Raw genomic sequence first — 72,089 nt, forward strand, 5'->3', positions numbered from 1 at the left:
CAAAAAAATAACTCACCCTGTTATATACCTGCCCGACTCAACGCCGCCAACACGCCTCTTTATGTCACTATTGTGTATACTATAAACAACAACAACCTCAACTGAAGTAACATGGAAAATATTCATATCAAGTTTGGCTGGAAAACGCATCTTCGCTTGATCTTGAAATCTTCAAGTGACATTAGGTATTCTTTTGACTGAGTGGGGTACTATAAATCTGCCCGTGGTAACTTTGAAACTTAACGACTTTTGTTTAAGAAATTTATCCGGAAACAATTTGATGTGGTCAGCTACTGTCCATTGACTTTGATGATTGCTAAATGGCAACCAATTTTTGAGAGACAGTTTTTTTTTTCAGAAAACGGAAAATCCCTTTTTAAAATGAAGAAAGAATACTCTTCTCACTCTACACTTTACCTCATACTAGTGTTCCTTTATTGGTTTTTATTACTTTTCTCTTAATTTCAACATTCTAACCGGTGTCACCTTTTATTGTTTCATTTAACCTTTTTTTGTTTTGTTCGTTAGAGACACTAAATGGGAACGTGTCAGCGCCAGTCCATTATGATATTTTCAAGTGTGAAAAAAAATGCATGGGTGAAAATGACTCAGAATTGGGGGATATTTTGTCCGAACGTGCTTATTTGCTTTGACGAAATGCTGGTGGTCAAGGCTCACTTGCCCCCTTGCGAGATTCACACTTCTTCAAATAAATAGCTAGTGAGCTTAACACTGTGAATCTCTTTTTGGATGCACATCATGCCAGAAAGGAGCACAACTATGACGTAAACACTACGAAAGTGCAAACGTGTCCCTTCTTTCCGATCAACCAGTGGCTCTCTTGAAATATTAGTATAATAGTAAAATCGTCTAAATATAGCTGACTTTCCGCAAACTAATATCAAGGTTGAATATAGTACATAAGTATTAGTGTATGTTTCTGTGGCCGGCCAATACCATATCGAGTGCAATTTGACGAATTAAGCCAAACTCACTTCAGTATATTGTGTCACCGAGGCGTTACTAATTTGTACGGCCATAACACTACCAGACTCAAATTTTGATTTTTTTTTTTTCGAACAGGAATTTTTCGCGAAGCGAAGTATTTTCATTCGTTTTTCATAGCCGTCGCTGAGTTCCAGTATATTGATTAGTTTGATTTGCTTTAGCTTTAGATTTGTACATCTTTCTACCATTTTACCTGAATGGCTTGTCATTGCCGCAAGCGAGAAAAAGTAGACTTTTTCGGTAAACGTCACCTATAAGGCGAATCATACATATTGATATATAACTTGGAGACCTTCATTTTCCCCTGTCCCCATATTTGGAATTTATTATTATTATTATTATTATCATTTATTTATTTTATTATTCTATTTTTTTTTTGCTAATGTTTACTCGAGCAGGCGGGAAAAACACTCGAAAGATGAGAGTCGCGCGTCGGTGCGACTGATTTTGGCACGCAAATTTAACATGTTGACTATAAATAGTTAATTAAACAGAAATAGTTGAGCAAACATAGAAGGTACATGTACGGATGACCATTATTTGCTTTAACCTTGGTTAAGGAATACACCGAATTGATATCATACAAGGAAAGAAAGTGGACGACAAAGGTTTAATTTCAAGATGGCTTTGGTCCTCAAGACGGATTGAAAAACAACTAAAAAACAAAACAACAACAACAACTGGATATTAACTTATAATTTTCGGCGGATAAATAAATTGTTTAAAAAACATTGTTTTGGTGTTTACTTTTTGAGGTCATGTGACTTTCCACTTGAGATTTTTGGCTTTAGTTTTCTTTGACGTCTTAAAAGACGCACTAAAAATAAATGAGATAAATATCATATTTAAATCTCAAATGAAAGTTAAAATACACGGAAGACCATCACCTTTTTATAAGTAAGCAACATGAAATTCGGGCTTTCACGGGATTTGAAACCATGGGCTTTTGCGATTATACCAGGTCAAAGGTCATTAGCTATCTACTGTAGCTATGTGGGAACCATTTGACCTACGATGTCATTTACATTTTTTGTGCTAGAAACATGTGGAATTAAAGGATGAAAATTTAAACATTACTTGCGCACAAAAAGAAAAACCATGAAATAACGCCGTCCCATGATAATTAGAACACCCCATAATTCCATTTGGTTAAGCAAAGTAAAGTGCAAATCGTGAACTTTGAGGGACAACGTTTTCTTTTTCTTTCAATCAAGCGCATATTCGTCCTGATCCCGTGTATGCTACGAACACCCAAAGGAGGTTGAAATGGGCAACTATATACCGTGTTTCCTAAGCAGATGTAGCAATGTGTGCATAAACCAATGTTGATTAAGCTTAAAGTTAGCTTAAAGTTAGCATACTTTTAAGGCATCGAGAAGAAATGTATTAAATCGAGTTTCTTCCGGAAAGAGCAAGCTAAAACCCTTTTTTTGTTATAGCTTTCTCCATTTCAGTCCCGGCCATCTTAAAAGTCAACAGTAAAAGTTAACAGTAGTTTTGTGTTTATAAAGCGCTATTGAACACTTCAATTGGTTGACATCGTCCCTCACGTTTATCCTCTAAAATTGTCAGTGGAAGTACAAAAATTCCGGTGTCAAGCACTAAAAACGCAGAACTTCCTAAGACATGGTAATCACGCCGATAAAATCAAGAAAAGGAGATAACATTAATACAGTGTTTCAGAATATCTATCATACAGCAATAACTATTACCTCACTAAGCTCACTTACCTCACAATGTACAATAGCTTACAATTTGATGAGGAAATGCGAATATAATTTTGCCACCAATTAAACTCTTAGTACTGTTGTTAGTTAGTTGGTTCCTGTGCATGCGATTTCAAAAACAAAACTGAAGTAAGTTTAAAAGAGATGTGTTCAAGATACATAACAACTTTTTCTGTCTCCTTCAATGATTTGTTTTTTTAATGGGTATTAATCTTCAAACAATATTGTAAAATTATTTGAAGAGGAATGGAAAAACTTTCGGTTTTTTTCTTCGTAAGGATCCTTGAAAAGATAAAAATTTGCGCTGTTTCAATTGAGGATTTTTTACTTTATAATAATAATATTACAATTTAGTTAGTCAACTTGAAACCTCTCTCGGCTGAAACCTTTTTATCAAGTTGAGGTTGTCTTTCAGCATTGTCTCATGCCTGTTTTTACAGGTAATATATCTTCAGGGTACCTTGAAGCTTTCACCAGAAAGAGGTATCAATCGATTTTTCTGTTTTGCCAATTTGAACACAAAAAACGCCAGGGGAAAGCATTGTTGAAAATAACTGACTTATTTGATAGTTATGACATAAAATTTTATCTTCGGATTAATAGGTATCGAGGGGATTTCCATTGAGCGCCATTTTGTTATTGGTAGCTTCTGGCCGATATAAAGAGGTCAATAACTCTCACAAGCACAACAATATTATCCATTAACATGGTTGAAACCAGACAATATAACGTAATATGATCTGTTGGCTTTCAGCATCATGAAGCTGCCTCTACTGCCAAGCGCTTAAGAGGAGATAATGGACTAGTTGTTCTCAGAGTGCAGCTCTATTGCCATGGCCATGGCTTCAAGAATCCTGCTCCTGGCTACTTTGCTGCTAGCATTTTCAGTCGAAGTCATTCAAGGTTAGCATATCACATTTTGGGTTTTACACTCCAAAGGTTGTATCCGTTCAACTAACAACCAACTTCTTTTATTTTGTGCTCTTTGTTTATATACAGGTTTACCAGTGTCAATAGATGGTAAGTTAAAAGAAGAGAAATTCTTGCATTGCTAACCCAGTTTATAAGTCGAAAATTATTCCTCGACGTATCCTCTAGCTTTATCTACCGCAATTTTTACGTTCCACATCCTTTGTGTGAGGGTGGCACTCTTACCTTGTGTTCGCTGCCTTTATTCCCTCTTTTATTCACACTTTTTTTTTCATAAACCTTCCGCGGAAGTGCACCTAACAGAAATTATTTTATCCCAAGTAAGTTGTAAGCATTTTTTCCGTTGTTCTTTTAATTTTTCTGAGGGTCAAGACTTGTCAAAGTTTGGTGAGACTCATGACTTTTTATAGATTCTAGCCATGCTATCAGTTTTCCGCTAAATTATACCACAACGATGGCGCAATTGCTTTTTAGTATATCGAATACTCATAATTTATAAACGAACAAATTGTACTTGAAGTTACCAAAAGAGAAATTATATAGTAAATGCAAGGACGCTTTTTTGGCATGAAAGCTAATGAAGGAAAGCAGAAGGTTTATGGTCAGATGTTCTCCCCAAATATGAATTATAGCAAATATTTACGGACATCAAATTTTGGCGTTCAAGGAAAGAGCGAAGCCGAGTGCATATCTGGTTAAACATTTTTATAGAGTTTCTAGAGAAAAGAAGCTGCTAGCCTTGTTCATCAACGACACATTTTTCAGTCCAATCTTAAAATGCAACAGAAACCAGAGATAAATCATGATTATCAAAACTGGTAGAAACGTTCTGGCCACCAAATTTATTAAGACAGTTTAAGCGATGTTTAACAAAACCGCAGTCTGAGTCATTTTCAAATTTGCCAACAATCATATCCAAACATTGTCTACTGCCGACATTAACAAGAAGGCTTGCATCCCAGACCAGAAAACTATTTACCTACTTAAAATAAACCACTTAATATAAACAGGTTTGGAGGCCTACTGATTGTCTTAAGCCGCGGCCTTAGTTAGACTGTTTAAATAACTGGCCCTATAAGTTCATATTCGCATGGAGAATGCCATACCGCTAGTTTACAAATGTATTTTTGGAAACTTATTGATGAGCTTGGTTTTCGGCATCTTTTATAAAGCAGCAACATGGAAGCATTTTATAAATAATAATTAAAAGATAGGATGTTATTTCGTTTCCACTCATAAAAACATCTACGTGTAAGGCATCGTACTTCAACAGAATAGTTAAACTTAGGAACTATGTTTGTAAGCTAGCACCTCCAACCAGTTTTTGCTCGCCTAATGCCTCTCAACTTTTTGTCCGCAAATTAATGAGCACTCTTCTTTTGAGGGTATATGAACTCAATTACCCCTGCACATAGACGCTTGTCCCAAAGTGCCCATGCCACTCTTATGTTTTTTTCTTAACGCATGCTTGAGCATTCATTTGTTTAAATTTACGTCTTAATCCAGGGGCGGTGCCTCGCATGGGACGTTCGTGCCTTTGCACCTGCCTCTTCCGGGTCTTGCTTCTTTCTTTTTAATTTGCATTATATATTAATGAAATAACCATCTTCAAGTAGGTTTTGAACAATAGGACCAGGCTAAGTTTGGTGTCAAATGAATTTGATCTAGACAAGGCCAAACACAGAGTATTTCGTACAACTAGTTATGGAAATGTCATCTTATCCTATCTCCAATGATAAGTGCAACATGAAGCAAAGCAAACAAAATTCGTCTAAGGAAAAAGGAAAGGGAAATTTAAGTTCGTCCTTAACACACGGGAGAAGCAACCTCCAAAATTTGAAAGCGGTACGGGAACCGAACCAACAACTTAACGGAGGCGGTTGGCGGTTGGAAGTGTCGTCACACTTAACTGCTTAATTGAACGAAAACTCCAACTCTCGAGGGCTAGTTAACTACGATTTGTGTGGTAGGGATAATCAGCTATTTTTAATTCGAGTTAGTGACAATTCCCAGGGGCTGATATGTTGCAATCATTGAGGATTTTATCGCAGTTTAATTAAAAAAAAAAAGCAAAAAACGGTAAGTCAGTGATTTTTAACTCCTTAAGACAGCAATTTTTGTCCTGTTAAAGTGGTGATTTTTCAGTAGTAAAAACGTAAAATCTAATGACTCGTTCAAATTTGAATTTTATCAGACATTTTTAATATTTCCATCTTCAGAGGATGCAAACGGAAATGAAGAGGAGTCTGGCGATCCAGCAAAAAAAGGAAAAATAGTTAACTTTTTTCAGGGACTGATATGTTGCAATCATTGAGGATTTATTCTTTTGAGAACCAAAAAGATAGATAAGTCATACACAGTTTAAATTTCTCTCTCAGAAGATGCAATCGATGGAAATGAAGAGGAATTTGACTATCCAGAAAAAAACGGTAATTCAGTGATTTTAAACTCCTTGAGACAGCAATTTTTGTCTTGCTAAAGTGGTGATTTTCCAGTAGTAAAAACGTGAGATCCAATGACTCGTTCAAATTTGAATTTTATGAGACATTTTCAATATTTCCATCATCAGTCAGGATGCAATAGACGGAATTGAAGAGGAGTCTGACGATCCAGAAAAAAATGGTAAAATAGTTGCAAATTCACTACACCAAGTCTTCAAGAGACCTTTTTTCATTTTTTTTTTTTTGAGGTAACCACTTTCCAGTAAATAAAAGGAGATCCATTTTAAGAACGGCTCAAACTGTTCTTATTTATTAGTATCCTCAGAGGATGAAGTCGATGACGAGGCAGAGAAGATTTTACAAGATTCAATAAAAAGAGGTGGGATTGAATTGCTGTGATTAGATTTAAATTTTAGATCAGGGCCAACTCAATAAACACCCATTTGTTAAGACAATTCTCTCTATAACGATGCCACCTCATTTTTCGTTTGATAGGACTAACAAATAAAATAAATCGAAAAGGATTAAAGACGATTGATACATTTTGGGCAACTAATTGTTAAGCGGCAAATGTTGTTTTGAACTGTTCAAAGTTGCAGCAAACTTTGTGTTGCAAGACCCAACGTTACACTTGCTGGCGACTACTTACAGGATCATTCTTCCCGTTCTTTCAGCCTTTAGTTGGACGCTTGTAATTAAGGTACAACTCTTCTACGCCAAATACTGGTATTCAGAGCATAACGTGGAACAAAAAATAGCGTATAGAATTATTTTGGTTCCCATGTACCGTATTTTAAAGACCAAGGAACCTTTTCAGTTGTAAATGTCTTACATAGTAGTTATAATTTACGTGTTTTAGTTGCTAATTTTATTCTTTTTTGGGTCTTTCGAGGATCTCGACACAACCAAGGACTGTCGACTCCCTTTTTATAATAGGGGCTATCTATCATTGCAGTGGCCAATTTGTACCATGGGATCTTTTTCGCTGTCTTCGTAATTTTGTGGCCCAAATAAAGAGCTCTGTCAAAGTTAAAAATTTTTTTGAGAGTAGGGCATAAATTTTAAGTACTAAAATGGTGCCACGTATACCTTGGTACAACATTTCTTGGTGGAATCACAAGGCAATTAATCAGAGACTTTGGTTACAATTAAGGGCCGTAATTTTAAATATGCATATTTATTGAAATATAACTGAACAGCCTTTTAAAAAATTTACAGTATGATTTTATTCTCTTGATAACGGAGGTTTTTGATAAACAATTTAAAACTAATACAAGCGATAGCAATGTTAACTGATGTCTCGATGGATCCATGTCAATGTCCACTGTCCGCGACTCCATGACTCACTGTAGTTTTAAAAAAAAGAGCAGTATTCCTTTTTTTTTTTTCCATCCATCGACATTTTTTATTTTTTTTCCTCTTAGAAGATGCCGAGGATGATGAAGTTGACCTTGCTAAAATGGGTAAGCGACCAAATAATTTTAGTTATTCGGTTGAACTAAGGTCACGTGAAAATCTTAATGCTCATCATCTAACTAAATGAACAGCCTTTTAAAGAATTTATGGTATGATTTCACTTCTTTGATAACGGCCTTATAATAATAATAATAATAATAATAATAATAATAATAATAATAATAATAATAATAATAATAATGCAGAAGGGGCCATTTGAGAGATGCGTATTTTGTTTATTTTTTTCTTTTCTTTTTATCTAGTGGAACTGATTTTAAAATGCCGAATTTCATTTTTTTTAAAACTTCATGACATTTTTTTTTTCTTTTTCTTTACAAAAACATTATTCCTTGAAAATATTATCTTTTTATAATCGAAATGAATTGTAAATGGGTTTTTAATAGCTCTTTTTTATATACTTTTAACTTGTAAATAGCAATTTGTGTGGAATATTTTAACAAAAATTATTTTTATTTTATTAATAATAATAATAATAATAATAATAATAATAATAATAATAACAATAATAATAATAATAATAATAATAATAATTTTTTATCAGAGAAATGGCATTAGTAGCTTATAATAATAATAAAAGTAGAAAAAGGAGCTATTAAAACCAAATTATAATTCTTTTTGATAAAAAAGAGACCATTTTCAAGCACGATTTTTTTTAACGAAAAAGGAAAAAAATCTCATCAAGCCACAAAAGTTTTCTTATTTCTTATAAAAAATCATGATCATATCATCACTAAAAATATATTCGGAAGTTCAATTACAGTCCTTAATGACGATAATAATAATAATAATAACAATAATAATAATAATAATAATGATAATGATAATGATAATGATAATGATAATGATAATGATAATGATAATGATAATGATAATGATAATGATAATGATAATGATGATGTTCCTCCGTCATTTCCTTACTGTCATTTCCTTACTTTTCGTTATTTCCTTACAAGAAAATTGTCATTTCCTTACAGTAAGGAAATGACAGTGTCATTTCCTTACAAGAAAATTGTCATTTCCTTGCACTAAGGAAATGACAATGTCATTTCCTTACAAAAAAGTGTCATTTCCTTACCTCAATTTTGTCATTTCCTTACAAGTAAGGAAATGACAATTTCATTTCCTTACCACAAATTGCATTCTCCTTACATTGTCATTTCCTTACAGGAACATTTTTTCTTTTTGATGGGGAATCATTAATAAAGACACTAGTAGCAAAGACTTACCTGTTTGTAGTAATTTCTGAGTAACATTATCTTCATTCAGTACTTTTTGTTAAAATTATGGCCCATTTCAAATCAACGATTGGTCAGCCTTCTGATCCAGTTAGATGCCTTAAAACAATAGGTTTTCTCGTTCAGTTTTTGGCAAAAGTAAGAACTGATATAGGCCTTGGCAATAAATATAGACTAATAGTAAAATACGTTGGATGTGATTATATTTTACACAATACAACTAAATAATAATTGCAAAGCTGTGCTTAAATGAAATCAACAAATTAAAGTTAAAACTACTCCGGTATACGAACATGATAGTTAAATGGCTTTTTCGGCGCATTCAATTAGTTGTTATAAAGGGCAATCTGAGGTGGATACTTTTCCTTGTTCTCCAAAACAATGAAATAATTTAGTAAAGCCAAGATAAGTCAGTGAAACGTGATGCAAGCACGCTACTGGGGGCATTGCATATTGGCACTGTCGCAGTTGGAACCAAAAACACGGGCAGTTGAAAACCTTGCAAGATTGGAGACGTAAGTTTCTATACCCCAGTTCTCAGTGAAGGGTTTTGTTTTACTGAAACTGATAATAATAAATTTGGTAAAAAAAGAGAAAGGCAGAGAGGTTGCAACTGATGTCACTGCGCTCACCAAGAAAAGAAAGAAAAAGAGCGACAAACACGGCAATGTTGGTACGGAAACAGAATCTACCGACTGTTTTGAGAGTTAGGAATCTAAGTCAAAGAGTTCCGAAGAAGACCGTGAAGGCGACCCTGCTCAGAAAAGGTTTTTCAAAAAGGATCAAATAGATGTAAACGACATGTCAACATTCGGCTCAGATTCTGAGGGCATTGAAGAATAAGCAGCAAGCCGAAAAAGCGATGCTAAATGGGAGGACTAGCTATTACCAACAAGCCGAAATGCACCACAGTCTTTGAGAGAAATCCCTTGGCCAGTTCTGTAGGTTCTAGCGTCATATTGTGGGTGGGTACACACCTGTCGCACAAGCACTTAACAACACGTGGCACGTCCATATTATACTCCAATAGTTGGACTCACATGGGACAGGTTTGGATTGTCTAGCACGGGACAGGTCCTTTGACATTTGGGATAAGTGGGCCAGTCCAAGACTAAGAAAACAAACCCTCAAAGGAACTACCATCAGGCTCTACTTCTGTTCCTTGGAGAGCTTTTCCAAGTGGGTCAAGGAATATAAGAATCCAATCGAAGACGAAGACGAGCAAGAAGATAGCAAACTGACGGAGAATGGGCTACTTTTTTGTTGCTGGTTCCTTGGGAGGCCTAAAAAATGTCTCAGGGCACGTTTTCGGACACACTGATTCCATTGGAGGCTTTTAAAAGAATATTTTTCTTGCGTCCAAAAATCCACATTTTTCCAAAGGGTAGGTCCAGGGTTTTTGGTCAAAAATAACCAAATTTTAAGTCTGTATTTTTCACTTGTTTATGTTCCCAGGGATCTCGGTATATCGTAAAACTCCCTTGGCAATCATTTTTAAGTGCAAATAACGCCCTGAAAAATACTTTTCTGTTTAACTCTCATCCTCAGGCTGACTTTATCTTTTGAGGGCTATTTCTTTGTCCCTGGTCCCTTAGGAAGCCTAAAAAGTGTCTCAGGGGACGTTTTCGGACACACTGATTCGATTGGAAGCCTTTCAAGGAATATTTGCATGGAGTCCAAAAATCGACTTTTTTCCAAGCGTTAGGTTCAGGGGTGTTTGGTCAAAAATGAGCCAGTTTTGAAGTTTGATCATTTCTGTGAAGTTTAAACTTTGTTGAAATAAAGAAGCATCTCTTTTTGCAAAGGTATTCTTACCCGTTGAATAGATGTCAGTTTCATTTAGATTTTATGTCTCCATCTTTAAGTCTAAGGGATTTTTTATCTTTGCACCTTTAAGTGTACACCATTGTTCTCGTTAAATGTCATTTTTCTTTAAACACATAGGGGCGAGCCCCAGTACTCAAAATTGGCATCCTACTGTGGTTTCTATTCTAGGCACCTGTTGACCCTTTCTAGGGAGGGGGGGGGGGGGGGAATTCTGCCCGCTTTGACTTTAACCTTTATAATCTTTTTAACTTTTAATATGCAAGCAAACACCGCCAAACGTAGGAACTATTTTGGAAACTTGCCTGGGAACAAATTAGTATGGTCGATAAATGATCTTGACATCTGACGTTGTCATGGTAACCAAATTTTCACATTTTTTAGAAAATTCTAGCTCCGCAATTGCTTGGAAGGATTATTTTTCAGAGAAGCATAGTATTTACGTTTACATCATTCCAGTAAATATCAAAAAACAGGACTTTTCAAAAAAAGTAAAATCTTCCTGACCGTGATATTCTGAAAATTGTCATTTCCTTACCTAAATTGAGACCAATTTCTTCTGTAAAAAGATCAGAAATGAAAAAGGAGCCACGACATTCAGGCAAAGCTTGCGTCTCCTTCCGTGAATACTTATTATGGATGTCAACTCAAAGTTCTCTTTCACAGGGCAAAGATATCAACCAACACAGGAATTGTCATTTCCTTACAATTTTTGCAGAAAATACAGTTACTTTTCCTTCGTTGTGAAGCCATTCCTTTGCGACAAATGCTAGATTTCTTTGCATGGCCTTTAGTTGTGTATGTCTGGCTTTCAGCACCTATTATGGTGAATTTATATAATTCAAATTCAGCACGGTGGAGGGATTTGTACTTGTGAGTTATTTTTGGTTGAAAATTGAACACCTAGAGTGCTTTGCAAAGCGAGAGGATTGCACTAATGACAATTAAGTCTTATGTGTCAACGAATGTAGTATTAATAGGCAAGAACAAGTCTTACATTTATAGGTAGGTCCGAGTAGTTGAGTGCTCAATACAACAAAGATACACAAATGTAAAGTTCCTTGAATTTCGAATAAAATTGTCATTTCCTTACCTTTAAAGACAAGAAAAAAATTGTCAAAAATTTGTTAAACGTCGGAAAGTGCTTATTTCTTGGCTGGCACTTTCATTTGTCCTAATCTTTCTTGAAAACAAACGGGACTTGTTTATCATCCAATCTGAGGTTCATTCTGAAGAAGGAAACGATATTCTAGAAACTGTCATTTCCTTACCTATTGAACATTTGGTCTTAAAACTTTCGTTACTTCTATAACACTTGTGCCACTTACATGCTAACTTCACAAAATGTAGCATACATTGATAGCTATTATGTCACAAAAGGCCAGGAATTATCATCTATTTTCAGCCCTTCTAGAGACATTTAACTCAAAAATGTCAATTCCGTCTTGAGGTTGACTTCGAAACCTGTACTAGACATTATACTTGCACTAGATTTTTTTTTCGTCAAAAGGTCGCTTTTCTGAAACATGGATGATAACGTGGGGAATACAAATGAAGCTGTGGGGAATGACTTTATCATCTGTTAAGCAAATTTGCAAAGTTCTAGCAATTTTCTTCCTAGATTCCCCAATTTTCGTCATTTCCTTACCTTTTGGAAACTTTAATACGCCATTTCTCGGTGGCAGTTAAGGCAACATTGCTGTTCTTTTAGCACAAATAACAATGGCACCAGAAGTTTGCTTTGTGAAAAAAATTAGGGGTTTCCCATGTAAAATGCACATTTTACAAGCAATTTTATGATTATCATGAGAAAGGTAAGGACATGACTTTTGAGGAACATGATAATGATAATGATAATGATAATGATAATGATAATGATAATGATAATGATAATGATGATGTTCCTCTGTCATTTCCTTACTGTCATTTCCTTACTTTTTGTCATTTCCTTACAAAAAAAGTGTCATTTCCTTACAGTAAGAAAATGACAATGTCATTTCCTTACCAAAAAATTGTCATTTCCTTACAGTAAGGAAATGACAATGTCATTTCCTTACAAAAAAGTGTCATTTCCTTACCTCAATTTTGTCATTTCCTTACTTGTAAGGAAATGACAATGTAATGTCCCTACCACAAATTGCATTTTCCTTACATTGTCATTTTCTTACAGGAACATTTTTTCTTCTTTATGGGGAATCATTAACAAAGACACTACTTTCGACGACTTACCTGTTTGCAGTAATTTCTGACTAAAATTGTCTTCATTCAGTGCTTTTTGTTAAAATTATGGCCCGTTTCAAATCAACGATTGGTCAGCCTTCATCCAGTTAGATGCCTTTATTTACAATAGGTTTTTTTCGTTCATTTTTTGGCAAAAGTAAGAACTGATATCATTATAGACCCTGGCGATAAATATAGACTAATAGTAAAATACGTTGGATGTGATTATATTTTACACAATACAACTAAATAATAATTGCAAAGCTGTGCTTAAATGAAATCAACAAATTAAAGTTACAACTACTCCGGTATACGAACATGATAGTTAAATGGCTTTTTCCGCGCATTCAAATAATTGTTATAAAGGGTAATCTGAGGTGAATACTTACTTGTCCTCCAAAAGAATGAAATAATTTAGTAAAGCCAAGATGAGCCAATAAAACGTAATGCAAGCACGCTACTGGGGGCATTACATATTGGCACTGTCGCAGTTGGAACCGAACACTCGGGCAGTTGAAAACCTTGCAAGATTGGATACATAAGTTTCTATACCCCAGTTCTCAGGGAAGGGTTTTGTTTTACTGAAACTGATAATAATAAATTTGGTAAAAAGAGAAAGGCAGAGAGGTTGCAAACTGATGTCACTGCGCTCACCAAAGAAAAGAAACAAAAAGAGCGACAAAGACAGCAATTTTGGTACGGAAACAGAATCTACCGACTGTTCTGAGAGTTAGGAATCCGAGTCAAAGAGTTCCGAAGTACGACCCTGCTCAGGAAGCGTTTTTCGAAAAGGGTCAAAAAGACGTAGACGACATGTCAACATTCGGCTCAGATTCTGACGGTGTTGAAGAAGTAGTAACAAGCCGAAAAAGCGACGCTAAATGGGAGGACTAGCTATAACCAACAAGCCGAAATGCACCACAGTCTTCGAGAGAAATCCCTTGGCCAGTTCGAATTCTATAGGTTCCAGCGTCATATTGCGGGTGGGGACACACCTGTCGCACAAGCACTTAACAACACGAGGCACGTCCATATTATACTCCAAGAGTTGGACTCACATGGAAGAGGTTTGGATTGTGTAGCGCGGGACAAGTCCTTTTGACATTTGGGACAAATGAGCCAGACCAAGACTAAAAAAAAAAAAAAAAACCACAAAGGAACCACCATCAGGCTCTACTTCCGTTCCTTGGAGAGCTTTTCGAAGTGGGAATGTAAGGATCCAATCGAAGACCAAGACGAGCAAGAAGATAGCAAATTGACGGAGAATGGGCTACTTTTTTGTCGCTGGTCCATTGGGAGGCCTAAAACATTCTCAGGGGACGTTTTCGGACACACTGATTCCATTGGAAGCTTTTGAAAGAATATTTTTCTTGCGTCCAAAAGGAATATTCGTATTGAGTCCAAAAATTGACTTTTTTCCAAGGGGTAGGTTCAGGGGTTTTTGGTCAAAAATGAGCCAACTTTGAAGTTTGATCATTACTGTGAAGTTTGAACTTTGTGATATGAAAAATCTTTTTTTCCTGCAAATGTATTCTTACCCGTTGAATAGATGTCAGTTTCATTTAGATTTCATGTCTCCATCTTTAGGTCAAAGGGATTTTTTTATGTTTGTGTTATGTGTACACCATTGTTCTCGTTAAAAGGCATTTTTGTTAAAACACATAGGGGCGAGTCCCAGTACTCAAAACTGGCATCCTACTGTGGTTTCTATTCTCGGCACCTGTTAACCCTTTCTAGACCGAGGGGGGGGGGGGGGGGGGGGATTCTGCCCGCTTTGACTTTGAACCTTTATAACCTTTTTAACTTTTAATATGCAAGCAAACACCACCAAACTCAGTAACTATTATTAAAACTTGCCTGGGAACAAATTAGTACGGTCGGTGAATGACCTTGACATTTGACGTTGCCATGGTAACCAAATTTTCACAATATTTACAAAATTCTAGCTCTGCAATTGCTTGGAAGGATTTTTTTTCAGAGAAGCATATTAATTACGTTTACATCATTCCAGTAAACATAAAAAAACAAGGCTTTTCAAAAAAAGTAAAATCTTCCTGCCCGTGATATTCTGAAAACTGTCATTTCCTTACCTAAATTGAGACCAATTTCTTTTGTAAAAAGATCAGAAATTAAAAAGAAGCTACGACATTGAGGCAAAGCTTGCGTCTCCTTCCGTGAATACTTATTATGGATGTCAACTCAAAGTTCTCTTTCACAGGGCAAAGATATCAACCAACACAGTAATTGTCATTTCCTTACAATTTTTACAGAAAACACAGTTACCTTTCCCGGGTTGTGAAGCCATTCGTTTGTGACAAATGCTCGATTTCTTTGCATGGCCATTAGTTGTGTATGTCTGGCTTTCAGCACCTACTATGGTGAATTTATATGATTTAAATCCAGCACGGTGGAGGGATTTGTACTTGTGAGTTATTTTTGGTTGAAAATTGAACACCTACAGTGCTTTGCAATATGAGAGGATTGCACTAATGACAATTAAGTCTCATGTGTAAACGAATGTAGTATTAATAGGCAAGAACATGTCTTACATTTATAGGTAGGTCCGAGTAGTTGAGTGCTTAATACAAAAAAGATACACGAATGTAAAGTCCCTTTAATTTAGAATAAAATTGTCATTTCCTTACCTTTAAAAACAAGAAAAAAATTGTCAAAAATTTGTAAAACGTTCGAAAGTGCTTATTTCTTAGCTGGCACTTTCATTCGTCCTAACCTTTTTAGAAAACAAGCGGGACTTGTTTATCATCCAATCTGCGGCTCATTTTGAAGAAGAAAACGATATTCTAGAAACTGTCATTTCCTTACCTATTGAACATTTCGTCTTAAAACTTTCATTACTTCTATAATACTCGTGCCTTTTGCATGATAACCTCACGAAATGTAGCATACATTGATAGCTATTATGTCACAAAAGACCAGGCATTATCATCTATTTTTGGTCCTTCTAGAGACATTTAACTCAAAAATGGCAATTCCGTCTTGAGGTTGACTTTGAAACCTGTACTAGACATTATACTTGTACTAGATTTTTTTTTCGTCAAAAGGTCGCTTTTCTGAAACATGGATGATAACGTGGGGAATACAAATGAAGCTGTGGGGAATGACTTTATCATCTGTTAGGCAAATTTGCAAAGTTCTAGCAATTTTTCTTCCTAGATTCCCCAATTTTCGTCATTTCCTTACCTTTTGGAAACTTCAATACGCCATTTCTCGGTGGCAGTTAAGGCAACATTGCTGTTCTTTTAGCACAGATAACATTGGCACCAGAAGTTTGCTTTGTGAAAAAATTAGGGGTTTTCCATGTAAAATGCACATTTTACAAGCGATTTTATGATTATCATGAGAAAGGTAAGGACATGACTTTTCAGGAACATTATAATGATAATGATAATGATAATGATAATGATAATGATAATGATAATGATAATGATAATGATAACAATAATAAATGTTTTGAAAAACGTTTACAGAATCGTACAACAACCTTTCCTTCTACCGGTGTGGATAGGGTTTTGGGGTTAAGGGAGAGAGTGCTAAAATTGCAATCGTGCTAATCAGGGTGGTGGTATGATCAGTTACAATGTATCTTCATAAATCTCCGCGTTCCGTCTTACGCGAGCTTTACCTAGCTTAACACGCTCCTTTTTCCATATTATTCAGAAGTGATCTATGAACACATTATTTTGCAAATGATCCTGTTGACGATAAAGAGGAAGGGGGTAAGTATGTCTCCTAATAATGCGTTTGTTCTCAGCTCTCAGCATTTTCAATTTTCTACAAGACAAATTGATTACGTATGTAACATTTACTTCCTGTCACAGTAAGTAGACTTCCAATTACGAGTTATACAAAATTAATTGGAAGTAAAATAACAATCAAGTAAAACTCAGCTTTCAATACAAATGATCTATAATAATTATTTCAATTTGTCAAAAAACGCTCTTCTCCTTAGCGTTTATTTAGCTGTGATGTAAAAATGTAATACCTATACAACAAAATGTCCTCATTTATAGTTACCTTTCATACTTCAGTTCAAATTTCGTAATATTTTGCAATTATATTTTTTTTCCAGAGGCGCGTGGTGATGAGCTGACAGCAATGGGTAAAGTGTTTTGTTTCATCTATACTACAGTCACTTATTAATACATCCGTGACTACTTGATTTTGCGCTGATTGATTTTCCCACCTGAAGACAAGATGAGTGTGTTACATTTTTAATTATAGAAACCCCACAGCGGCTCAGACGCAGACGATCACGACGACCACATTCTGGACGTCCGAGAAACAGAAGGTCTAGACGTTCTAGACGCCCTCGAAGTTCAAGGCGAGGACAACGTGGTCGAGGTAGACGATCAAGATCTAGACACTCTAGACGCCCAGGACGTCGACGACGCGGCAGAGCCAGACGATCCCGATCACGCCGTGGTAGGCGGCGCGGAAGGGGTCGCAGTGATCGAGGAAGTGGACGCATAAAAGGTAAGAGAGGAATTTGTTGGAAAAATACTGGCACCCTGAGAGCAAAGTTTTAAGACAGGCACTTATGAGCTACTAATAAAAACTTGTTAGATGTCAATTACAAGAGACAGCTTTCGTTCTCAACTTTCCTTTCACGATGCATGAAATTTTCATTGTCTTTGAATTTAAATTTTAAGTATCAAAATAACCAATGGCATTGCTTTCCCTTATCAATAGTATTTCAAGTCAATATTAAATGGATTATTTCGATACAGTTCTTTCACTTAGGGCATCGTCACATATCGCCAATTTCATGATTGCGAATTCCTATTCTTGCCTCAATAAGTTAGTATTTCTTTTAGTGTGCGCACAGAGTTATGCACCTTTTCCATTAGCACAGTTTTTAAAGCTACTTAGGTCGACAGCGGATTGTACGATTACAGTTAATGTTATCTGTGAGACACTGATCTAAATTTTTGTATCAGTAATGTTCAATAAAAGAGAGAACAATGCTTTTCGAAGTTATGAAAGCCACGTCAATTTACTGGTATAAAAATGTTCAGGACGTCGACGACGCGGCAAAGCCAGACGATCGCGATCACGCCGTGGTAGGCGTCGCGGAGGGAGTCGCGGTGATAGAGGAAGTGGACGCATAAAAAGTAAGAAAAGAATTTGTTGGAAAGCTACTGGCACGCTGAGAGCAAAGTTTTAAGACGTAACAAGAACAGCAATTAGAAAATGACAGGCACTAATAAGCTACTAGTAAGAACTTGTTGGGCTTTTATTAGAATTTCACAAACACTGATGCAAAATGGGTCGAGCAATTACGAGAGACAAAAAAACAAACAGGGAAGCAAGAGGGTGTCAATTACAAGAGACGTTAGCTTTCGTTCTTCAGCTTTTCTATTACGATGCATGAAATTTCCCTTGTCTTTGAATTTAAATTTTAAGTATCAAAATAACCAATGGCATTGCTTTTTCCTCATCAATAGTATTTCAAGTTAATATTAAATGGATTATTTCGATACAGTTCTTTCACTTAGGGCATTATCACATATCGTCAATTGCATGACTGCGAATTCCTATTCTTGCCTCAAAAGTTAGTACTGCTTTCAGTGTGCGCACAGAGTTATGCACCTTTTGCATTAGCACAGCTAGTTTTTAAAGCTACTTAGGTCGACAGCGGATTGTACGATTACAGTTAGTGTGATCTGTGAGACACTGATCTAAATATTTGTATCAGTAATTTTTAATAAAAGAGAGAACAATGCTTTTCGAAGTTATGAAAGCCACGTCAATTTACTGGTATAAAAATGTTCAGGTCGTCGACGACGCGGCAAAGCCAGACGATCGCGATCACGCCGTGGTAGGCGTCGTGGAGGGAGTCGCGGTGATCGAGGAAGTGGACGCATAAAAGGTGAGAAAATAATTTGTTTGAAGGCTACTGGCACGCTGAGAGCAAAGTTTTAAGACGTAACAAGAACAGCAATTAGAAAATGACAGGCACTGATAAGCTGTTAGTAAGAACTTGTTAGGCTTTTATTAGAATTCCACAAATAATAATGCAAAATGGGTTTAAGAAATGTACGAGATACAAAAAACAAACAGGGAAGCAACGGGGTGTCAATTACAAGAGACGTTAGCTTTCGTTCTTCAGTTTTTCTATCACGATGCATGAAATTTTCCTTGACTTTGAATTTAAATTTCAAGTATCAAAATAACCAATGGCATTGCCTTTTCCTCATCAATAGTATTTCAAGTTAATATTAAATGGATTATTTCGATACAGTTCTTTCACTTAGGGCATTGTCAGATACCGCCAATTTCATGACTGCGAATTCCTATTCTTGCCTCAATAAGTTAGTACTGCGTTTAGTGTGCGCACAGAGTTATGCACCTTTTGCATTAGCACAGCTAGCTTTTAAAGCTACTTAGGTCGACAGCGGATTGTACGATTACAGTTAATGTTATCTGTGAGACACTGATCTAAATATTTGTATCAGTAATTTTCAATAAAAGAGAGAACAATGCTTTTTGAAATTATGAAAGCCACGTCAATTTACTGGTATAAAAATGTTCAGGACGTCGACGACGCGGAGGGAGGCGCGGTGATCGAGGAAGTGGACGCAGAAAAGGTAAGAGAGGAATTTGTTGGAAAGCTTCTGGCACGCTGAGAGCAATGTCTTAAGATGTAGTAGGAACTGCAATTAGAAAATGACAGGCACCAATAAGCTACTAGTGAGAACTTGTTGGGCTTTTATTAGAATTCCACAAACAATGATGCAAAATGGGTCGAGCAATTACGAGAAACAAACAACAAACAGGGAAGCAACAGGGTGTCAATAACAAGAGACGTTAGCTTTCGTTCTTCAGCTTTTCTATCACCATGCATGAAATTTCCCTTGTCTTTGAATTTAAATTTCAAGTATCAAAATAACCAATGGCATTGCTTTTTCCTCATCAATAGTATTTCAAGTTAATATTAAATGGATTATTTTGATAAGTTCTTTCACTTAGGGCATTGTGATATACCGCCAATTTCATGACTGCGAATTCCTATTCTTGCCTCAATAAGTTAGTACTGCGTTTAGTGTGCGTACAGAGTTATGCACCTTTTGCATTAGCACCGTTAGTTTTTAAAGCTACTTAGGTCGACAGCAGATTGTACGATTACAGTTAATGTTATCTGTTAGACACTGATCTAAATATTTGTATCAGCAATTTTCAATAAAAGATAGAACAATGCTTTTTGAAATTATAAAAGTCGCGTCAATTTACTGGTATAAAAATGTTTTGCATAATTTGGTACCTACATGATATATTAAATAATATCAGGTAATACTAGAATAAATTAAATGGTATCAAAGAAACAAGCATGGCCAATGCAGAATACGTAGGTTACCATAACAACAGTTTAACCAGCAGAAAAAAAAAAAAAAAAAAGCACACAAGCTCGGTGGCTTTATTTATGGAACTGTAGTCAACAGCTTCAGAAACAATTCTTTGCAAATTTAAAATACCACCTTTAATTTTCAGAAACTTAGGATGGCTCAGAACCTTCATGCTCATCACAATTTGATGGTAAAAAAAGACAGGTTATTGAGCTTGGCTTGAGTTAGATTTACATAAATCTCAAACTAGAGCTGTCTCTAACAGATTATATTGTCATAGTGCTAAATACAAAAGATGACCATAACTTGCTTAACAAATAATTCTGATATCATTAATATCAACTAATAAAGGGTCGTAGCAAAGCGTGCTGGTAAGTGCTGGAAACCTTTGTAGCCACCTTAAGGATACCTGTCAAGTGTATGTTCAGTTCTAAGAATAAATATAATTTATGTAAGTTGTGAAGATACCAACTCACCTATTCAACCAACATCTGATTAATGCATCGTCTACTGAAGAAAGTTTACGATTTTTATGGACAGTTAAAAAGATTTTTTTGTTTTACTTCCTTTGACTAAAGCAGACGATTATTTTTGGGATCGCAGTTTCAAACTTAAGCTTGAAGACAAAACAAAAATCCCGTTGGGCCCTGGCCGTTGCTATGATTATAGAGATTTTACCATAACTATTGTTACTTTTTTAATCCCAGGTTTAAGAAGCTCCTGCCCGCTCATATCATATTTTGGCTCCAATTTTGAGAATCAAGCTGCTCGAATTGAACCTGGATTTCAGAATGCTTTGATTCGCGTCAACCGTTTTGCTGGGGAGTGTGGAGTAAGGGTAGGTATGACTAAACACAGAATATCTGGCGGCTTTGGGGTTTTAGAATCTCATTCATTTAAAACGAAGTTTTCTCAGCCTTTGGGGGCCGAAGAGGTTGAGCCACTTCCACCGAAATAGGTGTCCGCCTCGACGTAAGGCACCACTAAAAATCTCTGCCAGACAATTTACTGCTGTAAAACGATGGCTGCCATAAAAAAAAATATGTAACAGCTCATTGCCAGACCAAATAATACTCTTGTATAAATTATGAAGATGATCAGAGATAAATTTGATTGCCTTTCATGTAGACACCAAAATATTATGACTTTCGAAGTGTAGTCCACTCACTCTTTTCTTTTCGTCCCTCCAACTGGAATTTCACAGTTATAACTACTTGTAATTTGATTGGGGCTAGATTAAATCTCTACAGTATAACTGAGATCGTTTGGACAGCCAGAGGTCGTCATTAATTCTGAAAGCTGCTATAAGCGAAAATCAAGAACAAAAACAACAACAACAACCAGAACAACAACAACCAGACAAAAGCGAGAAGCATTTTCTAGCTCCTAAGTGATGCCATTACGTACTTCTTTGTTTTCTAGGTGTACATTACGAGTTCTTACAGAACCTGGGGTGCTGCCAGAAGCAACCACAAAGTGGGGCATGCGATTGATATGAACGTGAGGACAGGTGGCGTTCTGTGTGATTGGGATTGCCTGTTAAATGAATCAAGGTGGTCTTCGGGAGTAAGCTGCTTCATCGGCAAAGTCCGAGATGACTCAGTTTTACGCTGGGGTGGAGATTTTAGAGATAGGGACCCGGTACACATTGACGATGAACTGAATTATCGAAATCCGACTTTGTGGGACCAGCTTTTTAATACGATGCAAGCAAATTGCTGACTTGAGAATTATGGACGAGTTAGTTTATCCTTTGTCGACCCTGAAACCTGAACTGTCTTATCGGACCATGCGAACAAAACCCAAACATAAAAAAAGAAAGATTTAAAAGGTAGCACTTATAAGTATAAAGTACTGTAGTTTTTCAAATTTTGTGTTAACCACCTAAGGGATACCAAAAATAAAATATTGTATTTGAGGCATGCATAAATAAAACGTCAATTATTAATATCTAGAATGTTCATTGTGGCGTATTGGAAATGCCTTCGTTGGAAGGTGTTAAGATGCCACCCTTCAATTTTCGAAAATTTAAGGTAGCTCTTTTGCCCTAGCCTTCGAACGAATTATTTTAAACTTGAAAAAAAGTCGAGAAAGAGGTTGTTGCTGTTTATCGCGGTAGATGCGATAATAATAAATGGTGGATTATTTGTAAATCGCGACGTTTCTACCGCTCACCTTCAGTCTTCATCAGGCGATGAGGTCGACTGGTTACGCGGCACCATTAATATCACGATGGTCGGCTGTGATTGGTGCATTTCGATCCCCATTGTTCCGGCGAGAAGTTGTTCCCTTGGTGGTCTGCGGTTGTACCATTCTCCTGTTGTGTTTCTTGACCGTGCTTGTCCACGCTTCGGGAATTTAAATTCTACTATCCCTGTTGATATTATAACGGTGAAGTCTTATATGGATAGCTCCTTAACCTTGCGGGGGTGCTAGTGAGATTCTCGATCAATAGACTTTACCTCGTCCGAAAGCGGAGAATAGCCGGTCTCTTGGGCGTGCCCACAAATGGAGGAAGTCTGGGTATGGGCGAGTCGTATAACCCTGTCGTACTCTTTGATTTTCGTATGCATAGATAGAGCTCTCTGTTTCCTCCATGTAGACTTTGCCGTACTCACAGGGAATCCTGTAAACCACGCTATCCTGTTCATTATTTTTTCCTTATAGCAGAAAAATAAAGAAACTTAGCTTCCGACTCTTGACAAGGCTGTAAAACAACCCATTTTTGCTGTCTCCGGTCTTTTCCAAAACACATTCTTACCAAGAATGAAGTTCTGGGAAATTTGAAACAATCCAATGACCAGTTGATCGTTTTTCAAACGAATAACTAAGGTATTATTCCAAACCATGATGGCAAATAAGAGAGCACGTGGTCACGATGGAGTGAAGACGTGTCTTACTGAGCTCCGACAAAAATTGGAAATTTTTTTTATTTAAAATGAAATTGCTTCGAATAATGCTTCATGTCAGGTAAACGTTTAAGATCCGGAAAGCAACTGACAATTTTAGGCAGCCATAAACAACGGGAACACGAACCGCCGAAGGAAAATAGAAAGGTGACGCCGACACACGAAGACGCCATGACTGCTGAAGTTCTGCAAGAGTTAAAGTCCATGCGGAGCGAACTCACCGGTCAAATAAGGAAACTAAGTGCAGATCTAATTGACTTCCAGCAAGACACGAACGCCAGGTTAGTCAAGATTGAAAGTGCAATGTCGAAAATTGACGAGATAGAAATCCTGAATAACAAAGCTCAAGTACTTGACGAAGAGGTCGACCGAATTAAGGTTTCTTTAACCTCTACGAAGTCTACGGTTGAAGCCATGGACAGCAAAATGGAAGACTCCTTTAAAAAAACTTCAGGAAAGTAACAGAGAACTTAAGAATAAACTGGAACACTTGGAAAGATACTCCCGCGACTTCAATATTTGCCTGATAGGGGCCGAAGAAGAAGAAGGTGAAGATTGCTAACCATTGTTTTAGACCACTTCACACTTCTTGGCTTCGAAGAAGCTCACGGAGAATTAGAAAATGCTCATTGCACAGGAAGAAGACAGGATGGCAAACCCAGGCATATTATTGCGAAATTGTACGCTAGACCATTTAAGAGGAAACTACTTCGAGCCGCGAAGAACCCACAGAATAAAAACTTGGTTAATGGAGTAAGACCGTGATTTCGAACTCCGTAAGAAAGCTCTACCGATGATGAAAAAAGCTTTTGAAGAAGGCAAGAAAGTACGTTTTACAAAAGGCAAACTGTTAATCGACGGTAAGGCTGTTCCGGTACAATAATTAGATTAAAATAGATTAAACTAGTATGAAGCAGCTATTATAAAATATTATACTATTTGTTTTGGATACACTCACTTCGGAGCGAAGCTAAGATCAGCGTGTAAACAACGCGCAATGATAGTGGCCAAAACGCTAGCGACGCTTGTGCATTGCTGCACATCCGCGAGTTTTCAAAGTGTGTGCCTGCTGTTTTTCATGTTCTTTTTCTTCGCTTTATTTTTTAATGTAATATATGAACCAAATTATTTCTTTACCTCAAACACCTCAAATCGCAGTGTAAACATTAGATCTACAATATTCATTTTAGCGACTTGCTATTTGTTGATGTCCATTCCCTCTTCAGAGTATATATTTTTTATTGTATTATCCTTTTTTGCTTGTATTTGGGAAACTAAATTACTTCAGTTTACTGATGATACAACTGCCATTTTAGCGGATTTGAACTCTGCTCAAGCTTTGCTTAAACTTCTTAACGATTTTGAGAAAGTCTCGGGCTTAAAACTGAATGTTATGAAAACAGAAGCCATGTGGATTGGATCTCTTCAAAATTGTGAAGACGAACCTCTGGGATTCAAGTGGAAAACATGTGTCAAATTTTGGGCATTTTCATTACATACGATGTAAAGATACTTGTTGAGAAGAACTTCAAACAAAGATTGAAAAAAATCGCAAATTTAATAAATCTTTGGAAGTCAAGAGGTCTATCAATCCATGGCAAAGTGAGCATTATCAAAGCAATACTTCTTCCCAAAATGATTTATCCTAGCTCTTTTTTAAGTACACCATCCACGGTAATAAAAGAATTCAACGCTTTGGTGTTTAATTTTTTGTGGAATGGGAAAGATAAAGTCATTCGACGCTCAACGTACGCGCCTTATGATTCTGGTGGTCTTAAAATGATTGACTGTGAAACTATTGTAAAGGCATTAAGATTAAGTTGGTTAAAAAGAATAGTAGATGTTGAGTGTTGTGGCTTTTGGAAGCATTATCTCAATTATCTTTTGAGCAACAAGGGAGGGTTATTTTTCCTTGAATGTAATTATGACGTAAAGCAAATCTATGACGTAATGCCAATCTTTTACTATGAACTTCTATCTTGGTGGGCTGAATTAAGAGAAACTGTTGACCCTGATAGGGGTCACGAATACATCTTATGGAATAATAAAAAAAAAATTGATAGAGGGCAAAACTGTTTTCTACAGACACTACTTTGATAACGGTGTAATTTTCACAAAAGACCTACTTTTTGACATGACAAATACAGATTCATTTAGAGCAATGAAAGAGCAGGGCTTAACAAATTCTAATTTTTAGGTTTGGACAGGTCTGACACAATCCGTTCCATCAAAATTACGTACTAACATACAAAATTTCATGACCGTCATTGATTTGGAAAATTATAAATGTAAAAACCTCTATAAACATTTGACAAAATTTATATACGAAAAACCTAGGAAATGGGATCAGCTCAGTCAGGAATTTTATTTAAGAGAAGACCAAATTTCAGAAGTATATCTTTTACCTTTGAGGGTTGCTAGCGAACCGTATGTACGCTCTTTTCAATACAAAGTGTTAAATTACATCCTCTACACAAATGACCGTCTTTTTAAAATAGGGTATGTATCAAATCCAAACTGCACCTTTTGTAAAGAGCATCGAGAAACTATTCATCATATCCTATTTGAATGCTCTTTTTCCAAGCATTTTTGGAATTTGGTGTCCTCTTGTATATTAAATAGGCTTTGAAGTTGCGAGTGCCTCTCGATACGTGACATTATGATAGGCATTCTGAAGGAGGGAATGGATCTGCTTCACTATATAGTAATTTTAGGAAAAACGTATCTGTGGACCTGTAGGTTTAAAGGAATTAACCCCATCTTTAATCATTTCAAGAAAATTTTGGAAATCAAATATGAAACAGAAAAATACATAGCCTTTAAGACAAATAAAATCCGCCAATTTAAAAAGAAATGGGAGATGTTTGAGGTATTTAATTTAATTTAATTTAGTTTAATTCTAATTTCAATTGTAATCTTAATTAAAAGAAATGATTTAGAAATACATGAAACAAGAAATATGAGTGATAGGAACCGACGTTTCGGTGCATCTTGCGCCATTATCAGGGTACATAATTAATGATAAAAAGCGGTTTGTAAAGGCTAAGTTGAAGCGAATTTGCATAACATAGCGGCAAGCTAATTACTTAAATACTTTCGATGAAATGTTGTATATTCAAGAGCTTAAACCAACATTGAATGTGCAGTCCGATTCTCTTCGTGCGAAAGTATTTAAGTAATTAGCTTGCCGCTATGTTAGGCAAATTCGCTTCAACTTAGCCTTTACAAACCGCTTTTTATCATTAATTATGTACCTTGATAATGGCGCAAGATGCACCGAAACGTCGGTTCCTATCAATCTTAATTAAAAGTATGTAATTGTCAGTTAAAAAAAAAAAAAAAAAAAAAGAGGCTAAATACTTTTTTTTTTTTCTGGAAACCTCAGTTAAGGTCCAATCTCTTTTTAGTTTTGTAATTTCGTCCCTTTCTTTACTTACTTCTTTTTAGTTAATTGTAATTGTAACCACTTGTAATTGCCATTGCATTAATAAAAGTCAATTTAAAATCAAAAAAAAAAATGATGACAAATAAAATACACACTTCTTAAAAACGGTTCCAGCGTAAAATTGACAAACTACAATGTAATTAATACTAATGAAAACAATTCCATGTGTTTCAGCTCTACGCTGGAATGATTAATGACACCCTGGGTACTCACAATTTGTACTCACTTGTGTAGCTCTCTTTATAAAGATAAAGAAGTAAATATGATATCACTTGTATCACATTATTTTTTTTTTCTGGAACAAGTCTCAGGCCATTTCCTTCTTTTTGTGGTGTTACATTCAAATTCATTATATAAACAAGTTCTTTAATAAATAGGCCAGCCTAAAATATTAAATCCCAAAAGTCTCTCTAGTGCAAAAGTCCTTCCGATCATAATTCCTCCAAAATTTAATTCAGCTTAAATGCCATCGGGATTACTATTTTGAACTGTTTTATATCAATCCTAGCTCTTTTGTTTTCAAGTCAACCAAATTTCAAACAAAATTCCATGTGATATTAAGCCTCCCCGCAGAATTAAGCCCCTGAAAGACCTCCTTAAACGGATGTAAAGCCCTCGGCCTATATTCATAATTTTATGGTATGGCAAAGTAACGGTGCGTGAAAAAAAGTTTGTATGAGTTTCGCTTAATCATTGTAGCTACTGATTCATATTATAAATCATAGCCCCTGGTTGCATGTACTTAATTTAGCAACATTTTTTTGTTATTAGACGCAATTTTAGTACCCACTAAGCGTTATTGATCATTACTGCGTATATTGTGTCATTTTTGATAAAACATTTGTCCACTATTTCTTCTCTATAATTCACCAACCATATATATCGCGTCCTGGTCGAATGGAAAATTACTGAATGTTAGCTGTTAGTCATTGTGAATAAAGAGACCAATTCTGGTTCAATACCGAATGGCTATTTTGTAATTTGTGAGTGTAGCATTTGGCACTCTCATTTCAAATAGCAATTCCATTTCATTTCAAATTGACCGTGAGAATTCGAGATTTGTGTTCCTAGTCTTCAGTTGTCGCCAAGCCACCTTAAATTCAAGTTTTCTTTTCAACCTTATAATAAAAGTTTTCAGATTCTCTGACAGAAGCGTCTTAATCCACAATTTTTTTTTCACCGACCCTCTTGTGTTGAAGACAATACTACATTTAGCAGTCATCGAGGTGGGGAGTATAAAAAACCACGACTCTGTCATTTTTCCAACAAAAGAAACCAAAGAGACTTGCTAAACGTGTAGGCACGTATTGTATATGAGGTGTCAGATTGTTTAAGCTCTGGTTCCTAATTTTAACAATGAGTTTTAAATAAGTATGTGGTTTTGTCATTGACTTCGTTGTGCAATTTGAATGATTGTATTGTATCAGAACTAAACATAACGTGTGTGAAACAAAACCCATAAGTGTCGATAAAGGTCGCCGGCGGAACTGGACTAAAAATATTGTAGAGACCGCCAAAGTAAGAAAAATAAAATAATGCGTTTATTAAATCTATTAAGTTTTTTCCATGATCAATATAAGAGCAATAGCTTGTATTGGTTTGTGGAATTCTAAAGTTATGTAAACATTTTCAATATCGTAGGATATAAAATATAAAACCGTGTTTCATTATTGTTTTAAATTAGCGAGTGGCGTTCAGTTAACGTCGTGGCCATGGGATTCAAAGTATTTTGGGTTACATTTCTGCTAATAGTACTTGGCTTCTGTGATGGAGGTAAGACGATCTATAGTAAACACGATCATAAGCAAGAAGACTTACTACCGCGCAGCCAGTTTTCTAGTGTTAATTTTTGAACTGACTTCTCGAAATCGAACAAAGACCAATTAGTTACGTTGTGCATCGCACTCGAAATTTTATTCTTCTGTCATTTTTTTAACCATCCCCATGTAGGCTTTGCAGTGGAAAAAGAAGGTGACCTGAAGAAAAGCTGACAGTAGATCATTGTATTATAAACACTTTCAATTCGATAACTTTTCATTTTAATAAGTTCCAATTCCTCTGTCTATTGGAATGCTCTGCATATTCTTGTTTATATTTTAATTCTTAAGAAATAAAGTTTATCTTTATGTTTATCTTACTAACAAGATCCTTATTTGCTAACTAGACAAAATATATTTCTTACTAGTAACCAACGCAATTTAAGGGATTTTTTTAGGAATAATTGTTAAAAGTCTGTTAACGTTGTCACCTGATCTCTGTTGTCATTTTGTTACAACAAGGAAATTTTCAAATCAATTTTTTACATATAAAAATATACTTATATAAATTGTTTTTGTAATTTGTGTAGAAGAAGAAGAAGAAAATTTTGAAAACATTTTGTTATTTCTGGGACGATTTGAACCGACTAGGTGTTATAAAAACACTATAGTCTGTAGTTACGCACAATCCACCGTTAGGTTAGCATCTATCATTGGTATCAACTACATTAAAACTTTGTTGCCATTTTTGTATTTTTTGTAATAGCCGTCTCTTTTATCGAAATATTTTCCTGTTAAGTGACTGTGGCGAAACGGGAAGCCATCTTGTTTCTCTTCGGCTGCTCGGAAGTGAATAGTACTTGGCTAATCAGCTCCGAGCTAGCCAATCAGCGCGTGCGAAAAGCACTATTCACTTGTGTGGAATATACTAATGCTGTTTATTCTTAAAGACTTACACACATGTATTTCATTGACTGATTGACTGGTTTTTCTGTTAATTTTGTTTTTCTCAGAGGATTCAGCAAATGCGCAAATGGACCTTCGAGGTAGGCGTTATAGATATATGCACTTTACCAGGCTCGTGCATCAAAATTATTTGTTTAACAGCCAATTCTTCCGATGCATGCGTTGTCCAAGAAGATTTGATGAAACATAATCCTTTCGTTATTTTCTCTTTCAGAGGAGTCTGAAGATGACAAAGACGAAGCAGGTAAGATGCAGCTAGAGGTCCATTTGTAAATGGGCGTGCACATTTGTTGTTTGTTTGCGTTTGGCATCACAATTACATCTACACTTACATCTAACGATAAAAAATGTCAACAACGAAAACAAACAAATGAATTAGTTTAAATAATCGTGCATTAATTGAAATTTTTTTACAGACGCAAATCTCACTTGTGACACAATTCTAAGTCAAGTAACTTTTCGTTGTCAAAAAGGAAATTTAAATTTCTTTTTTTTTTTTATTATTATTATTTTGTTTATTCAGACGCTCCCGACAAAGTAATGGAAGAAGTAGGTAAGATAAACGTTTTGTGCATTTTCTAAAGGCGTCTTGGATCACAATTATTGACCACATATCATATATACATAAAAGACAAAAAGGATATATCTATTCATCATTTAACATTAACACTAATATTCACATACCGACCCTTTTTACGGAAAAACAAAACATTTTTTTGTTAGATGTGTGAAAATGTCAAACACAACCTCCACCCACCTAACCGACTGACGCCACCACCAAGGATCCCAAACTAAACTCAATTTAATGTTTTCTTCAATTTTTCTTTTCTTTTCTTTTCTTTTTTTTTTCATCAGATACTCCAAATGACATAATAGATGAAGCAGGTAAGTTAACTTATCTATGCTTCTTTGGTTCATAAAGCATCTGATTTTTAACATCTTATGTACATAAATAATCCCTTACAAACTAACCCGTTTGACGCTGATGGTCAGTGTCTAGGGAAAATAACAGACTGACAGTGTATAGGATAGATTAAAAAAACTGACCAAATGCCAGTGGTAAAATTGACACTTACTTCCTGAATAACAAGCCATTTCACGTATTTTGACTTTGGGTGAAAATTTTTTGTTGTGTATAAATGGATCTAGTAGGTTTTATTCTTGTAAATAATAATTAAAGTTATTATTATTATTATTATTATTATTATTATTATTGTTTTGATTTTAGACGTACACTGTTCTAAATTTGCCTTACTCGGTTTCTTTTTGTTTAGAGGAATATGAAGATGAAGCATTCGACGAAGCAGGTATAGATTTTTATTATTATTATTATTATTATTATTATTATTATTATTATCATTAAGCAAATAATACAGCAGGTATACATGCCACAAGCTAATCGCAATCTTGCCAAGAGTAGTGTGTGCTTCGATGACTTTTCAAAGCCAAAATATTTGTTCAGGTTTCGCTTCAAGGGTCGCTCATGGTACTAGTTTATGCACGTAGCGCTTTGATACGTCCACTTCATTCAATGCCTTCATGACGGCAAACAAATGTGTATAAAACGGCAATTACGTTAAGTAAGTAAATATCCCGCGGGCAAGCTATCATTGTCACCTTGGAACGACACTGTTAGGAGAATATAACTATTGGATATATATTTCAAGTTCACATTGGTGAATCTGGTCCTTGTTATACTGTATAACTTCTTTGCATTGTTCTTTATCAGGGGAAACAGAAGACGCCCTAGACGAAGAAGGTAAACTCCCATCTAACTTAGAAGAGTTCCTGTCACACTCTGCCATCTAACACATTATGAAAATGTGATTTGGGTATCAATTGGATACATGACAATTGTTTCTAATCAAAAACTTGACCTTCTGAGTTTGAGAATACTTTTCATTCCCTATCATCTTAACTAATTATCATCTTATCTCATCTTATCTCATCAGTCTTAGCTTAGCTTATCCTCTTATTTAATTTATTTGTTTATGTTCTTATTTAACATCAAGATCATTATAAAGAATGGTTAAAAATAGGTGTTATAAATAGTGTATTTCTTGATACTGGCTGGCAGAATTAAACACTGATGAGACTAGCGTATCTTAGCAAGTTCTTTAGCTACTTTCGCGAGAAATAAAAAAGAACAATTTATTCTGACAATTTTTTCTCCTCCCTCAGAAGAAGATGAAGATGATTACGATGCAACGGGTAAGCCAAAACGAAAATAAGTTTGCTTGGTAGACGTTAGACCTCTGGCTTATAATAAGTTGAGCGACAGACCAAATCTCCCCGACAATTCCCTCTAGCAGACGTGTGGATTCCGGACATAGCGGCCCCGATCACAATATGGTCAGCCATAACGAAAACAAATCATCGATCGATATTTTTTTTTTCTCGCTCTCTCTCGCTCTCTTACTGAAATTTCAGTAAATCACTACTGCGAAGGAGCCTCTGCTTTTGTTTTTAGGGAATTATGATTTTTTTTAATAGCGAACGGCGGCGATGACTAATCCTCTGCCAGAATATAATCCTGCCCTATACATTCTGAATTTATTCAATTTGTTCCAAATTTAACAATAAAATCAACCGAAGAGCAAAAATTCAGCTAAACAAGTCTGACCCATCCACGTTTATCTATTTTATATAAATCACCTAACCACAACGATGAACTAATTTATATATATAGATATAAAACTGTCATTTAACTCCATCGACACTTTGTTATGAAATGTTTTTGTTTAGTGATGGTGAAAATTAGCCACAGAATCTTGTTACCAAATACGACATTACATTTCCCCTTAATTTTGAATAAATATAATTCAATACTGCTGAACCTGAAAGCTCCGTTGAACCAATTTGTGGCTTAAAACCCACAGATACTATTGTCTGCCTACGAGAAAATGGTTAGCTGATGGCGAGATTACGCAAACGCCTTACATATCAAACAGAGCTAATAAATGTGGTACACCACATAAAAATATTAGATATTCAAAAATGTCTACGGCATAACCCAATGTTGTAGTCATGTTTCTCTCTGTTGATAACGAAGAAAAGAAAAAAAAAAGACTTGTCGAAAGCACGCAAAACCTCACGGAAGGAGCGACCGATGTACTGACGTGACACAAAGCATTCACAAAACTTCGTGATTGCTATGACAACCACGATGTAAAAAAAAACATAACTAGCCACAACAACAACAATACCAATAATAATAATAATAATAATAATAATAATAATAATAATAATAACAACACTGTAATGCTTTATTTTTAGGCATTAAGATATTCTGGATCCCAAGAGATATCCTAAAATGACCATCTCGAAAGATGGCGGTGATTAATTAGTCTGAGGGCGTCATCATTGTAAAATTCACAAGTTGATTCTTGTACCCAATGTCTCTCCCATGTAGATGAAGATGACGAGGAGCTGAAAGCCAAAGGTAAATTTTTTGGTCTAAATGACGAACCTGATACATTTACCAAGTAAATATAAAAGGAGCGAATAATGTAGAAGGAGGGAAACAGTCTTGAGTTAAATAATGTTTAGGGTTAATAGTTCTTTAAATACCGACTATGGTATTTGCTCAGTGACGTTAAGAACGCTTAAAATAAAATTTCATTTTGATGGCTGTTTTATTTTTTAGATGTTACTTTAAGATTTCAAAAGATCAAAGTTTTTACGGAGCGTAGGACTGACGACTTTAATTTAAAGCATTTATTCATCCCGCCTTGAACTTAACCGAGAAGGAGAGCGTACATAATAGCGCGGCCTTGGTCTTTTTCAGTCGACGCGAGGGATAGTGACATTTATTTTAATTAAAATGGTGAAAAGTAGTTGGTATTAAATATCAATAATCATTGACATTTCTTTTATATATTTTTTTTTCATTAAATTGCGCAATGTACAACCGTCAAATGCTATGAAAATTGTCCTATCTCATGTTTAAACTGATAATAGCCTTAAAAAGTGGAACAGGCAACAAAAGAGTCATCGGTACGATAAATCAATCAGTCAAACAGACAATCAATTTTTTTAACTGTAGACAAGATATGCTAATTACCTCGACTGTTGATTTTAGAGGATCCAAGTCCATGGTTGTGGTCTAGACGTAAACCTAGACCACAACCTAGACCACGACCTAGACCGCGACCTAGACCACGACCTAGACCTCGACCTAGACCGCGACCCCAACCAGGTGGTGGTAGTCGAGGTGGATGGTTTTGGTCCAGAAGACCACGACCACGACCACGACCCACCGCTAGACCTGTTAGGCCCAGGCCTCCTGTTCCTCGACCTCGACCTCGACCTCGACCTCGACCTCGACCAAGACCTCGACCAAGGCCTTCACGTAAGTAGTGTAGGTTTTGCAAGATTGTTTGGTTGCTCTTAGAACAAATTATTAGTTATCAATACATTGATACAATATTTAAAATGTCAACAAAAAGTTGAAAAATTAAACTTGGTGACGCATCACAGAATAGAAGGAAAAGCAAAATCAGTTGGCAGGATTTCATTTTGGTGTTTTTCCTTTATATCGCGAGGGGAACAATATCTGAGTGTTGTAATTTAAATCATTGAGAAAGATGAAATCAATCCAGTATCTCGTAAGAATACCTTCCGCTGCTCTTTATTGTCTACCCTTGGTATGTCAATTGCAATAAGACTTGAGACACTCAGTGAAAACAACGTATGTGTCTCAACCCTATATTCCCTTCCCTAATACCGATGCTGAGTCGATGGACCTTCAAACAAATTGAAGACAACATTGAAAAGGAAAGGTTTCAGAGATGGTTTGTATCTTTTGAACAGGGCTTAAGACAGTATTTTTTCAGACTAAATGATGGTTTTAGTACGAGTGTCTCAACTTTTTTTAAAAAGGCTTGTAGCTTGAGTGGACGACTGAACACATGTAAAAACATCTCACTATGGTCACACCTGCAGGCGCAAGGAAATTTGATAACTAAACCTTCTGGAGAATATCTAAACATTCATATCTAGACATTCACTTAACATATCTAAGCATGTCGTTTATGGTTATTTCATTTTTAGCCTCAGGTGTTTCTTGTTCCATTACAACGTACCGCGGCTCCAATTTTCGGAACTCGGCTCGTGTTGAGAGGGGATTTCTACGCGGCATGAACAGCATTAACAGTCATGCTGGAGTCTGTAAAGTGCAGGTTGGTGAAAAGATTTTTGATTATTTTTTTTGTCTACCCTGTTTACATAATTGGTAATTGGTCTTCCTCGAGATAAGGCAAGTCTAGTGGAAATTACGTCTTCATGCTAGTTTGCTCAGGAAACTACATTGATCCCTGTCCTTAGACGTCTACCATCTTAGATTTCCCCAAAACTTCAGAAAGCCAAAAACAAAAATGATAAAATCAATCAATCAAAACCAATGAAAGAACACCGAAATGATCGAATGAAAGAAAGAAAGCCGGTATTTGTTGATAAAACGTTTAAAACAATTGGTCAGTAAAATATGGTATCAAATATAATGAGTACTGACCTCAACACAAAGTTGTTTCCAGATAAATATCCGAAGATTTCATAAAGTTTGGTGGCGCTTGCTCAAATATTAACAAATGTAATCATTCAAAGTCCCCGCGGCAGATTACCACCCCCCCCCCCCTCCCTTCAACCCTGCCTTCAAGGTCCACTCACCCTGTCTCCATAGGATTAGTATAATTATTCTCAAGTATACTGATCTTTATTGAATTTTTTATGGTTAGACATGGGAGTGTTCTCACAGAGCAACGTATCCTTAATTTGAATTCTCATTTATTTTCGTTTTGTTTTTTTCCTAGGTGCTTGTTACAAGTTCTTTCAGGAATTGGGGCGCATCCAGAAGCAACCACAAAGTGGGGCACGCGATTGACATGAATTTGTATGATCGCGGAGTATTGTGCACTTGGCGAAGCGGGTGTCTGGCTAATCCACCCGCGCGTTTCAGCGGCGTAAGGTGCTTCATCGCCAGAATCCGAGCCGATTCAAGCCTTCGTTGGGGTGGAGATTTTAATGACCCAGTTCACATTGATGACGGATTGAACATTCGTAACAGATCTTTTTATGACCGACTTCTTGCTTCTTGCAGGAGAAACGGCTAGTGAAATGGAAAACTATCCCGCTTTTTAAAATCTGGATCCCAATTTAAACATTTGCGCTTTACTAAAATTACTGAGATGGACGCCTCACGAATTGGTTTTAACAGGCTTTGATCCTGAGTTATCAGTTGTGGATCAGTCAAAACGGTTTGCATGTTTGGTTTGCCATTTGCCATTAATTTCCGCCAAAACCGTGGTACCAGTGTCACGCGAGTTTGTTTAGTTTGGCTCTTAAACTTTAGAGTTCGCATGTGGTTGAAAGTAGCAACCCACAAGCAAGTGAAACTGGAGCGGCTTAACTGACAAGAAATTAACATCTTCTTACGGACGGTGCCTACTATTGTTACTGCGCATACGTTCTGCGCATCTCGAGATACTCGGGTTTCCTATGGGTGATGCCTACTAATACAGGAATATTTTTGCGCGGTTTAAAACTATACGGAGAAAGCAGAACTCAGCAAATGTTTTTGGTATCTCAAAAAAAAAAAAAAAAAATGGGAGTAACCATGCATTTTTCAGAGATAATTAAGCTTCAAGTTAGGAAAAAATCCCATACATTGCTTCATATTTTGGCGCTTTTTAGAGATATTATTGCTTAGTTATCTCTGAAAAATGCATGGTAACCCCCAATTTTCTTTTTGGATTCCAATAGCCCTTGCTAAGATCTGCTTTTCCCGCATAGTCATAAACCGCACAAAAATACTTCGGTGTTAGTAGGCACCGTCCTTAAATAAAGCACATAAAGCTTCTTACTGAAAGTTTTTCTATTGATGTATAAATGGTACTGCTAAATAAATTTATGCTGAATTACTTGACGACTCATTCGCGTCTCGATTTATTTATTTAGTTATTTACAAATTTAAACTTTGTTTACGATACTGAACTCTTGAGTAACTAAAAAAGCACTACAAGATGATCATGATCTATACACACTAAGGTAAAAACAACAAGAACAACAACAACAATAAAGATAGATAAAAAGGGCTGTATATTAAAAACAATTAACAAGACCCTAAATATTCGTTAATTTTCATTTATCATTCGTTTCGTGGATTATTCAAAATTTTTAGTGACAAAATTTAAAAATTCCGCTTAGCGAATGACAAATAAAAAGTAACGAATATTAAGGGCCTAGTTGTTGCCAATACATGACTTTCATTTTTCGTCTCCTTGGGTTAACAATTTAAGCGATCACCTAAAAAAATGGAGTGCACTTAGCAGAAAAGAAACGTATAACGGCAACGAAAGAATGTTCATGTCCACGGATTACGTATGGGTAAAAGCGGAGCTCCGCGCGCCAGAGGCGCGCTTGCGGAGCCCCATAGCTAAGAGATTTTGGTAAAGCCATCTGTGCGAGAAATTTTGGTTTGGTTATGACGTCACATGCGTCCGACCGACCGCCCGTACGTACGCAATCCCACAATGCTAATGCACCCGTGTTTGTTTGGCGGGAAGTTGCATGGCGAGATGCGTTTACAACAGAAATGCTAAAGAACACAAAATACAAAGTCAATTTATATTTTTTCGTTGGATATGTTGACAAACGTGGAAAGAAGAGAAAGAGAGAGAAAAAGAAAACAGAAAAGCGGGGACGATTAAGCAAAGTTCAACGTGAAAGAGAGCGATAAATAGCAAGTTAAAGCAGACCGGCCGGAAAAGTAATTTTAAAGAAGCCTCACGTTTGTCTATATCACCCGTTCGGGATCAGTTATGGCAACTTTCAGAATTCTAAAATAGCTTTACACTTTAATCGCTTTCGATGTCACTTATATTCGAGGAGAAGTTAATTATTGAAAAATGTTTCGTGGTCGCGTTTTTTCATTCGCACCGCATCGCCCTCAAGTGATTGCAGACATTGCAAATACACACAAGTTCCAAAGCTCTGAAATAATTCTACCAAACACTAAAGAGCCTTCATTTTTTTGTATTCACCTTTTCTTAACGTTCATTTATAGACTAGAATTATTTAAAATTAGGAGCAGAATTGACACAGTTTTGAATTTCCAAACATTTTCCCTGTGAGCTATTTTAAAACTATAAACTTGCTCTCGCAAAAAATACCATGTTTACGTGATTCCGACGGCCGTTTAAACTACGTGTTTCAAGCTTTACACAGATACTTTAATCGTTTATTAAATTCTCGATACCATCGATATTCGTGTAAAAATTAATTCTTGAACATTGTGTTTCGTGGCCGTCACGGTTTTTTTTTTTTTCATTCGCACCGCCAGCTCTCATGTGTTTGTAAACTCACACAAGCTTTTAAAAAAAGCTCTGAAATAATTGTACCAAACGCCAAAGACTATTTCCCGTATTCTCCATTTGTTAATTTATTTAGAGACTAGAACTATTACTATAGGAGCAGAATTGACACAGTTTTGATTTCCAAACATTTTCCCCCGGGAGCTATCTTGCTCTCGCAGAAATATAATGTTTACGTGATTCGACGGCCGTTTATAGCTTATTTGAGAACGAAAATGCTTTCTTCCAGGGAACAATCGATAACTTTTCTTTATGTTACGTGCTTAAAGTCTAAACGACAGATGCTTCAATCGTTTATTAAATTCTTGATACCGTCGATATTGGTGTAGAAATTCATTTTTGAAAAATATTTTTTTCGTGGCCGTGCTTTTTTTATTCGCACTACGCGGCTCTCATGTGTTTGTAAACACACACAAGTTTAAAAGCTCTGAAATAATTTTACCAAAAGCCAAAGACTATTTTCCAGTATTCTCCACTTTTTAATGTTTATTTAGAGACTAGAACTTTTACTATAAGAGAAGAATTTTGACCCAAATTTGAATTTCCAAACATTTTCCCCTGGGAGCTATCTTGCTCTCGCAGAAAATATCATGCAGTACGTGATTCGACGGCCGTTTACAAATCATTTGTAAACGAAAATGCTTTCTTCCAGGCAACAATCGCTAATTTTCTTTATGTTACGTGTTTAAAGTTTTACCGACAGATGTTTCGATCGTTTATTAAATTCTCGATATCATCGATATTATTTGGTGTGGAAATTAATTTTTGTAAAATATTTTTTTCGTGGCCTTGTTTTTTTCATTCACACCACAGCTCTCGTGTGTTTGTAAACCCACACAAGTTTAAAAGCTTCAAAATTATTCTACTAAACACCAAAGACTTTTTTCTAATATTCTCCATTTGTTAACATTTATATAGAGACTGGATTTATAATAATAGGAGCAGAATTGACACAGTTTTGAATTTCCAAACATTTTTCCCCGGGTCGCTCAGTTGCTATTACACCAAAAATATTATCCTGACGTGTAATTTGACGGCCGCTTACAAATCATTTGTAAACGAAAATGCTTTCTTCCAGGCAGCAATCGGTATTTTTTCTTTATGTTACGTGTTTCTAGCTTTAGACAGATTCCTAACCGTTTCGATACCACCAATATTCGCAAAAGAAGTACTTTTTGAACATTTTGTTTTGGAGCCGTGTACAGGCAATGCATTTGCGCCGCTCTGCTTCCATGCGCTTGGACTGTATAGACACGCACAAATTTTAAACGCTCTGATATTTCGAGTCACAGCCAAACGTTAAAGTACTTAAAACATTTTGTAAGGGCCCGAATTATGATTTTTCAAACATTTTTATCCGAGCGCCAAATAAGTCTGGGAACCCTGTTAAGCAACGGCGACGGCAGCAACAACAATTAAACAAAAACAATCGTTCCGCATAAAATAATTTTGGTACATTTCTTTGCCGTCATCCACAAAACAACAACGTGAAATGACCTAATTTAAGGGACTTGTGGAGAACATGAGCTGAACGACGGTGAATTGTTCTTTCTCTGTTAACTTGAACGCAACCTACCAATTTAGGCAACTTGCTAGCCGCTTGCTAGTCTAATGCGTTTCTGAGCAACAATCAATATTTTTTCCTCATTTTACGTGTTTCGAGCTTTACAAATATACTTCAATCGTTTCGATAGGACAAATATTCGTGGAGAAACTAAGTTTTAAACATTTTGTTTTGGGGCAATTTCGTTCGGACCGCACGGTTCTCCAACCAAGAAGAGTGATTCATCTCCCTGTTCTCCTTTTCTTGGCGTTTATTTAGGTTTGGTAGGAGCAATATTGACTGAGTTGTAAATTTTACACATGTATTGAAGAAAGAATATAAGTTTAATACAGGAGTAAACTAACAACGATAAAACTTAATGTCAGGCATCAAATTATTGTTCACCTGCGCTATGAAGCTTCTTACCGCTTGAAAATCAGCGAAAATAGATCGATAAAACACAGCAAACGATGGATCTAAAGAAGGAACTTACCGAGTCATTTCTTCCACTGAGTTTGACCTGCTCCTTCTTCCCATCAAAAGGACACTGTTATACTCGGTTATCATTGGTTGTAAGAAGAAGTAGGGAGGTGAAAGCACTTGGTCGCCATGACTGATTTCAGTTTCTCAGCTAAACAAAAGTCAATCCGATCCCAATTTGTAGCTTTGACACAAATAATCTTTTGCTGTTTCTTGGCACGAAAACTTGACGTTTAGGAATTTTCTTTCTAGCTGCAGCACTTGATCATGATTTCCATGTATTTGTGGTACAAACAACCCGGCTCAAACAGTCGAACTCCAAAGAACTTGAAAGAACTCGTTCTTTTTGGACACAAAATGAAGAAACCAACGAAATGTAGATTTGGCGTGCTTAGCCAATCTGGAGCGAGTATTTTCGCCACTCGACCTATCAGGAGTAAGTAATTTTGCCCTCGGGGAAAGGAAATTGAAGAAAAATTGCCTTCTGTTACAACAAAGCGGCATTCCAAAAAAAATTTGCCCTCTGTATTACATTGTTGTTGTTATTTTTGATGGGCAGTTTGCTGCATATGCACTAAAAATATATATAACTTGCAGAAAGGATGGAAACTGGTTATTACGCTCATACGCTAAGCAGATAATTCTATAAATGCTATGAAAAAAATTGGAGCTCCGCTTTTAGGCTTGGCTAAATATATGTATTATTTAACAGAGCAGCACGGGTGTATAGCCATTTATGACCCCATTATTTGAGAATAAACAAAGAAACAAAACATACAAAAGTAGCTTACGTTTGAAATGATGTCACAAAATGTTCAATTGCCTCCAGTTTGACGCCGTTATGAAAATATACTAAGAAATTAGCTGTACATTGTACTGTAATAACTTTTCAAGCTGAAATCCATTTTAATTATTTCCATCCGCTGCCAAAGATAATCAACACTACTTTTCAGTTTTGCACTACTACGGTATTTGAAAAATAAAAAACGGCACACCTTTCAAGCGTTTCCATCAGTTGAAAATATGTCTTTGGCTATCCAAAGTGGTACTAATTAAAAAGAGGTGACAGTGCCTCTTTATCTCTGGTTTCCAAAAACTACTCTCTAGGAAAAAAAAAACCCTAAAATATTGCTTTTATAAAATACAAGTGCTTTCCCTCCACCGAATTATATTTTATATTGACAACACTGTCGTATGCATTTCGCTGAAACTCGCAGCTACTGCTTCCTGTTATCAAATTAAACTCTCAGGGACGTTTTTACTAAAATTAGGAACAATTTTAATTTGACATATGTGATATTTGTATACCCAATTTAAGTACCTTGTGGCAATGATGATGGCTGTGGCGTATATTGTCATCATTATCGATGCAACGGTCGTGAACCGAACGATTCCACATGACATTGTTTGCAGTTTGCCGACGATATTGATTGCTTTCAATCAGCTTCCTCTGTTAACACTTTACAATGTAATAATATTATTAGTAATGAATCTTTAATGAGGAATCCTACATCACAAAGTGGTTTAAAGAAGGGTCCTTAATTTTAATCAAGACCTAAACTAAATTAAAGGGACTTACACCACATTGTCTTTGGTCACTGACCATGCTGTATAGTTGGATAACTGCGAATCCGTGTGGAAACCGTTCGAAATGTTAGGAATATAATACATAGTAGTTGATTAACCTTTCTTTGGGGGTGAGGGGGGGGGGGGGTGGGGGGCATTGTTCCTGAGAAAATCCGACAAGATGGCTTAGAGCCAAGGAGAAGCCACCGGAAGGAGAGTGCGTCAGGCCCCGGTAGATGTTGCCATTCCCGGAGGCCACTCACAGTCACAGATGACGCTGTTCAAATCAAATCTCAAATCTGTTCAAATCTCCGAGACCAAGGCATAATCCATCGTCTGACAAAACAGATGGATTACTAATGATACCTACTGCTACTACCACTGGGGAGTAATTAGTGCTTCTACAGAGAAGCGCCGAACGTAACGCGCTATTTTGTGTAGCATTTCAGCTTGTTTTAGCTACTGTTCCTAAGTTAAGGCCATTGGTTTAAGCGGTTTAGTGGTTTTGCTATTCCTTCCAGTCGGTATGAAACTTTAATTGCCGTATTGTATCGCAATTTAAGGTTAGGAATGCGACACCAAACTCGCAAGTGTCCCCCAAAGGCTACCCACAAAACTGCGCTAAAAATATTTTGTTGACCGCTATCATATTGGAAAATAACATAATGCATTTTTTAACTCTATATAGTTCTTATGTGGGAAATATAATGGTGATGGTTTGTATTGGTTCGTGGAATGAATTTTTAAGAGTTTCAGAATCATATGATATAAAGTTGGATCTTTAAACAGTATTTGTTGACTGTTGGCCAGTGGCGCCCAGCTGGAGCGGCCATGGGATCAAAGCTGTTAATAGTTGCAGTTCTACTATTATCAGTTAGCATCTGTTATGGAGGCAAGGCATGCTGAATAGCTATTAATATTATAAGTTTTATTTTTCTCCTTTTTTTTTTCTACTCATTCATATAGAAGATAAAGCAAATTTAGGTGAGAAGTCCAATCTGTAAATCAGTAATTCGCACTCAATGACTCTCTGATGAATAACATGCTCTGTTGACTATTGTCTATTTGTTCTAACAAAGATGAGTGATTTTGAAGGGATAAGAAGGAATTTACTTATATTACAAAGCCGTGTTGCGGCCTACAGCGGCTTGAATATGTGGTGAATAAAGTAGAACATTTCTAGCCTTAAAATTCGCTCTCGGCTTAGTTCAAAACAAACCCAAAAATCCTGGTTTGTCGTTAATATAATTCACAGAGAGGAAAGGCGGAAATAAACAGGGAACATTCTATCGTTTCGCTTAGTGTAAAATTGAACTCTCAAATGACGTGTTAAATTTTCTCAACTTTTCTTGTTTCCTTGCGTGCGGCGTATCAATTGTCTGCTAATGACTTCCTTTTCATACCGACAGCAACTTTCCCTTGCTTCCTGGGCCGGACGTCTTATATCTTTAATTGTGATAATTGCCATTGCTTAACTAATTCGGTAATGGCTGAGTTCAGAAGCAAGTTAGAAACATGCATGTACAACAACCAGGAAGTTAGTAGTGTACTTTCGCAAACAACTATGATATTAATTATCTTATTTCGCCCTTAATTGTGAGACAACATGCGTTAATTAGGTGTTCTACGAAAACTGGACATGAGTAGCGCATTTTTAAACCAAATAAAGGTTGTTATAATGTTGTTAGCTTTAAGTTAATTAATTAATCAATTGATTAATCCACAGCGTGTTTGTGTTGTTATTGTTTACTTAGGGGACCCTGGGCATGTACAAATGGACGAACCAGGTAAGATACCTCACTATTAGTATAATTAACAATGCAACTCAATGTGACAGTTTTTGATGATAAATTTTACTCTGTTCTTTGGGATAATATGTTACTGACTGTAAAATTAGAGCCAAACTAAAGGGACTAGCCAAGTGTTAAATCTGAAAACTTCGTTTTTTAGAAAAATGCAGAGCATAAGGCCTTTCCAACCATGTTTTCGTTCTGCAAGGAGGTTCAGGGTAATTGTCTCGGTTCATTTTGGTTTTCAGAAGATCAGACCAGAGCGGGTGAAATGCTGCTAGGTTTCAGTTATCCATGGCTTATTATGATGATTTGATTGAGAGGAACTAGCAGCCCCATTTTAAAATTTATTTGGAAGTAAAACACCCACAAAGATTACTTATTTTTGGTGGTTTAACTTGACTTACCCCTGACTTTTTTTCAAATATTTATTAGGTATTACTTTTCATTTGTTTTATTTTACTTTGTTGTTGTTTCTTCTTCCAAATTCCCCGAACGAAGTTTTCCAAGTAGTAAGCAAGATACATTGTATGAGGTTTCTTTGATCTTGTTTGAGCGGCTCAAATGCGTTATATATACACACGCTGATGGCTTGTACGGGCTAATCCACATTAACAGTGAGATTCTATACTTTCATAAAAGAAAAAAAAAAACAGGCTATAACTCTGACTGCGAAAAATGTCATGAACATCTCGTTCTTTAAAAAGTTGTTACCCCTCAAAACAAAAATGAAAAACAAAATGCTATCATGTTTATGTTTTTTTCTTTTTTGTCAGCTAACACCGTCATTATAGAAGAAGCTGGTAAGATTAAGGCGTTGTTGATTCATAACGAACCGATTTTTTATAACGGTAAAGCTTTGTTGCGGAACGTCTTTGAATGTGCCATGATGATATCTTGTTTTTAATGTTTTTTCACAAAGTTCTGAAGATAAATCGGACCTAGAGGGTAAACAAGTGTATCCAAGATAACGTGCAAAATTAACTCGGAAGCCGGCTAAGTCATCGTTGTAACAATATGTCAGATGTTTTCCGATAGGCAGTCAATACTCTGTTAAGATACATCTTCTTGCTTTTTCTTGGTATTTGAATTCCTAACAAGATCGTAAAACCGGTGTAATAGTTGGAAAAAATTAGAACACTTATTTCGTCCTTTTTGCTTGCTTAATCGTTAGATGACATACCCGAACACGAAACCGAAGAAGCAGGTAAAGTTGGTCCTCTGGTCAAGAGCATTCCGTTATAAAATACACTAATACCGTTAGCCTGTAAGCTTGACTACTCAGCTGGCACTAATGCTGAGATACAGGGGCGTTAAATATAAAAAAGCAATATATTGAAGAGATTTTCATTTACCAAGCCACCTATACCAAAATTTCATTAACCTTATCTAGACCGGAGCGGAGACCATTAGGCCCACGGCAACTTTGAACCTAAATAGCTATTTTAATATTTGAGTAAACACCTTGAAACTTTAAGACTTTTTCAGAAAATTATCTGGAAAAAAAAAAGATGTGGTCCGCTAGTGTTGATTACTTTGATGTTACTATGGCAACCAATTTTTGACAGCCATCTTTTTTTCTGAAAATAGAAAATGCCTTTTTGAAATGACGACAAATTCGCTTTTCTTCCCGTAACTATTATGTTTTTAGCGCATATTAGTGTTCCTTTATTGGCTTTGGTTACTTTTCGTTTTTGGCCCCCTAAAGTTTGGGAGAATCCAGAAATCCAAGATGGCGGATCCAAGACGGGCGCTATTTGGCAATCACAAACTTACCGACAGAATAGCTATATGAGAGGAAAAATAAGGCAAATTAAAATAAAAAGCTCTGCCCTTAAGCCAAATGTTTTCATTTCATGATAAATGGGTAATCATATGATTTTTGAGCAATTAAACTTATCATTTTCAAAGTTCTCTCTCATAAAGGCTTTTTTCAGTTTTGATGGAATTTTCAAGTACCACTCGTGGTGTCAATTCTTAATGACACTCGTACTCATTGATTACTTATACCTAGCAGAATGAGAATTAATACTCAGATGTATCATATATGACATGTATGCATAGGTAGATCTGGTACTTGTTGTAGTATATAATTCGTCGCTTCTTTTTCTTTTTTATTCATTCACGAGAAACAGAAGACAACAGTTACGAAGAAGGTAATTAAATCGAATGTAAATGAATATCACACGCAGGCGCACAAAAGAGTTTCTGATGTCAGTTAGGATTTTCACAATTTGTTAAAATCGAAACAGCACAATGCACCTTTGGTGTCATTGCTTTTGGCGTTTTTCTTGGCCCGCACCTTTACTGGGCAAACATATAATAACAGAATTCATTCATGATTTGTTTGTTTCAATAAAAAGCGGCTATGGACCTATTGTCCATAGCCATATTGCTCCAACTTTGGTGTGTTTATTTTTGTTGCCCAGTAAACAGAGCTCAGGCAAGAGCAGAATTTATGGGTTTGGTTGGGCGGAGAGAGAAAGGCATAAAAGAGTTTCTGATGTCAGTTAGGATTTTCACAATTTGTTAAAATCAAACAGCATATATTTTATTATAAAATAAGGTATTGAATTAATTAATTATTTAAAAGTATATCATTAAAAAAACTTTTAATTTCTATTTCTTTAATGTATATTTTTCTTTCTTTTGTGTCCGCAAATAGATGAATTTGATTTTTGAAAATAAAAATAAATCGAAATTCATCCTCTAAACTACTGCTGAGGTCTTCACCATCATTTTTAACTTATCAATTATTTCAGGACTATGCTGGCACATTCATTATCTCGTACTTCGCAGTTTTGTGCCTTAGCTGATTTAAACGAAAAACCTAAAAACTTGGTGTAGTACGTTGCATATCATAGCACCTTCTTTCGGTAATTGTGTGGTAAAAAAAATATTTTACTCTTACTTTATATCTTTACGTTTAGAAGACGCTGATGATGACTCTGATAAAATGGGTGAGTTCATAGCGACTTCTTTTATACAAGTCGGATCTCTTGGTAAGTTGAGAGAAGTAGTTACACGATATAAAAAATACAATTGCAACGTCAGTGACATCCAGATTTTGGAGGACAGAAAGTATCTTAAAGTTGCCTCCATGTTCCCATTCCGAAAAATGGATCACTACCCTAATTCTTTAACTACAATTCTCAATTGTTCTGGTAACCAACATGGTGTTGTTCTTCCAGGCGTAAGGTCTCTTTTTCATCTTTTCAGATGACTACACTGTGCGTAGTTTCTTGTGATGAGATAAAATCCTTGCCTAGATACTAAATACCATGAGTAGCTTTACAGAAAGGAATTTTTTCTTGATTTAACTCAAATATCGTTTACTTTAATTTCAGAATTGCTTTTTTCCAAATAATCATCAATCTAATTATACATTGTGAATTGTGAAAACTTCATAATAAATGCTGTTTCGATTTCTTTCAATCTATAGGGTATTTATATCTCTAATGGACACTTGCATTCCCGTTATTTGAAATGGGCGCTTAGGAAAAAAGTGAGACATTTACTTAAAACTGGTATTGCATGACAAACTGTATGCTCTATATATAAGCAAAATCTGAATCAGTCGGGCGCATAAGGGTTTGCAAAAGGTTTCCGTATCTAATTTTACAGCTAACCACAAATTTTGAAAGCGCATTAGATGAAGAGCAGCGCTCCTTCAAAGAAGGTAGAGAAATTTTATGATACTTTATTAAGTTTCAATTAAGAAATCAATCAGTAAATTTATGAAATGTATAATCAACATTGAAATTTTAAGATGACGATGCAATGTAACTTGGCAAAAAATTAATAACATTTTAGTTCATGCAGGAGCCCCCTCCTGTCCTGGTTCATGTGAACTATGATCTAATCCAATATAAAAACCAGTTGAAAACCTTCAGTGTTCTAACACAATGTTAACTTTTTGTCATTGTCAGGTTTAATAATTAAAAGCACTGTAGTACTAATAGGGTCCTAATACGATATTAGCGGAGCACCGCACGAAAACGCAGGCGATGAATAAACAAAGTTCAACGTAAAAGACAGTGACTGACGAATGCCAGCCGTAAACACAGTGTATTTGCCATTTCAGTCGGTTAGGTGCACCTTGTGGAAGCGGAGATAGTAACTGAGTTACTTTTCTCATTTTTTTTTCTCTGTTTGTGAGCGGTCGGTATCCTGAAAATCTTACAATTTGACTGAGTCCGGGAGCACAGAATTTTGTATCTCTCACGGTCACGATAACAACACACGGGATATCTTGAAGTGAAATCATTTTACCCCGTTCCGGCGCAACGAAACGTTGATTTTTTTTCTCTTGAAGTAAAACGTTTCGCTGACTAAACATAGTAAACTCGGTAATAAAAGGATTGGTTGTTTTCCCAAGAGTCGAGTAATCATTTGATTACAATGACAAAACTTTGCTGATTTGCTGTTTTGGAGTTTTTCTTGCACTGTGACTGTTGACACGTCTTTGACTTAAGCTTAATAATATTGCTAACTGCAGAGCAGTCCTTTGAGCTCAGTTTTACGGTCCATGTTCATTATTTCCCTTGGAATTTTATTTTCTGATCTCGTCTCATTTTACTTCATTCTTAGCTAAAACAGTCAAACATACGCCTCGCAACACAGTGTACCGTTGGCATACACTCTGTCAAATTCTTCTTGCACACATTTAACTTTAGCATTGATTTGTGACAATCTTGACAGAGAACAAACAAAAGTAAAGGTAGAGGGTAAGATGTGTGAATAACACTGAAAGTCTTTTAATTTTAACAAAAAATTGAAGTGTGATTTCATTTTCATCAAAACAAAGCTTGTTTAGTTGTTTAGTTTATTTATGTACTGCTTGCTATGAAATATCACAGTTTTTTTGTGCATTTACTACTCTAGAATAATTGTTTCAAGTCTGTTTCGTCGTTAGTTTGGCCTTTCTCCCTGAGGTTTATACGCACGGCTTTCTTGTTAAGCAAAATTTAACTACAGAGTAATAGTGCGACATAGCGAGCGTAGACTGTTCGCAGAACCATTCGCCTCGATCATCTTAAAAAGGAAAAAACAAAAACATAAACCTGTTATTCACCGGCTTAGGCTGGTCCGTATAGGGAAAATCTGTGCCCTCGGCCGGTGTCAATAATATATATTTATGTTTGCCGTGACGCCACAAATTCACGCCTTGTTTACAATTCTAGCGTATCAGCTAAGCACTTGTACCCTATTTTAGCGAGCTTTGCTGGTTTGTTCGTGTTTCTGCTCGGTGTATTGATTATGTAGTGGTCAATCAGTTGAAATCCAGGGAACAAAACTCTATACAAATATCTTTTTGAGCTTGAAGAAAACTATCATGACTCGATAGATAGCCGATCCTGTCCTGAATGTTTACCTTCAGTGTACACAATGTGATGTTTTTTTAGACACCCAGCTCTACATAATCACTGGTAGCTTATAATATAACAATAGAGTTGATGTACGCGGGCGTAAATATGTTTTTGGCCCGACTCAGGCTCATTTTAGCCCGAGCCGCAGGCGAGGGCTAAAATGAGTTCTGAGAAGGGCCAAAAACATATTTACGCCCAAGAACATCAACTCTATTACTATTATAATAATTTCAGAGGGCATTCACAAAAGGAATCAAAGACAGTACAGTAGGCGATCGCGATATCTTCTGTGAACGCCGCCGGAATCGCGTCGGCGTTTATTTTATTGTACAAAAGCTTTCGTTGTCACAAAAAGTTAAAACTTTGGTAGAACACCGCAAATTTTGTCATAAGAATCTTTGCTTCTAAGTTTTCAAAAGGAAAATAACAGAATTTTGTAAACTGCGAAGAAATAGTCTCTTACGACTGTTAAAATTAATTGTGCAAGTTAACTGAGCTGGTTTCGCTCAAAGAAGACAAGTTAAATTCACCTCACCTCCGGCCGTGGAGCTACTACAGGCATTATTTCCACCCATCGCCCACGAGTTTCTGTATTAAAGTCCTTTTCATCTAGCTCAGACGACTGAGAATTTGCTTCTTCGTTAGGTTTTCCATCGATTTTGTAGCTCAAAACAATCTCTTTGCAGATGGCAGCGCTTCCAGTCAAACAAACAAGAAAACGGCGCGAACAGTTGAATGGCTTCCAATTCTGATTTGCTGGCTACGTATTTTTCTTCTTTCTTATTGGCTCAGAGCAGCGGGCTAAAATATATTTTAGCCCGCTGAATTCTTCATTTTAGCCCGCAAAATACGCCGCAATGCCCGATGAAATTATTATAATGTCAGATCTATTGAAATGGTTGTTTTGGAATAAAGAGGATAACTTGCTCTCCTGTATAACAGTTCACATGGTAATTGTTGTTGCTAAATAGTTTGTTGTATATGCACTAAAAACATATTAAGCCCAGAAAGGATGAGGAATTTGTAAGGTCATTACGTTCATAATAAGTAATTTTGACCTCTAGACTCAAGGTCTGCCTTTGCCGCCCGGTTCTCCTCGAAATAATTTTGGCGTAACCCTCCTTGTAGTTACTAAAAAGTTGTTCGCGTTCAAGTTGTAGCACGTTGTAGCACGTTCATTTATTAAGATCTTCACCTCAAATCACAGAAATTTTTTCTGCTGAGTTTAAAATTAGATTCCGCAACCATAAATCAAATATGCTCAAAAATAGAAGAACACGTGAATTGGTGGTACATTTTAATAGTTCCCAGCATGACATTTCTCAAATGAGGTTTATCATCATTGAGCAAATTATATCTTTGCCAAAATCCATTACATTTAGACCAGTTACTGCTTACCGGAGAAGCCTATTGGATGACATAATTATTCATACTAAATCCGCATGGCCTCAAAAAAGGGCGGGAATTTCGCTCTAAAAATCGTATTAATTATAGCAACTAATTAGACCTTTTCACATGTTCTTGCTTTGAAAATGAATATTCACTTGTCCAGCTCCTATCTTATTCATTAGTCCGTTGTAAATAGTTTCAATTGTTATGTGACTCGCCTTTTGCTGGAGGATTCTGTTATTTTCGTTTTTGGCGGGCTGTTCATGGTCCCTCAGCGGGAGGTTTATTACAGTAGTGTTTAAGGGCCCCTACTTTGGGACTATGTTATAGCCTTAATTATGATCATTCAGAGGCCTTTTGCGGGGAATGTGTTACGTTTGGCTTATTACGTAACTTTTGTCACTTGCTTTTATTCATTCAATTGTTATTTTGCTATTTATATCAATTGTATAGGATTTTAATATCAATATTGGATTTTAATATAGAGGATCCATATCCATGGTGGTCGTCTAGTCGACGCAAAAGACCCCCACCCGCCCGACCAAGACGAAGACCATTACCTAGACCACGACCTCGACCAGGCGGTGGTGGTGGTGGTGGTGGATGGTGGTCTAAAAATAGGAGACCACGACCTGCACCAAGACCCGTACGACCTAGACCTCCAGTACCTAGACCACGACCAAGACCTCGTCCAGTTGGTAGAGGTGCTGGCGGCGGATGGTGGTCTAGAAATAAAAGACCACGACCTGCACCTGCACCTAGACCTGCACCTAGACCCGCGCCTAAACCTGCACGACCTAGACCTTCGATACCTAGACCACGACCTCGCCCGAGTGGTGGATGGTGGTCCAGAAATAAAAGACCGCGACCTGCACCTAGACCCACAGCAAGACCTGCCCGACCTAGACCTCCGGTACCTAGACCACGACCTCGCCCGGGTGGTGGATGGTGGTCCAGAAAGAAAAGACCACGACCTGCACCTAGACCCACACCTAGACCTGCGCGACCTAGACCTCCAGTACCTAGACCACGACCTGCACCTAGACCTGGACCAGGACCTAGTCCTAGAAGACCCAGGCCCCCTGTACCTCGCCCCCGACCAAGGCCTGGACGTGAGTGACATAGCCATTGCAATATTATTGGCTTTTGTAAACAGAGGTTACATACAGTGCATCCTTTGAAAAAATCGCAGCTATCGATGAAGTTAGCTATGAAAACGTATACAGTTAAGAAAACTCATAGGAGCAAACGACGAAAAGAAACTGTTATGTTACAAACAAAACCAAGTTAATTTTTTTTCTTGGTATTGTGCATGTTATAGTTCCATACTAGAGAACCCAAAAATATGGAATTTCCTGTTAAAGCATTTATAATGCGTGTATGATGGCGTTTATAGCGATTTAAACATCATATGATTTTATTACCTCAAATTCAGCATCAGAAGTTTCCTGTATTACTACGACATACCGTGGCTCAAGTTTTCGAAACCCGGCTCAAGTTGAAAGGGGATTTCTTGGCGCTATGAACAGTATTAACAGTTACGCAAGAGCTTGTGGAGTAGAGGTGGGTAGCCAATCCTAGATTTCCTTGATTTTGCATGGGCCTTTCATTGGTTTACTTAGTTTCGTAACATTATGTAAATGTAAAAAAATATAAATAAAGATAAATTTTAACTAACTCTAGGGTGAATCTCTCTGGCCTCGCGTTTCAAACTGCGAGTACCACAACAAAAGGCGGTATACATTATTAAGTTCCTTAGGCTATACCGTTCAAGTCCAGTTACTTTATATAGGACGACGGAAACCCTGCCACAAGAATAATCTAAACTGACTTATAAAAGCCGTATTTTCTTACTCAAACGGTACTGGTGGACAGCATGCCCTTTTGTAGTGAATGACCGATAATCAAGGTAATTGTTTAAAATCGTCACTTTCGGATGTTTGGTACTTTTGGTATTTATAGACAACAATTAAAAGTTGGCTTTACCTTCGCGTAGGCGTCCCAATAAAATGAATGGACAACTACTTAACCAATGGAAATAGGATCTGTTTTCTTTTTTTTTAAGCCATTAGCATTAGTAAATTTTAAGAGCTGGTTTCTTTCAAGAGGTAGTCGCTTACGAGAGGTGGTTGCACAAGAAAGATTGACTTTAAGTTTTAAAAGGCCTACGTATACTATACGCGCTTCTAAAACAAGCAGCGACAACGGCCGGTATTTTAACTGGCGTCAGTCCATTTCTATGACGAATAAGACTAAGAATAAGACTTTTCATGTCACGTGTTTGCTACAGAGAGAAAGTATGGTCGTTACGCAATCTCGACACCAACGCCAACAAAATCGTCTCTGATATATTATAAATACATATTTACGTTTAATTGTCTGTTTCCTTTCTGATTATCCCACCCCATCCATGCTTGTTTAATGTGAATCATTTGTCAAGGTACATACTTTCGGCAACGACATTAATGATCAAGTTCAGGAAGACAAGCGGGATTCAACGTCGTGTGCTTTCGTGTACCTCAAAACTTGGAATTCGGTTGAACATTTTACGATGTTTTGCATAGGACTTATAAGAAATGTTTTTAGATTTGTAATGAAAGTGGTTTTTCTCGGCGTGTTTGAGTAAAGAGATCAGGACAGTCAGCGAAAATTGATTTTGGATTCTTATTTGGTGTTCCCTAGGTGCTTGTTACAAGTTCTTTCAGGAATTGGGGCGCAGAGAGAAGCAATCAGAAAGTGGGACATGCGATTGATATAAATTTGTACGAGAACGGGGAATTGTGTACTAAAAAATGGACCAAATGTCTGCAAAATCCACCAGCGCGGTTTAAAGGCGTAAAGTGCTTCATCGCCAGAATCCGACGCGATCCCGCAAACCTTCGTTGGGGAGCAGACTTTAATGATCCAGGCCACATTGATGACGGAATTAACCATCGCCGCAGCTCCTTCTATGATCGGCTTCGCGCGGCTTGTTGGCCTTGAGCTGACTGGTTAGTTCACTTGAAAGTTCTTCTAACTCCACTCTTCAAAAATTGTATTAAAACCCCAAATTTGAAACTCATCCAAAACAGTTGTGCTGTACATGGAAATGCCGATAATTACCCATGTGGACCCATCAGGAAACGGGTTTCAAAGTTAAGGATCGTTAGTTGAATGATTCATAGATCCCTGATTGACACGAGTGTAAAATGCACTTGTAAGCACACAGGGTATTGAAACTAGAAAGATCTAGAAGATAAACTACGCATCTGAACGTATTTTCCAATTAACTACCTGTAACCATTTGATTCTCAACTTGATTTTAGAAGCTTTAAATTTACACGTCATCGGCATGATAAATATCTATAAAAATAAACAAATATTTTAGAGTCCGTTGTCAGAATATGCCACTTTCATTTGCCTCCCTGCGTTCTACCGTACACACCCTTAAAATACACATACGCACACAAAGTTATCCTTTGCCTGTTAAAGGTTAACGTATCTCACTCCATTTTGCCCTCAATCGATCTTTAGCGAGTTTCTTGTCTCGCAATCTAGGTGACAACCATGGCATCTGCAGCAGCTTTTAACGCCCGACTTGGATACACAACAGAACATTTTGAGCGAATGTCACTTACCTCACTGTTATCTCAAACAAGACAGCCTGAAATATAGTTCTCTGGTTGATCTGCATGTGTTAAAGTTTGATTCTGATACTTTAGATAAACCCGGTTTTGTTCGTTTACTTGATTGACTTATTCATCGATTGGATAACTCATAGCCAGCGGATTGCCTGAAGGTACGAGAACTATTGCTCTGTCATTCAAGGAGTTTATTTAGTTAGTGTGACCAGATTGTTTAAACGAGGAACAGACTCAGAAAAATCAAGTCGCAGTTCTACTCAAAACCAAAAACAAACAAACAAAGTGACCGCTAATTATCCGATTCGTCGAATCGGGTGCAGAGTCCTCTCTATTCCTAGAGGGTTCCCTACTGCCACTCCGGATAACATCTTTTTGGGTCAAACTTCCAAACGTAAAGTATTGGGATTAGTGGATACCGAAGCTTACAACGGGAGTTACGCTATCAATCCCTTCGACTTCAAGAACCACAACTTAACCCAAGTAGGTCGTCTCAGTGAACGTTGATGGCGAGCAAATCCCTTGTAAACCTCTGTTTCTGACATTTGACGAGGCTGGTGGTCAGAATTTCATAGCCGGCTTTCAGAGTCTTTTCTCCGGTATTGGAAAGCTTTCCCAAGATACGGGCAATCAGGTGACAAGAAGCGATTACGGTCAGGGATACACCTCATTTGCATTTGATTTAACACCAGTTCACTGCCCGGGAGAACATTTTGAGCTTATAAAACAAGGTAACCTGCAAGTAGAACCTCATTTTTCTCAACCACTCACCAATACAGTCAATCTCATCATCTGCGCGGAATTTCAAAACGTGATTGAAATTGACGCAAACCGAAACGTTCTGTACAGTTACACAAAATAGCTAACATGGACATAGTTCAGCTGACGCTCATTTTGAGAAAAGATAAATATACCAGAGGTGTGTTTCAAGGAGTCTACCCTTCAGAAAAACTACCGACCAGTGTTTCGTCTTACCCAGCCCTGTTCATTGCCAATGTGGATACCAGTGACAAGCCTGGATCGCACTGAATTGCATTTTATTTTACCAAGGACCGAGAGGGAGAATATTTTGACTCTTACGGGTTGCCTCCAAGCAGTTATTCAAGAACATCTACAAATTTGCAAAGCGTAAACTCGAAATTTTGCGGTCATTACTGTTTGTATTTTCCCTTATTTCGCTCTAGACAAGTTAACATGAGCAAGATTTTTCATCGTTTATCAAGTAATAAAAGTCAAAATGATTTTCTTGTAAAACGGTTCATTGAGAAATATTTCCCTCTAAATCTTCCAAAATATGGCGCTGGTTTAAAGAAACAAAGAGCAATAGCAACGTATTTTATTGAGTAATCAAAATAAAATTTACAATTTGAAAGATAAAATTCGAGTGTTCTTTTTGATTGTGTATAGTCGCAACCAGCGCAGAGCCTGAGGGCGCGGACTCTCAACTCTTCGTCTTTTCTTCATCGTGGGAGATACCGTCAAAGGTGGGGTAGGTAGTCAACGGGAAGGACTCTCAGGGGTCTCTTCTCTCACTCTTGCCTTAAACTCTCGAATATCACCCTGCCTCTAGATTTCTGCCACTAGATTTCCTGGTATATTCATTCGGGCCAGTCCCCTCGCAAACACCGACAAGCCTACTGGTGATAATCCTTTACGGTGACGCAGCATATCATTGACTAAATCCACCACGCAAGAGCCATTTATCGTTTTGTTTTCGTACAACAATTCGCCTTTATCGTTCCAGTCCAACACATCTCGATTTTCTTTAATTTGGTCTAACAATTGACGCGCTCCGTTCTTGTAAATTTTGGGTACACTTTAATTTGGTCTAACAATTGACGCGCTCCGTTCTTGTAAATTTTGGGTACACTTTTTATCACTTCTTCCACGGCTGTTGTTATATGAGATTTTTCAGGAGAAGGTATCTCTACCTGTTTCTCACTTTCCTCTAGTTTGGGGGTTTCTGTGGGTTTGACGGTTGTCAGCTTGACGTGAAGAGCCTACCCTTTTCGCTGATCATAATAATTCAAATAGCACTGTAACACTTGATTATAAAGCCTAACCTCTGCTTCATCATCTAATTCCTTGCTGGATAAAATATCGCTCATTTCATTTTCTAAGGTTCTCAGAGTTTGTGTCACGGGTGGCGTTAAAATCTGCTCTTGGAGACTTCAACAGTACCAAGTAATGACAATTCAAACTCATATCTCAACTCTTTTCCACGGTGAAAAATGTTTTGCAAAATAAAGATTATACTTAGGTTTCAATAATGACAGCCTTTAGTAAACAAACTGGTTATTCTCTGGTCGATACTCAATTCGTGCATCAAATCGCCAATGACCACTAAATTCCGAATAGAGGGATTAATCATGGGTTCTAAATCACCAGACACTCCTTCGACAAACGTAATATTTGGAACAGTTTTAAGCATTTCATCGTAGGCTGGTTGGTAATTGCCATAACACCAAATGATATTTCAGGAGCACCCTCGATCATGTCTTCGCCCGATTCTAGTAAACGTTTAACAAACTGTCTTTTCCACAACAGGTCGTTCCTGCAACAAGAGCGGGGAAGGGATGTTACCACCTTGGGCCCATGCTCACAACTGATTAGCTGAACGGCATGCACTCTCATTTATCGAAAAATCGTTTTAGGTTCAGTCTCTTTGTCATATACGCGAACCACATCGGTGGTTTGTAGTTTCGCAAATTGTAGCCGATACTTGCCTTCTAACTCGGTTAACTCGTGTACGCGAGTTAAATGATGTGCTAATCTAACTAAAAATTTGGACCCACAGCCAACAATTGGTCAATGTTTACATTTCCTCCGCACCATCTTCACGGTTTGAAAGTTGGATTTTTACTTAACAAAACTGTTTGCAAAACTAACTTTATCGCTTATTTCACACGAAACGATCGCCAGAGACGCCAATAACGCCACGTTTTAGCTTTTTGTTTTCCCCAAGGGTGTGCGTGGAGATTGCGAGAGGTGTTTGCGCGCGCGCGTCGCTAAACAGAGATCAAGCCATGATTAGCATATCAAACTGAATTTATTTACAATCTATGTACATACAGTCTTTTGTCAAAATTCTATGTGAAAACTATATCGAGGAAAAAAACTATATACAATTTTATATACAATACTATTTACAATTTTCAAAAAGCGAGAAATAACTATTTACAAAACTTTAAATATCGAGAGGTAGGGTACGGACCCCATCCTAGAGAACTTTTCTTTTGGGATAAAAATAAGAAAATGCATCTCTGACCTGAGTATAGGTATACATGGTATTATTTACAACACGAAAACCATGGTTCACTCCAGCACTATTTTGTTTAGTCAGCAGAACATTTAAGTACTTGTCGTTGTTGATCTCGTTACTAAGTTTGTTAACTCCTTCACAAGAAAACTTATTTCTAGCCCCAGAACGGTAGTAGGTTTTTGAACACAAGCCGATAATGCCTTGTCCCTCCCACGCAACCTTAAACAATCCTGGGGTTCGCTTGTCGTAAGCCTAGTGCTCAGCCGTGTCGGTCCGGCGAAACCAGTTGCATTTGTCTTGTTCAAATTCACCTCTTAATTCCGGTTTTACTAAACTCTCCACACTATCCCCGGAGTCAGTGTCCATTTCACAAATTTGAAAATCGCTGCGATAGAGATGCAATAAAACTGAATCATTCTTAGCTTGGCGTACTGATGCACAGAAAAACCGACTTGAATCGGTAAATTTAACTTAATAGTTTGCTTGCAAAACTCTGCTTCGTACGTGTCTTCTGTGATATTATCCAATATTCGGAACAGTGGGGTGTTAACTTTGTGACTGGCCTCTGCATCAGTGCGATATTCCACGTTTCTTTGCTTCAAATGGTTGGTGATGGTTTCACCATAGCCTGAATTGCCCACCTAAAAACAAATGAGACTTGTATCAATTTTCTGTAAACAAAGATTCCGTTCCCCTCCCCTACGATCTCAGAATGAACTGACTACTTACCAACTTCATCGTTTCCGCAATGATGGCTTTACTGGGATCTGCATCGCCTGCCCGTCTCGCATCTGACACAGCATCTCCAAAGGGCTCAAAGTACGGCTCGGCAACCTCGGTTACTTGATTACGTTGGTCATTTCCAAACCATGCTCCAAGTACCACTTAAGTAGAGGTGTGGCCAGCAGGATCTTTTCCCCTTTCATACTCCCGATTAGGCTGCGACGGGGCTGTGCCATGATTTTGTTCTCCTCGGCATAAGCTTACGCGTACTCCCCGATATCCTCGCGGCTGATTTCTGTGTTCTTGAAAATTGGGCACATTTCTGAGAACTTCTCTTTCAAATGCTCAGGCAGGCGAATATCTACTTCCATACAACCAAACAATCGCTCATTTCGCAACTCGCTCAAAATTCGCTCCCCTCTCATAATCTCCACTTGATCCAAGGTTCTTCTGACTTCCGTGGCGATGAATCTTTGCAGATTTCTGTTGGTTTTCTTCATTTCCCGCCATTGACACTCATAGATCTCCACGAGGTTATATCCCAGATTCTTGATATAGGTCGCATTTGCTTCCGTTTCTTCTCGCAGCTCAGCCATGGGCTTCTTGCGCTTTACATTAAATTTTTTTCCGTGGTTGAGCGCGCAATCATGTCCATGCCAAAAGCAACCATGAAACTGGTAGACAGTTTGTGTTTGGGCATTGAACCCGCCCACGGGCACTTTACGACCACCGATGCGCTTCTCAGTGTTGTTCAGCTGATTTCTGATGTGAATTATTTCCTTGTGCGCCACCCACTCCAACCATTCGATCGCCATCTTGATAGAGCTTTAAGTTTTAAACTCGTTTTCTGCCAACCTTCTTGTATAACTTCCGGTGGGCATGTCTTGCATTTCGCGTTATAACTGAAGGATATTTTCACACGGCTTAACTGCCTGGTCTCTTTCCGCCTCCCTGATCTTTGTTTGCCGGCTTCGTGGTAGCGATGAAAGATGATACTTGGACCCCCTGTTTGTTGTCTTAATGAGATGATAGAGGTCGCTGTTCGCTTGATCGAAGAGACTGAGGTAAGTTTGGTTGTCCAGAAACGAAAAGAGGTACCTGAGGGTTAGACCAGGGACCGAGATGCCGTCTTTGAACATATTGACCTTTTTTTCTTGTCAAAACTGACTCATTTTCCCTACCGCCTCGAGGAATGGAACGACATCCAGATTATTGTACCAGACCAAGAAATCTTTAAAGGTTGACATTTCATTGTCTTCCCATACTTGCTGACAGTACTGGTATTCGTCTTCGGTGATGTTTTTTTTTTCTCCAGAGATGAATAGAAGGCAGCGTGAGGGGGTAGCGATATTTCTTCTAGCTTGTCCAGGCGTAAGGAAAGAAACCTTTGGTCTACTCACACTTGTAGGCTTTTAGGAACTGGTCGTAGCTGAGCCCGGGAGCGAGATAATGGGAGATATCCAGAAACTTGACGTATTTGGTCTTGAGGCCCATGTGGTTGCTGTATCTTTTTACAGTAAACTTTACTGGCTGTGTCTCAATGAGGTAGGGAAATAAAAATTCTTTCACAGCGTTGAGATCATGCTTGCCAGAATTGAAGCCCAAGACTTGGCAGTTCGTGAACGTAGGCGTTCAGTTTTTATTCTTATTGACACAGGAATTTGTTGTCACTGGTTTGTGCTTCCCCGAATAATGTATCTTCACAATCTGCCATTTCTTCTCCCCTCTGTCTCTGTTCTTGTCTTCTCCCCTGGTCCAACTCTACTTTTAATCTTCTATAAAACGACGGATCGTTTTCACTCACTTTGTCATCTAAAAAGGCGCGATCTTCTTGGTTCTCTGGCTAGATTTCTTTTTCATCCTCTTCATCGTCACTTGCTATCAAATCAATACCGCGGCTTTCATCTTCGCTCTCTTCTTCACTATTTTCATCTTCGCTAGACTCCTCATTTCCTTCTTGCGTATCTCACTAGCATTTGCGCTAACTGATTTTCGTGCGTCTTACCACGCCCAGGTACAGATGCTTGGTTAAGCGCTTCAAACACGGTTGCGTACTGTTGGTGTAGAAGAGAAGAACTTTTCGCGCTGATGGCGACCAAGTACTCGACAAATTTTCTCATCAGCTCGTCGGAGTTGCCTTCTCGGACAAAACATTTCGGTTGTTGGTAACCAGGGCCGTTACTACAGACACTCACACGCGAGGGAATATGGGACGAGAGTGCACCAGGTTTACTTGTCTGTGTTTTTCTCTTCGTTAGCGTTTTCCTTGTCAAAGTAACATTAAAAGTCGAAAGCGGCTCTATAAGGAAAATAGCGCACTTCTTCATGGACGATAATACCTTCCTCTTCTAATTCTTCAAAGATAGTTTTAGGGACGTGATATGCTCCGCCCTGGTATTTCAGATGGACTTTGCCGTCACAGATCTTCTCGTGTTGTCTTAAATTATCAGCTCGCTTCCAGTATTCACCGCAACAGGAACACTAAAACGATTTAATGTAGCGGGAAAGATCTTTGATATAGGAGAAGTGTTTGTCGCGGAGGTTGAGGTACAGAATGCTTGGATAGCGGCGGTGAGAACGGCGGACAAGTGTAGCAGTAATGTCGGGAGCATTTTCTTCATCTTCATTGTCTTCTTCAGTGAAAGCATGGGTCTGAGTGGGTGCGAGACTGTAATGTTGAATGTTGACAAACAATTTCTCTAACTCGTCTAATTCAATTATCTTGACACCATGGAATTTCTTCTTGGATAGACCAGCGTCTCAATACTGTTCATAATAATAATTGATATCTCTCTCTAAATTGTTCGTGTGGCATCCGTTATGGAGGGTCAGATAGCAGAAAAAAGCAGAGATTGTCCTCATACGGATTGCCTCTTCGGATATCGCGATCGAGCGGGATAATTCCATAGATCTCTACAGTGTAATGTGGGAGACATTTCACTCGACCGATGGGATGATCGCGGATTTTCCAAACAAACCAGGTTACATTCGTCACGAGATCCTCAACCCATGTGGACTTTGGCCTCTGGTGGCGAATCCACTCGAGGAAATCAATCTACGCTATCTTCTGATAAGGCGCTCTAAATCAGCGTGATTGGAGACCAGGAACGGCTGTCCCAACACTAAGTTATTATTGGCGGAGAGGTGGTTGTACTGGAGGGCGCCAATTTCTGTGTTGCGCAGGATAAACCCAAACGTAAAGCTTGAGGTGCGCCAGTTTCTGTGTTGCGCAGGATAAACCCAAACGCTAAGTTGAACTTTAAACACGGTATGCTGATCAGCAAAAATGCGGTCCAGCTGTTCTCGGAGGCTGGCTGGGTTGATGGTGGATAGACGGAAATTATACCAATCTCGGCGTTAAACGGTTTGGCGGCTGAATCAGGTTCGAATTTGCGGCCAGTGCTGTCTGTACATCTGGGCAATGTTTTCTTCACTGCTGGTAACAAGGTTGGATGGAATAAGAACTGGATCAGGTTGCCAACTTGAACTAGCGACGGTTTCTTCAGCACTTGCCGTGGGGGCTGGTTCTGAAGCGGTACTCGTACTTGCTTGGTCCGACCTCTTAGATCTTTTCGCAGCAGGTGCGTCAAAAGATGTTGCAGCGGTACGTTTTCTCGTAGCAGCGCTAGTGGTGGGTTGATGATGCGTGGTGCGAATATGAGCATCGTAAGGTGCGAGGTTGTGGAAGGTTTCACCACAGGTAGCGCAGGTGAACGTGCGTTCGGCAACGCGTTTATCGTACGCTTTATGGTGACGATTGAGGTGCGACTTTTGGGTGAAGCGCTTGTAGCAGCGCGGACACTCGAGGGGTTACTCACCAGTGTGAATTAGTTTGTGTTTCTTCAGATCCTTTGGGCGAGTGAAGGTCTTACCACAAGTCTCACAGCGATGTTCCTTGCCGGTGGCTCGCCATTGCCAGTTTGAATACCCTACAACTTGTTATTACCTAGTCTTACCAAAGCTTAACTATACGATCGATGATCACCTGAACGTTACTTGAGTGAAAAACTGTTACTGAGTGCGAAAAACAGCTTTGTTTTTTCTTTATCGCTAAAAATAATCAAGTAATAATTACTAGTGTTTCAACTTGTTCAACTGATCTGTAAAACTCAAACTTTGTTTTGATTTTTAAGTTTTAATTGTGCGATAAACCGCAAAAGAGAATTCAATAAATGTTCAGTAAAGCTGAATACGAGTTGTTCTTTTAATTAGCTGATATAAATCGACTTTACGATCAGAGAAACGCTCTAGTTTGTAGTACACGAAAATAGGTCACTTACGGTTTCCACAGGGTTCCCCATTGGAATGTCTTCGCCATTCCACTGAAAATAAGTACAGAAATAGGCATAAGTTGGTTGAACAAATTGGAATGTGTTTGATGCGTGAAACGATTGAATGATTAAATCTCAGAACTTACCTCGTTAATAAATTATCTACAGTCTCCGGTGATAACTGCGAATTATAATAACTATTACTCTAAAAACGAAAGAAAAAAGTTGACGTTAACGAAATTACAAAACAAATAGCAACAAAGAAGTTGAGACGCGCTATTGTTTAATTTAGAACACCTGAAGTGTTTAAGTCACTATTCTTTAAAAGACTACAATAATTCACTCTAGGATAAATCGAATTAAACACGACCTACATTTTCTGGTGCCAAGCGCTCTGTTTACTCAACACTTTGGAGTTGGCTGTCCGTAAACTGTAAAGCAAATATAATTTAATTACAACCCAGTTTCTTCACACATCTCTTTTATTTCATTGCGTTCTTAACAAAGTTAACAGGCGCTTTATGAAAATTTAAGTGAAAGCCTGAACCCGCATAATTAAAATTGCTTAACGGTGCGTAAAACAGTCTGTTATCGTGCTAGAAATTTAAAGTTTGTAAAAAGAGTTACCGAATCGACCTCCAAATCAGCCTCCCCGCTGCCAGTTTCAGTCTGCGCGTCATTGCTTGATGCCTGCATTAAAAGATAAAGTTGTGTTTAAAGAGAGAACTAAAACACTTTTTGAACATTCAAAACTTCACCCAACGGTTTATAAATCAATTGAAAGGCATAAAATGCTTTAGCAATACTTACACGTGCTTCGCGCTGAGAAAATTCGGCCAACATTTCGTCAAATGCGCTGATAGTTTCCTCATTGGTTTCGGTCTACGGCAAGTAAGAGAAAGTTTTAAAGATTAGTAAGACTGGGTCAGCGAAAAGTATTAACACAAAAGTTTAAACACACTTATACTCATTGAACTTACCGTATCAGCTACGTGATTTTGAACGCAAGTGCTCGCATGAATAAACTCTTCTGACTCGTGGTTCTCACCAATCTATTAAAGTGAAATGAAACATCAAAGATCAGAGAAGAAACAGGATTGTGATGGATTAAATCAATGAAGGTAATAACGACCAATGCAATATAAAACTTACCTCAAGTTCTTCGAGAACAAAATTCTCTGGGATTTCGACGGCTTTAGTCAACATCTCCCAGTCGCGGACAGTTAAACAAGCGCTCAAGGCAGCTTGAAGATCAATAAAGTTGGTGAAAAAAAAGCCATTTTCAACGGTAATAACGTTTTGAAAATCGGAAAAAGTTTTCCCAGCAAAGCGATTGCAAGAACGATAGCGCTTTCGAAATATACCCGCTTTTAATTCAAAACAGACAATATAAATTTTAAGATCCAATCAGGGTGTAAATAGAGCGATCAAGTCTGGGTATGTCTATTGTTGTCACTGTGCAAGAGTGACGCCCATTAGTAACTCTCGGCACTTATCAGTGTGGCGGAAGTCAAAAAATAAGTATAGAAGAAGGCAATTTTCCCTAGGTTATGACAATAGATGACGTCATTGACTAGACACTTAGGAAAATTAATTAAGGGGATCCAAGGAGGATCCACTAACGGGGCTTAATTCCCCTGAAGGTATAGTACTAACCACTATCGATCGCATTCTTGTCGCACAAATCTTAAGCAATTTATGGTCCTTTATCAAGGTCCCAAAATCTGAAACTCTCAAAATATCAATTACTTCTTCATCTAGTTTTTTCACCTTTAAGGAAAAAATGTTGCAGTTTTTATCTCTAGAATCATGAATTGACCAAGCGCTTTTACGAAGCACCATATTTTCTATTTACCAATGACAGACAAGGTGACCTCTCTTATGGTTTCTTGAGGCCTCCTCGCTATTACCTTGACTTGTAAATTGAAAAATTTGTTCTTTTTTTAGTAAGGAAAATAAATGATGATGATGAATGAATGAATGAATGAACGAATGAATGAATGAATGAATGAATGAATGAATGAATGAATGAATGAATGAATGAACCAATCAATCAATCAATCAATCAATCAATCAATCAATCAATATTGATGTTTTGTTAACAGTAATATATTAATGACATGAGTGAGCCATTCGCACACGAAGACGAAATTTTGTCCTTGAAAAACTCCTAACTCCCAAAAACCAGCAAAAACCTAAGCACGAATTCCACTAGTCCAAAAGAAAACCCCAGATTTTCTCATTAAATCCTATTGTTTTGTGACGTTCTCGTCATTGTCGCCCTAATAGCTTCTTTTAAACTTCCTATTCTCGCGATCATGAGACGTTTTCATGCCCGAATTGGAGATTCATCAAGCATCTTTGTAAATGTCCTGTAAGCTTTAAAATAAGGCTCGACATCTTCCTGATATGAGAAAAAAGGAGGGTAGAATATATAAACACGAGACATCAGTTTCACGTGCAGTCGGAATGAATGAAGATGCAGCTATAGCGCGCATGCTCACCTCTGGTACAAATAGGGAGCCTTCAAAAGGTGGCAATTAATTCACTGCCACAATCTACAGCAAGGAAAGATGAATGAATAGTCAATTTTATGACATTTCATTGTGAGAAAAACGTACTTTAGATACGCAAATGTCTGGTATGAAGACAGTTCTGCATTTAGGAAGTAGGGCTTAGAAAATGGGACTTTTTGGTCTGAAAAAGAGTCAGGATTAGATAACTGGGTGGCAATCCACCACCAAAAATTGCGAGACGTAATCATTCTCCATCAGGGAGGGAGTGGGGGGATGCATACTATTATTGTCCCTGTCGTCAGCATCATCACAATTTTATTTGAAATATATGGTGATGTTAGGTAATATGTATGCATACTCTGAGCGAATGCGTCAGTTTTATATTGTTAATTAAAAAATCTTTTTTATCACACCTCTTTATCTGGGTTAAGAACAATATGAGGTCTCTTGTAAACTAGATTGACTGGATAATCCCTGGAATATTAAACACAAAACAAAACAAACAAACAAAAATAACTGAATCAAGAATAAACAGCTCAGAATACAGTTTTAGAAAAGAACTTCATAGGGACTAAAGAGGAAGCATGGTTATGGTTATCATTGCATGCAGCGAAATTCCAAAGGAAAAAAAGACACTTGATAGAAAGATGAAACTGAAAACGTTAATCTCAGAGATAAGCTCAGAACATGTTCACTCAGATAAAGTTTAGAGTCTATATATTACTTTCTCACACTATGAAGAGAAAACAAGGAAATCACTGCTGGAAAAGTGATCTTTGATTAAAATAAGTAAATAAATAAATCACTTTATTTAAGTGTCAATGTCTTTAACGCAGAGCATTAATTGGGGGCACTTTTCAAATCGAATTGGAATTTAGAAGTGTCGGTTTTTGAGGGGAGGGGAAATCCAGAGTAACCAACGACAAGGCTCAACCCTCATAAGACGCCGAGTCCGGGAATCGAACTCGGGCCACATTAGTGGGAGGCGAGTACTCTCACCACTGCGCCATCCCTGCTTCCCCTAACCTTTGTCATAAGACTTGGTAAACTTTTGCTTTGAATTTCTCCAGGAATTATTAATGGTTCGAGAAGCTATATCAGACACTCGAAAAAAGTGTTTTATCTGATTTCTAAACACCCTGAAGTTGGTTAAAAAAAACTCAGCTGCGCCTTGTTTTTTCAAACCTAATTTCTCGGTATTTGGAAATCGGATGAAACAATCTTTCTCGTGTTTGATATATTGCGTAACGCATTTCACACTACCCAATGAACTAAATATTTCATGGGGAAATAACCTGGTAACAGAGGCCTAAAGCATGAGGTGACGTAACATTCTCAACGGTTAGAACTGAGTCATCAAGCATAGAAGTCTCAATAACTCATCAGGTTGCGATAAGATACTACTTTTTGGCCAATAAGAATTAACTACTTTATATATTTTTTGCTCTTAGTGTGAGGGCAAAATTTTGTCAACTACGCAATCTGATTGGTTCTGGCAGCGCGCGGAATTTCTCGATGTTGCCAGCGAACCCGGGCGGACTTGTTGCAAGACCTGGAGGCCTTGTTTGTTTGCGGATAAAATAAAAAATGTTATACACTGGGATAGGTGTGCCCCCTGTCTTGAGTACGCCGTACTCAAGACAGAGGGCACAGTTTTTCCCAACACGGACCTCACTTCTGATCCATTCGCTGCCAAATTTTTAGTGTTAGTTTATTTATTTTGTTAGGTAGATATCTGTGTCTTTACTTGTGTGTAATGTGTGTTTCCGACTTTGTAATTTAAATCATTTCCATGTAAATCTGCCTAAATTCCTAAGTTCTTTAACTCTATTAGTTATTTCAGGAAGCCTGTACCTTTCATTTATTGAAGTGGTATTTTATGTCAGTCTATTCTTTTTGAGCAAATGTAATAAAGTGTAGTTTCTGTTGTCGTTGTCGTCAATCGATGGCAATTTTTTATCTTAAGCGTTGTTTTCACAAGCGAAGCAAGCCCAGGCTAAAGTACAAGCATACTTATTTCACCATGCAACTGAATGGCCTTGACGCAAGCACAAGCATCAAAACGTTTCCTTTTCTTGTGCTTGTTTTTGAGCCTGTTTTTGGTTCGCTAGCGAAAACCAGGCTTTACTCTTTCGATCATCTCATCTAATCCCATAATTTTAAATAGTCCATTTCCGAGTTGCTTTGAACCTCAGTGCAAAGTTTTAATTATGAAACTTACTTTTCTTTCATATGCAAACAAAACTAATTTTTGCACTTAGCCTTACTTTCATAATAAGGTTCACATCAAACTCGGTAGTGGCCTGTTGTTGTAACGTCGTCACTCAAGGGCCTCAATGCAATACCTGTCAAAGTGATTTTTTTGAAATGTTGCAGGTATCCGCACAAGACTCTCAAAGTCTTCAGGAAACTGCTTCCTTAGTTCCTCTGCAACGTGAAAGGAATTCAAAAAAAACACACTGTCTCCTCCTTCAACCTGTGGATCAAATCTGTAAACACAAACAAACAAATAAACATGATTGGCATTATATATTACATCCTGAATATAGTTACAGTCAGGGTTCAAACTTGGTGCCGTCAACAGGTTAAAAACCGGTGTAACTTTGGATTTCAAGATGCCTACTCTTTGATAGAGGCTTATGTGTGGAGCTATTCTCTGGAACAGTCTTGCCTCTTCAAGAGAGGTATCGATGAATGGTTCTCTGTACCTGGTTTTATTCTTTTTTGTAAATAATGATACTTTAGCGTGAATAAATATAGTTTTGTTGTTTTTGATATTTAATTTGTCAAGGTGCCTATTTAATTGCTAGATCTTAACCGTCTGAACCAATTTGACGAAACTGCAATTTCAGCTAATAAATATATTTATATTTAATTTTGCTTAGATGTAATTAATTAATTTACAAATTGATTTTAAAAGTGGGAAATTAGAGGGTGTTATGCAAGACTATGGTAAGTAAATTTTTTGACTTACTTCAAGCCGTGAAGAAGCTGCAGTCCGGGTGGAGATTCAAAGTACATCAGATCCATATGCAAGCCAAGCTCAACATCAGAGTACGCAATGTTGATTGGATAAGGTGTTCTTAATACATCAAATTTCTAGGAGATGTGGAAGAGAATAAGAGCACACCATATTTAATTGGGAATAAATGCCTTCTCTCACTAAAATGCCTACCTTCAAATGACATTAGTGACTTTTTTACAATGTCAATACTGAAATTTACGCCCCAGTGGTCTTGGAAAAGGAAACATTTAATATTCAGTATATTACAATATACATTTATTGTTAAAATTACACACAACTTAATGTGTTTTGTCTTTTAAAAAACTAAAAAAACAATGACAACAGTTAGTTAGGTTCATATACGTAATATTTAATTGAATTAATTGATTTCTATACAGAGGAAGAATTTCTTGATTTTTGGCTGTACAACTGAAAGTTGGAGCGAGAGGAAGAAATGGTTTATTTTCAGAGAAATACAACATTACCACGAAATTAATTATCTAAGGCAGGCATTATTTGAGACACCGCAAAGCAGGCTAAGACTAGTAATCATTTATTGTAGCATCAAGCATTCTACCAGTAACAACTAGGATATTTAAGACAACCCAGAAATAGCAACCTCTAAATGGTTTAACAAGAACAAAAACAATTACAACAACATAGCACCCCAGTACATTTGGGCTTGACAGGAAGAACATAGTACACAGGGGCAGCTAACAACACCTGCATGCACAACCCCTTTGAGTTTCAAGTCCCAGTGCTCCATGTTCTGGTGTTCCATGTTTCAATGTTCTGTTTTTAAGTGCTCCTTGTTCCAGTGTTCATCTATATTTTTGTATTCCAGTGTTCAATGTTTAGTCTTCCAGAATTCTAGTTTTCTAATGCTCCATGTTCTGGTGTTCCAGTGTCCCATTGTTCTTGTGTTCTGGTCCTCTATGCTCTAGTGTTCCATTTTCCGGTGCGCCAGTGTTTCAGCGTTCCGGTATTCTAGTGTTCCAACGCTCTATTGTTCTAGTATTCTATTCTAGTATTCTGATCCTCCATGTTCTACTGTTCCAATGTTCCCGTATTTCTCAGTTCTGCAGTGTCTCGGTGATCAAAGCTCTTGTGTTACAGAACTCGGGTATTCCGAGGCCCCAGTGTTCTGCTGTCCTTGTGTTCCATATTCTGATGTTTAGTGTTCCCTGTTTGGTGTTCTGGTTTTCCACTGTTCCAACGTCCCATGTTCCGGACGTTCTGCTTCCCATGTTCCCTGTTTCTGGTTTTCTGTGTTTCAGTGCTCTGATCTTCTCTGTTCCACTGTTCCAATGCCCTAGTATTTTGGTGTTCTGTGTTCTGTCTAGTCCAAGTCTTCCAAGGTTTAAAGGTTCTCTGGTGTTCCAATGTTCCAATATTCCTGTGTATCAATGTTCCAATGTTCCATGTGCCAGTGTCCCAAAATTCCAGTGTATCAATGTTCCAATGTTCCTGCGTATCAATGTTCCAGTATTCCAGTATTCAGGTGTATCAATGTTCTATGTTCCAATGTTTCTAAAGACAAAGAAAAGATTAAGATAAAGATTTTATTGAAAACAATGCATGACAGCCAAGGGCTGAATTGCGTACCGTTCTGCGTACCAATGTTCCAGTGTTCCAATATTCCGGTGTATCAATGTTCCAATGTTCCAGCGTATCAATGTTCCAGTGTTCCAATATTTCGGTGTATCAATGTTCTGTGTTCCAATGTTTCAATGTTCCTGTGTGTCAATGTTCCAGTCTTCCAAAATTCCATTGTATCAATGCTCCAATGTTCCTGTATATCAATGTTTCAATGTTCCTGTGTATCAATGTTCCAGTGTTCCAATATTCCAGTGTATCGATGTTCTTTGTTCCAATGTTCCTGCGTATCAATGTTCCAGTGTTCCAGTACTCCAGTGTATTAATGTTCTGTGTTCCAGTGTTCCTGGTGATCTCTTTTATAGACGATTTTATAGGGAAATTCCCGAATCACGAATTCTTAGCCCCAATCGTCATTCGGGCGCAAATAATCCACATCAGGTTTGTTTTCTAACTAATGGCCATTAAGAAACAAAGAAAAGAAAAAGAAAGAGAAACGACTATTCAACTTGTGCCGTGTTTAGTCCTCGTTTAGTCGTGACAGTCGGCGTGGCGTAGCGTGACTGCATAAAGAAGAACAAACAGTAAACACACTCGTATATATGTCATGAGTGTTTACACAATAAGACGATCACAGCTATATGCAGATTTGTTTCGCGACAGTAGTACTTTTGCGTTTGTGTCAAACATTCAAATTAAACGAAAGATAGTCGAATTTTACTAAGTCTAATTGCAAACCACAGCTTGTGTCGATCTTTTCGTGACAACTGTCGAGTGTACAGCTGTTATTAACACTAATCTTCCTGATTACCTTCAAATTCCGTGTATCAGTTCTCACATTCTCACCTGCTATAACCCACACATTTGGCACTTCTAAATTGTTATAAAGCCCTCGCAAATGAGAAGGAAACGTCGCAGAAACATTGCAACTGTTCAGGTCTGGAGAAAAATTTATTCCACTCGCTCCGACATAAAGAGCCGCCCGTCACACGCGTTCACAGTCTCCCTTCACAGGCGTTCAGAAGCCACGGAACGCTCAACAGTGACCTTATTACCTAACTCCCACGAGTCTCTTGTAGACAAGCGGTAGAGCATCCAAAGTAGTACCTTATTATAGAAAATTAAAGCTTCATGAAATTAACGCGAATTTTAACTTCCGCGTCATTAATTCAGTGGCGCGTTTATTTCCGCGACCTAAATTTCCATTATTTTCGCCTTAAACTCTCGATACACTCCAGAAAGGTAAAAGCATTGTTTTTCCAAGGTGGATATCCGCTGGTATCATGGATACTATGAAGAACGCTCGAAGTGGTACGAACATTATTTGCTTTTTGGATTTTTACACTTAGTGTTAATATTATATAAAATAAATTTGTGCCTCTCGTCTTAACAAATTCTGTTTCTTTGTGTAAGTCGCGTTAATTTCCCTCATTTAGAAATTTTACTACTTCTTTCGCGTAAATTTCCTTTATCGGGAATAATTAAGTTGCGTTAATTTCGAATACCTTAATTGACAAGAACGTTAATTTACAGTGAATAAAACGTTTCTCTAAGAATGTTCCCTGTCCTTTTTGCTGTGTTTTCCATCTGTAGATGTCGTATTTCCAGCAATCTTATGTAAACAGGCGATATTTGAATATTATCCCAACGCGGGATGCTGTGAAGGTTAACGAAGACATTTTCTTATTTTGAATTTCGCGTCTGTTCGTTTTTGGGCAACTCTTTTGTACGCACCTCGTGCATTAGTGATACTTATCTTGCTAGACTGAATGCAACTTGGTTTTCTTTTTCTTTTTTTTTATATCGTAATTATTATTGAAGTACTGATGCAACTTCCTTTGGCCACCTCAATGCTGGCTACAGGCCTGACATTTGATCGTTACTCACTGAACTTTCAAATTCTGTTACTCACTTTTGTCACTGTTCCGTCATTATGGAGGCCTGATCCTAGTAACTTTGGCATTGAAGCAGTAATGACCTCTAACTACTAGAAAGGCCGTTCTAGCCTCTTAATATAGTAATAGGCAGAGCACTTCCAAAGTGCCAATTTATCTGGGAGTTTCAAGAAATACAAGAAATTAGCGTTTTTATCCCTAGCTTACACGAACTGAAAACATGAACTGATAAAGCGATAAAATTAAAGAAAAACCGATCACAGGAAATAAACTGGAATTTAAATAACTGGAAACGACAAAATGATTCTTCTGGGAGGGTTAATTGATTTTCCTAAGACAAATGACAAATTAACTCTTTAACAATTTACCGCAAGAGCTGCGAACCTCGCAGAGTTTTTCAACAACTTCCCATGCAGAACTCCACGGTGGAGTAAATTACAATTTGATCGTGGATTTATTCGAATTCAGTATAGATAACCGTTTCAATGACCGAAAGCTACTGTTATTAAAATATTTTGCGAAACGACTGAAATCTCGCTCAGGTTCGCACGATTTCCTTCAAAGTTTAAACATTATGCCAAAAATCACCTAAAGGGAATCTAATCTCAGACGAAATTGACCCAACATTATCTGAATAAACTGTTGGTCGGTAGGGATGTTTCTTGTCCCTTCTTTGTGTCTGTCTATTCGTAGCTGTCGTGTGTGAAGCAATCTCATGTAAACAGAAGTAATTTGAATATTATCCTAACGCGACATGGTCTCGTCGTGAAGAACAGCAGGGAAATTTCGAATTTTCTCTTTCGCTTGGGGCAACTCTTGACTCGCAACTCGTGCATTAAAGCTAATTTGCACGTACGACTTATTGGCCGATGAGAAAGTTTACATCGCATGAGCCAATTTACACGTTACAATTTGTCTTCCTGTTTCTTTATCTGTTGGTGTAAAGCGGAGTCAATATCAGCATGACTAAAAGTACTGCTACAGAATTTTATAACTCGGCCCAATTTTCGACCGCTCAGTCATCTACTTCTTAAATTACCGCTTCAGAACTTTTCAACAACTTCTCGGAACTCCACGGTGAAAAAAATAAAATTTGATTGTAGATTTACTTCTGGAAAATCGTTTCACTGACCGAATATTACTGCCATTAAAAGCTTTTCTAAAATGCCTGCAGCCTCGCCTAGTCTCGCACAATTTTCCATAAAGTACAAAATCGCATACCAGTGTATTAATTGTACTCATTGTCACAGTGAATAAAACGTTTCTCTAAGAATGTTCCCTGTCTTTTTTTCTGTGTTTTCCATCCGTAGATGTCGTGTTTAAAGCAATCATATGTAAACAGGCGATATTTAAGTATTATCCCAACGCGGGATACTGTGAAGATTTAAGCGAGG

General features: G+C 37.3%; 2 protein-coding genes, 1 long non-coding RNA gene and 1 pseudogene across 3 annotated transcripts; 3 read left to right on the forward strand and 1 right to left on the reverse strand.

Annotated features, from left to right (window-relative positions):
* Nucleotides 1-3,568: 3,568 nt before the first annotated feature.
* Nucleotides 3,569-22,084, forward strand: LOC146477336 (uncharacterized). The gene is made up of 11 exons (XM_085113543.1): nucleotides 3,569-3,638; nucleotides 3,735-3,755; nucleotides 6,044-6,094; nucleotides 6,423-6,485; nucleotides 7,531-7,569; nucleotides 16,540-16,598; nucleotides 17,104-17,311; nucleotides 18,656-18,751; nucleotides 19,416-19,469; nucleotides 20,933-21,063; nucleotides 21,648-22,084. The coding sequence occupies exons 1-11, from the start codon at nucleotides 3,569-3,571 to the stop codon at nucleotides 21,945-21,947; spliced, it is 1,092 nt and encodes a 363-aa protein (XP_084969669.1). The 3' UTR covers nucleotides 21,948-22,084.
* Nucleotides 22,085-28,284: 6,200 nt separating this feature from the next.
* LOC146477337 (uncharacterized) lies at nucleotides 28,285-29,546 on the forward strand. The gene is made up of 4 exons (XR_014865442.1): nucleotides 28,285-28,352; nucleotides 28,530-28,550; nucleotides 29,350-29,382; nucleotides 29,517-29,546. It is a non-coding gene; the product is annotated as an uncharacterized LOC146477337 (long non-coding RNA).
* Nucleotides 29,547-29,842: 296 nt separating this feature from the next.
* On the forward strand, nucleotides 29,843-36,135 carry LOC146477338 (uncharacterized). The gene is made up of 9 exons (XM_085113545.1): nucleotides 29,843-29,855; nucleotides 30,158-30,187; nucleotides 30,577-30,609; nucleotides 31,032-31,061; nucleotides 31,484-31,513; nucleotides 32,715-32,744; nucleotides 33,384-33,653; nucleotides 34,355-34,482; nucleotides 35,113-36,135. Exons 1-9 carry the CDS (start codon nucleotides 29,843-29,845, stop codon nucleotides 35,410-35,412), a joined length of 864 nt encoding a protein of 287 aa, XP_084969671.1. The 3' UTR covers nucleotides 35,413-36,135.
* A 20,480-nt stretch (nucleotides 36,136-56,615) lies between these two features.
* LOC146477339 (uncharacterized) lies at nucleotides 56,616-58,907 on the reverse strand (annotated as a pseudogene).
* Nucleotides 58,908-72,089: the final 13,182 nt, after the last annotated feature.

Source organism: Pavona decussata, unplaced genomic scaffold, assembly GCF_977016875.1.
Source record: "Pavona decussata unplaced genomic scaffold, jaPavDecu1.1 SCAFFOLD_71, whole genome shotgun sequence".
NCBI classification, from domain to species: Eukaryota; Metazoa; Cnidaria; class Anthozoa; order Scleractinia; family Agariciidae; genus Pavona; species Pavona decussata.

Coding starts and splice junctions, on each gene's coding strand:
- LOC146477338 (XM_085113545.1), top strand. Junction 31,062..31,483: donor AGACGCCCTAGACGAAGAAG/GTAAACTCCCAT, acceptor CTCCTCCCTCAG/AAGAAGATGAAGATGATTAC. Junction 33,654..34,354: donor ACCTCGACCAAGGCCTTCAC/GTAAGTAGTGTA, acceptor TTTCATTTTTAG/CCTCAGGTGTTTCTTGTTCC.
- LOC146477336 (XM_085113543.1), top strand. CDS start 3,569: ATGGCCATGGCTTCAAGAATCCTGCTCCTGGCTACTTTGCTGCTAGCA. Junction 3,639..3,734: donor TTCAGTCGAAGTCATTCAAG/GTTAGCATATCA, acceptor GTTTATATACAG/GTTTACCAGTGTCAATAGAT. Junction 3,756..6,043: donor TTTACCAGTGTCAATAGATG/GTAAGTTAAAAG, acceptor TTTCTCTCTCAG/AAGATGCAATCGATGGAAAT.